Below are 72,089 nucleotides of genomic sequence, written 5' to 3'. Positions count from 1 at the left end.
GAAATTGACAGAGATATCAACATTTCTTGTTTATGAGCGCAAAATGCTTTTCAGAGCGTTAGAATCACTTTTTGATCACTTCCAAATGGTGGAGTTGGCCCTATAACGCTACGATGAGCTTAGTAACACGTTTGCATTGAAATTGACAGAGATATCAACATTTCTTGTTTATGAGCGCAAAATGCTTTTCAGAGCGTTAGAATCTCTTTTTGGCCAACAATGTGTTTTTGACCTTACATTGTTGATTTTGCTCAAAACTAATGTATTACACTTCCAAATAGTGGAGCATGGCCCTATAACCCTTTGATAAGCTCAGTAACACGTTTGCATTGAAATTGACAGATATCAACATTTTTGTTTTTTACGCTTGCAAAATCCTTTTCAGAGCGCTAGAATCACTTTTTGACCAACAATGTGTCTTTAATCTTATATTGTTGATTCTACTCAAAACTAATGTATTCCACTTCCAAATAGTGGAGTATGGCCCTATAACCCTTTGGTAAGCTTAGTAACACGTTTGCATTGAAATTGACAGAAATATCAACATTTCTTGTTTTTATGCGTGCCAAATGTTTTTCAGAGCGCTAGATTCACTCTTTGACCAACAATGTGTCTTTGACCTTATAGTGTTGATTTTGCTCAAAACTAATGTATTCCACTTCCAAATAGTGGAGTATGGCCCTATAACCCTTTGGTAAGCTTAATAACACGTTTGCATTGAAATTGACAGATATCAACATTTTTGGTTTTTACGCTTGCAAAATGCTTTTGAGAGCGCTAGAATCACTTTTTGACCAACAATGTGTTTTCGACTTGTTTTCTGAAATGAACAGAAAAATCAACATTTCTTGTTTATGAGCGCAAAATGCTTTTCAGAGCGTTAGAATCACTTTTTGATCACTTCCAAATGGTGGAGTTGGCCCTATAACCCTATGGTGAACTTAGTAACACGTTTGCATTGAAATTGAAAGAGATATCAACATTTCTTGTTTTTATGATCGCAAAATGCTTTTCAGAGCGTTAGAATCACTTTTTTATCACTTCCAAATGGTGGAGTTTGGCCCTTCAACCCTTTGGTAAGCTTAGTAACACGTTTGCATTTAAATTGACAGAGATATCAACATTTCTTGTTTTTATGATCGCAAAATGCTTTTCAGAGCGTTAGAATCACTTTTTGATCACTTCCAAATGGTGGAGTTGGCCCTATAACCCTGTGGTGAGCTTAGTAACACGTTTGCATTGAAATTGACAGAGATATCAACATTCCTTGTTTTTATGAGCGCAAAATGCTTTTCAGAGCGTAATAATCACTTTTTGACCAACAATGTGTTTTTGACTTTACAATGTTGATTTTGCTCAAAACTACTTCCAAATGGTGGAGTATGGCCCTATAGCCCTTTGGTGAGCTTAGTAACACGTTTGCATTGAAATTGAAAGAGATATCAACATTTCTTGTTTTTATGATCGCAAAATACTTTTCAGAGCGTTAGAATCACTTTTTGATCACTTCCAAATGGTGGAGTTGGCCCTATAACCCTATGGTGAACTTAGTAACACGTTTGCATTGAAATTGACAGAGATATCAACATTTCTTGTTTTTATGAGCGCAAAATGCTTTTCAGAGCGTAATAATCACTTTTTGACCAACAATGTGTTTTTGACTTTACAATGTTGATTTTGCTCAAAACTACTTCCAAATGGTGGAGTATGGCCCTATAGCCCTTTGGTGTGCTTAGTAACACGTTTGCATTGAAATTGAAAGAGATATCAACATTCCTTGTTTTTATGAGCGCAAAATGCTTTTCAGAGCGTTAGAATCACTTTTTTATCACTTCCAAATGGTGGAGTTTGGCCCTTCAACCCTTTGTTAAGCTTAGTAACACGTTTGCATTTAAATTGACAGAGATATCAACATTTCTTGTTTTTATGAGCGCAAAATGCTTTTCAGAGCGTAAAAATCACTTTTTGACCAACAATGTGTTTTTGACTTTACAATGTTGATTTTGCTCAAAACTACTTCCAAATTGTGGAGTATGGCCCTATAGCCCTTTGGTGAGCTTAGTAACACGTTTGCATTGAAATTGAAAGAGATATCAACATTTCTTGTTTTTATGATCGCAAAATGCTTTTCAAAGCGTTAGAATAACTTTTTGATCACTTCCTAATGGTGGAGTTGGCCCTATAACCCTATGGTGAGCTTAGTAACACGTTTGCATTGAAATTGACAAAGATATCAACATTTTTTTTTTTTATGAGCGCAAAATGCTTTTCAGAGCGTAATAATCACTTTTTGACCAACAATGTGTTTTTGACTTTACAATGTTGATTTTGCTCAAAACTACTTCCAAATGGTGGAGTATGGCCCTATTGCCCTTTGATGAGCTTAGTAACACGTTTGCATTGAAATTGAAAGAGATATCAACATTTCTTGTTTTTATGATCGCAAAATGCTTTTCAGAGCGTTAGAATCACTTTTTGATCACTTCCAAATGGTGGAGTTGGCCCTATAACCCTATGGTGAACTTAGTAACACGTTTGCATTGAAATTGACAGAGATATCAACATTTCTTGTTTATGAGCGCAAAATGCTTTTCAGAGCGTTAGAATCACTTTTTGATCACTTGCAAATGGTGGAGTTGGCCCTACAACGCTACGGTGAGCTTAGTAACACGTTTGCATCGAAATTGACAGAGATATCAACATTTCTTGTTTTTATGAGCGCAAAATGCTTTTCAGAGCGTAATAATCACTTTTTGACCAACAATGTGTTTTTGACTTCACAATGTTGATTTTGCTCAAAACTACTTCTAAATGGTGGAGTATGGCCCTATAGCCCTTTGGTGAGCTTAGTAACACGTTTGCATTGAAATTGAAAGAGATATCAACATTTCTTGTTTTTATGATCGCAAAATGCTTTTCAGGGCGTTAGAATCACTTTTTGATCACTTCCAAATGGTGGAGTTGGCCCTATAACCCTATGGTGAGCTTAGTAACACGTTTGCATTGAAATTGACAGAGATATCAACATTTCTTGTTTTTATGAGCGCAAAATGCTTTTCAGAGCGCTAGAATCACTTTTTGGCCAACAATGTGTTTTTGACCTTACATTGTTGATTTTGCTCAAAACTACTTCCAAATGGTGGAGTATGGCCCTATAACCCTGTGGTCAGCTTAGTAACACGTTTGCATTGAAATTGACAGAGATATCAACATTTTTTTTTTTTATGAGCGCAAAATGCTTTTCAGAGCGTAATAATCACTTTTTGACCAACAATGTGTTTTTGACTTTACAATGTTGATTTTGCTCAAAACTACTTCCAAATGGTGGAGTATGGCCCTATAGCCCTTTGGTGAGCTTAGTAACACGTTTGCATTGAAATTGAAAGAGATATCAACATTTCTTGTTTTTATGATCGCAAAATGCTTTTCAGAGCGTTAGAATCACTTTTTGATCACTTCCAAATGGTGGAGATGGCCCTATAACCCTATGGTGTACTTAGTAACACGTTTGCATTGAAATTGACAGAGATATCAACATTTCTTGTTTTTATGAGCGCAAAATGCTTTTCAGAGCGTAATAATCACTTTTTGACCAACAATGTGTTTTTGACTTTACAATGTTGATTTTGCTCAAAACTACTTCCAAATGGTGGAGTATGGCCCTATAGCCCTTTGGTGAGCTTAGTAACACGTTTGCATTGAAATTGAAAGAGATATCAACATTTCTTGTTTTTATGATCGCAAAATGCTTTTCAGAGCGTTAGAATCACTTTTTGATCACTTCCAAATGGTGGAGTTGGCCCTATAACCCTATGGTGAGCTTAGTAACACGTTTGCATTGAAATTGACAGAGATATCAACATTTCTTGTTTTTATGAGCGCAAAATGCTTTTCAGAGCGTAATAATCACTTTTTGACCAACAATGTGTTTTTGACTTCACAATGTTGATTTTGCTCAAAACTACTTCTAAATGGTGGAGTATGGCCCTATAGCCCTTTGGTGAGCTTAGTAACACGTTTGCATTGAAATTGAAAGAGATATCAACATTTCTTGTTTTTATGATCGCAAAATGCTTTTCAGGGCGTTAGAATCACTTTTTGATCACTTCCAAATGGTGGAGTTGGCCCTATAACCCTATGGTGAGCTTAGTAACACGTTTGCATTGAAATTGACAGAGATATCAACATTTCTTGTTTTTATGAGCGCAAAATGCTTTTCAGAGCGCTAGAATCACTTTTTGGCCAACAATGTGTTTTTGACCTTACATTGTTGATTTTGCTCAAAACTACTTCCAAATGGTGGAGTATGGCCCTATAACCCTGTGGTCAGCTTAGTAACACGTTTGCATTGAAATTGACAGAGATATCAACATTTCTTGTTTATGAGCGCAAAATGCTTTTCAGAGCGTTAGAATCACTTTTTGATCACTTCCAAATGGTGGAGTTGGCCCTATAACGCTACGGTGAGCTTTGTAACACGTTTGCATTGAAATTGACAGAGATATCAACATTTCTTGTTTTTATGAGCGCAAAATGCTTTTCAGAGCGTAAAAATCTCTTTTTGACCAACAATGTGTTTTTGACTTCACAATGTTGATTTTGCTCAAAACTACTTCCAAATGGTGGAGTATGGCCCTATAGCCCTTTGGTGAGCTTAGTAACACGTTTGCATTGAAATTGAAAGAGATATCAACATTTCTTGTTTTTATGATCGCAAAATGCTTTTCAGAGCGTTAGAATCACTTTTTTATCACTTCCAAATGGTGGAGTTTGGCCCTTCAACCCTTTGTTAAGCTTAGTAACACGTTTGCATTTAAATTGACAGAGATATCAACATTTCTTGTTTTTATGAGCGCAAAATGCTTTTCAGAGCGTAAAAATCACTTTTTGACCAACAATGTGTTTTTGACTTTACAATGTTGATTTTGCTCAAAACTACTTCCAAATTGTGGAGTATGGCCCTATAGCCCTTTGGTGAGCTTAGTAACACGTTTGCATTGAAATTGAAAGAGATATCAACATTTCTTGTTTTTATGATCGCAAAATGCTTTTCAAAGCGTTAGAATAACTTTTTGATCACTTCCTAATGGTGGAGTTGGCCCTATAACCCTATGGTGAGCTTAGTAACACGTTTGCATTGAAATTGACAAAGATATCAACATTTTTTTTTTTTATGAGCGCAAAATGCTTTTCAGAGCGTAATAATCACTTTTTGACCAACAATGTGTTTTTGACTTTACAATGTTGATTTTGCTCAAAACTACTTCCAAATGGTGGAGTATGGCCCTATTGCCCTTTGATGAGCTTAGTAACACGTTTGCATTGAAATTGAAAGAGATATCAACATTTCTTGTTTTTATGATCGCAAAATGCTTTTCAGAGCGTTAGAATCACTTTTTGATCACTTCCAAATGGTGGAGTTGGCCCTATAACCCTATGGTGAACTTAGTAACACGTTTGCATTGAAATTGACAGAGATATCAACATTTCTTGTTTATGAGCGCAAAATGCTTTTCAGAGCGTTAGAATCACTTTTTGATCACTTGCAAATGGTGGAGTTGGCCCTACAACGCTACGGTGAGCTTAGTAACACGTTTGCATTGAAATTGACAAAGATATCAACATTTTTTTTTTTTATGAGCGCAAAATGCTTTTCAGAGCGTAATAATCACTTTTTGACCAACAATGTGTTTTTGACTTTACAATGTTGATTTTGCTCAAAAATACTTCCAAATGGTGGAGTATGGCCCTATAGCCCTTTGATGAGCTTAGTAACACGTTTGCATTGAAATTGACAGAGATATCAACATTTCTTGTTTTTATGAGCGCAAAATGCTTTTCAGAGCGTAATAATCACTTTTTGACCAACAATGTGTTTTTGACTTCACAATGTTGATTTTGCTCAAAACTACTTCTAAATGGTGGAGTATGGCCCTATAGCCCTTTGGTGAGCTTAGTAACACGTTTGCATTGAAATTGAAAGAGATATCAACATTTCTTGTTTTTATGATCGCAAAATGCTTTTCAGGGCGTTAGAATCACTTTTTGATCACTTCCAAATGGTGGAGTTGGCCCTATAACCCTTTGGTGAGCTTAGTAACACGTTTGCATTGAAATTGACAGAGATATCAACATTTCTTGTTTTTATGAGCGCAAAATGCTTTTCAGAGCGCTAGAATCACTTTTTGGCCAACAATGTGTTTTTGACCTTACATTGTTGATTTTGCTCAAAACTACTTCCAAATGGTGGAGTATGGCCCTATAACCCTGTGGTCAGCTTAGTAACACGTTTGCATTGAAATTGACAGAGATATCAACATTTCTTGTTTTTATGAGCGCAAAATGCTTTTCAGAGCGTAAAAATCACTTTTTGACCAACAATGTGTTTTTGACTTCACAATGTTGATTTTGCTCAAAACTACTTCCAAATGGTGGAGTATGGTCCTATAGCCCTTTGGTGAGCTGAGTAACACGTTTGCATTGAAATTGAAAGAGATATCAACATTTCTTGTTTTTATGATCGCAAAATGCTTTTCAGAGCGTTAGAATCACTTTTTTATCACTTCCAAATGGTGGAGTTTGGCCCTTCAACCCTTTGGTAAGCTTAGTAACACGTTTGCATTTAAATTGACAGAGATATCAACATTTCTTGTTTTTATGAGCGCAAAATGCTTTTCAGAGCGTAAAAATCACTTTTTGACCAACAATGTGTTTTTGACTTTACATTGTTGATTTTGCTCAAAACTACTTCCAAATGGTGGAGTATGGCCCTATAGCCCTTTGGTGAGCTTAGTAACACGTTTGCATTGAAATTGAAAGAGATATCAACATTTCTTGTTTTTATGATCGCAAAATGCTTTTCAGAGCGTTAGAATCACTTTTTGATCACTTCCAAATGGTGGAATTGGCCCTATAACCCTACGGTGAACTTAGTAACACGTTTGCATTGAAATTGACAGAGATATCAACATTCCTTGTTTTTATGAGCGCAAAATGCTTTTCAGAGCGTAATAATCACTTTTTGACCAACAATGTGTTTTTGACTTTACAATGTTGATTTTGCTCAAAACTACTTCCAAATGGTGGAGTATGGCCCTATAGCCCTTTGGTGAGCTTAGTAACACGTTTGCATTGAAATTGAAAGAGATATCAACATTTCTTGTTTTTATGATCGCAAAATGCTTTTCAAAGCGTTAGAATCACTTTTTGATCACTTCCAAATGGTGGAGTTGGCCCTATAACCCAATGGTGAGCTTAGTAACACGTTTGCATTGAAATTGACAGAGATATCAATTTTTTTTTTTTTTATGAGCGAAAAATGCTTTTCAGAGCGTAATAATCACTTTTTGACCAACAATGTGTTTTTGACTTTACAATGTTGATTTTGCTCAAAACTACTTCCAAATGGTGGAGTATGGCCCTATAGCCCTTTGGTGAGCTTAGTAACACGTTTGCATTGAAATTGAAAGAGATATCAACATTTCTTGTTTTTATGATCGCAAAATGCTTTTCAGAGCGTTAGAATCACTTTTTGATCACTTCCAAATGGTGGAGTTGGCCCTATAACCCTATGGTGAACTTAGTAACACGTTTGCATTGAAATTGACAGAGATATCAACATTTCTTGTTTATGAGCGCAAAATGCTTTTCAGAGCGTTAGAATCACTTTTTGATCACTTGCAAATGGTGGAGTTGGCCCTACAACGCTACGGTGAGCTTAGTAACACGTTTGCATTGAAATTGACAGAGATATCAACATTTCTTGTTTATGAGCGCAAAATGCTTTTCAGAGCGTTAGAATCTCTTTTTGGCCAACAATGTGTTTTTGACCTTACATTGTTGATTTTGCTCAAAACTACTTCCAAATGGTGGAGTATGGCCCCATAGCCCTTTGGTGAGCTTAGTAACACGTTTGCATTGAAATTGAAAGAGATATCAACATTTCTTGTTTTTATGATCGCAAAATGCTTTTCAGAGCGTTAGAATCACTTTTTGATCACTTCCAAATGGTGGAGTTGGCCCTATAACCCTATGGTGAACTTAGTAACACGTTTGCATTGAAATTGACAGAGATATCAACATTTCTTGTTTATGAGCGCAAAATGCTTTTCAGAGCGTTAGAATCACTTTTTGATCACTTGCAAATGGTGGAGTTGGCCCTACAACGCTACGGTGAGCTTAGTAACACGTTTGCATTGAAATTGACAGAGATATCAACATTTCTTGTTTATGAGCGCAAAATGCTTTTCAGAGCGTTAGAATCTCTTTTTGGCCAACAATGTGTTTTTGACCTTACATTGTTGATTTTGCTCAAAACTACTTCCAAATGGTGGAGTAATGGCCCTATAACCCTGTGGTGAGCTTAGTAACACGTTTGCATTGAAATTGACAGAGATATCAACATTTCTTGTTTATGAGCGCAAAATGCTTTTCAGAGCGTTAGAATCTCTTTTTGGCCAACAATGTGTTTTTGACCTTACATTGTTGATTTTGCTCAAAACTACTTCCAAATGGTGGAGTAATGGCCCTATAACCCTGTGGTGAGCTTAGTAACACGTTTGCATTGAAATTGACAGAGATATCAACATTTCTTGTTTATGAGCGCAAAATGCTTTTCAGAGCGTTCGAATCACTTTTTGATCACTTCCAAATGGTGGAATTGGCCCTATAACGCTACGGTGAGCTTAGTAACACGTTTGCATTGAAATTGACAGAGATATCAACATTTCTTGTTTATGAGCGCAAAATGCTTTTCAGAGCGTTAGAATCACTTTTTGATCACTTGCAAATGGTGGAGTTGGCCCTATAACGGTAAGGTGAGCTTAGTAACACGTTTGCATTGAAATTGACAGAGATATCAACATTTCTTGTTTATGAGCGCAAAATGCTTTTCAGAGCGTTAGAATCACTTTTTGATCACTTCCAAATGGTGGAGTTGGCCCTACAACGCTACGGTGAGCTTAGTAACACGTTTGCATTGAAATTGACAGAGATATCAACATTTCTTGTTCATGAGCGCAAAATGCTTTTCAGAGCGTTAGAATCTCTTTTTGGCCAACAATGTGTTTTTGACCTTACATTGTAGATTTTGCTCAAAACTACTTCCAAATGGTGGAGTAATGGCCCTATAACCCTGTGGTGAGCTTAGTAACACGTTTGCATTGGAATTGACAGAGATATCAACATTTCTTGTTTATGAGCGCAAAATGCTTTTCAGAGCGCTAGAATCACTTTTTGGCCAACAATGTGTTTTTGACCTTACATTGTTGATTTTGCTCAAAACTACTTCCAAATGGTGGAGTAATGGCCCTATAACCCTGTGGTGAGCTTAGTAACACGTTTGCATTGAAATTGACAGAGATATCAACATTTCTTGTTTATGAGCGCAAAATGCTTTTCAGAGCGTTAGAATCACTTTTTGATCACTTCCAAATGGTGGAGTTGGCCCTAAAACGCTACGGTGAGCTTAGTAACACGTTTGCATTGAAATTGACAGAGATATCAACATCTCTTGTTTATGAGCGCAAAATGCTTTTCAGAGCGTTAGAATCTCTTTTTGGCCAACAATGTGTTTTTGACCTTACATTGTTGATTTTGCTCAAAACTAATGTATTACACTTCCAAATAGTGGAGTATGGCCCTATAACCCTTTGATAAGCTCAGTAATACGTTTGCATTGAAATTGACAGATATCAACATTTTTGTTTTTTACGCTTGCAAAATGCTTTTCAGAGCGCTAGAATCACTTTTTGACCAACAATGTGTCTTTAATCTTATATTGTTGATTCTACTCAAAACTAATGTATTCCACTTCCAAATAGTGGAGTATGGCCCTATAACCCTTTGGTAAGCTTAGTAACACGTTTGCATTGAAATTGACAGAAATATCAACATTTCTTGTTTTTATGCGTGCCAAATGTTTTTCAGAGCGCTAGATTCACTCTTTGACCAACAATGTGTCTTTGACCTTATATTGTTGATTTTGCTCAAAACTAATGTATTCCACTTCCAAATAGTGGAGTATGGCCCTATAACCCTTTGGTAAGCTTAATAACACGTTTGCATTGAAATTGACAGATATCAACATTTCTTGTTTATGAGCGCAAAATGCTTTTCAGAGCGTTAGAATCACTTTTTGATCACTTCCAAATGGTGGAGTTGGCCCTATAACGCTACGGTGAGCTTAGTAACACGTTTGCATTGAAATTGACAGAGATATCAACATTTCTTGTTTATGAGCGCAAAATGCTTTTCAGAGCGTTAGAATCACTTTTTGATCACTTGCAAATGGTGGAGTTGGCCCTACAACGCTACGGTGAGCTTAGTAACACGTTTGCATTGAAATTGACAGAGATATCAACATTTCTTGTTTATGAGCGCAAAATGCTTTTCAGAGCGTTAGAATCTCTTTTTGGCCAACAATGTGTTTTTGACCTTACATTGTTGATTTTGCTCAAAACTACTTCCAAATGGTGGAGTAATGGCCCTATAACCCTGTGGTGAGCATAGTAACACGTTTGCATTGAAATTGACAGAGATATCAACATTTCTTGTTTTTATGAGCGCAAAATGCTTTTCAGAGCGCTAGAATCACTTTTTGGCCAACAATGTGTTTTTGACCTTACATTGTTGATTTTGCTCAAAACTACTTCCAAATGGTGGAGTAATGGCCCTATAACCCTGTGGTGAGCTTAGTAACACGTTTGCATTGAAATTGACAGAGATATCAACATTTCTTGTTTATGAGCGCAAAATGCTTTTCAGAGCGTTCGAATCACTTTTTGATCACTTCCAAATGGTGGAATTGGCCCTATAACGCTACGGTGAGCTTAGTAACACGTTTGCATTGAAATTGACAGAGATATCAACATTTCTTGTTTATGAGCGCAAAATGCTTTTCAGAGCGTTAGAATCACTTTTTGATCACTTGCAAATGGTGGAGTTGGCCCTATAACGCTAAGGTGAGCTTAGTAACACGTTTGCATTGAAATTGACAGAGATATCAACATTTCTTGTTTATGAGCGCAAAATGCTTTTCAGAGCGTTAGAATCACTTTTTGATCACTTCCAAATGGTGGAGTTGGCCCTACAACGCTACGGTGAGCTTAGTAACACGTTTGCATTGAAATTGACAGAGATATCAACATTTCTTGTTCATGAGCGCAAAATGCTTTTCAGAGCGTTAGAATCTCTTTTTGGCCAACAATGTGTTTTTGACCTTACATTGTAGATTTTGCTCAAAACTACTTCCAAATGGTGGAGTAATGGCCCTATAACCCTGTGGTGAGCTTAGTAACACGTTTGCATTGGAATTGACAGAGATATCAACATTTCTTGTTTATGAGCGCAAAATGCTTTTCAGAGCGCTAGAATCACTTTTTGGCCAACAATGTGTTTTTGACCTTACATTGTTGATTTTGCTCAAAACTACTTCCAAATGGTGGAGTAATGGCCCTATAACCCTGTGGTGAGCTTAGTAACACGTTTGCATTGAAATTGACAGAGATATCAACATTTCTTGTTTATGAGCGCAAAATGCTTTTCAGAGCGTTAGAATCACTTTTTGATCACTTCCAAATGGTGGAGTTGGCCCTAAAACGCTACGGTGAGCTTAGTAACACGTTTGCATTGAAATTGACAGAGATATCAACATCTCTTGTTTATGAGCGCAAAATGCTTTTCAGAGCGTTAGAATCTCTTTTTGGCCAACAATGTGTTTTTGACCTTACATTGTTGATTTTGCTCAAAACTAATGTATTCCACTTCCAAATAGTGGAGTATGGCCCTATAACCCTTTGGTAAGCTTAGTAACACGTTTGCATTGAAATTGACAGAAATATCAACATTTCTTGTTTTTATGCGTGCCAAATGTTTTTCAGAGCGCTAGATTCACTCTTTGACCAACAATGTGTCTTTGACCTTATATTGTTGATTTTGCTCAAAACTAATGTATTCCACTTCCAAATAGTGGAGTATGGTCCTATAACCCTTTGGTAAGCTTAATAACACGTTTGCATTGAAATTGACAGATATCAACATTTCTTGTTTATGAGCGCAAAATGCTTTTCAGAGCGTTAGAATCACTTTTTGATCACTTCCAAATGGTGGAGTTGGCCCTATAACGCTACGGTGAGCTTAGTAACACGTTTGCATTGAAATTGACAGAGATATCAACATTTCTTGTTTATGAGCGCAAAATGCTTTTCAGAGCGTTAGAATCACTTTTTGATCACTTGCAAATGGTGGAGTTGGCCCTACAACGCTACGGTGAGCTTAGTAACACGTTTGCATTGAAATTGACAGAGATATCAACATTTCTTGTTTATGAGCGCAAAATGCTTTTCAGAGCGTTAGAATCTCTTTTTGGCCAACAATGTGTTTTTGACCTTACATTGTTGATTTTGCTCAAAACTACTTCCAAATGGTGGAGTAATGGCCCTATAACCCTGTGGTGAGCATAGTAACACGTTTGCATTGAAATTGACAGAGATATCAACATTTCTTGTTTTTATGAGCGCAAAATGCTTTTCAGAGCGCTAGAATCACTTTTTGGCCAACAATGTGTTTTTGACCTTACATTGTTGATTTTGCTCAAAACTACTTCCAAATGGTGGAGTAATGGCCCTATAACCCTGTGGTGAGCTTAGTAACACGTTTGCATTGAAATTGACAGAGATATCAACATTTCTTGTTTATGAGCGCAAAATGCTTTTCAGAGCGTTAGAATCACTTTTTGATCACTTCCAAATGGTGGAGTTGGCCCTATAACGCTACGGTGAGCTTAGTAACACGTTTGCATTGAAATTGACAGAGATATCAACATTTCTTGTTTATGAGCGCAAAATGCTTTTCAGAGCGTTAGAATCTCTTTTTGGCCAACAATGTGTTTTTGACCTTACATTGTTGATTTTGCTCAAAACTAATGTATTACACTTCCAAATAGTGGAGTATGGCCCTATAACCCTTTGATAAGCTCAGTAACACGTTTGCATTGAAATTGACAGATATCAACATTTTTGTTTTTTACGCTTGCAAAATGCTTTTCAGAGCGCTAGAATCACTTTTTGACCAACAATGTGTCTTTAATCTTATATTGTTGATTCTACTCAAAACTAATGTATTCCACTTCCAAATAGTGGAGTATGGCCCTATAACCCTTTGGTAAGCTTAGTAACACGTTTGCATTGAAATTGACAGAAATATCAACATTTCTTGTTTATGAGCGCAAAATGCTTTTCAGAGCGTTAGAATCTCTTTTTGGCCAACAATGTGTTTTTGACCTTACATTGTTGATTTTGCTCAAAACTACTTCCAAATGGTGGAGTAATGGCCCTATAACCCTGTGGTGAGCTTAGTAACACGTTTGCATTGAAATTGACAGAGATATCAACATTTCTTGTTTATGAGCGCAAAATGCTTTTCAGAGCGTTCGAATCACTTTTTGATCACTTCCAAATGGTGGAATTGGCCCTATAACGCTACGGTGAGCTTAGTAACACGTTTGCATTGAAATTGACAGAGATATCAACATTTCTTGTTTATGAGCGCAAAATGCTTTTCAGAGCGTTAGAATCACTTTTTGATCACTTGCAAATGGTGGAGTTGGCCCTATAACGCTAAGGTGAGCTTAGTAACACGTTTGCATTGAAATTGACAGAGATATCAACATTTCTTGTTTATGAGCGCAAAATGCTTTTCAGAGCGTTAGAATCACTTTTTGATCACTTCCAAATGGTGGAGTTGGCCCTATAACGCTACGGTGAGCTTAGTAACACGTTTGCATTGAAATTGACAGAGATATCAACATTTCTTGTTTATGAGCGCAAAATGCTTTTCAGAGCGTTAGAATCACTTTTTGATCACTTGCAAATGGTGGAGTTGGCCCTACAACGCTACGGTGAGCTTAGTAACACGTTTGCATTGAAATTGACAGAGATATCAACATTTCTTGTTTATGAGCGCAAAATGCTTTTCAGAGCGTTAGAATCTCTTTTTGGCCAACAATGTGTTTTTGACCTTACATTGTAGATTTTGCTCAAAACTACTTCCAAATGGTGGAGTAATGGCCCTATAACCCTGTGGTGAGCTTAGTAACACGTTTGCATTGGAATTGACAGAGATATCAACATTTCTTGTTTATGAGCGCAAAATGCTTTTCAGAGCGCTAGAATCACTTTTTGGCCAACAATGTGTTTTTGACCTTACATTGTTGATTTTGCTCAAAACTACTTCCAAATGGTGGAGTAATGGCCCTATAACCCTGTGGTGAGCTTAGTAACACGTTTGCATTGAAATTGACAGAGATATCAACATTTCTTGTTTATGAGCGCAAAATGCTTTTCAGAGCGTTAGAATCACTTTTTGATCACTTCCAAATGGTGGAGTTGGCCCTAAAACGCTACGGTGAGCTTAGTAACACGTTTGCATTGAAATTGACAGAGATATCAACATCTCTTGTTTATGAGCGCAAAATGCTTTTCAGAGCGTTAGAATCTCTTTTTGGCCAACAATGTGTTTTTGACCTTACATTGTTGATTTTGCTCAAAACTAATGTATTACACTTCCAAATAGTGGAGTATGGCCCTATAACCCTTTGATAAGCTCAGTAACACGTTTGCATTGAAATTGACAGATATCAACATTTTTGTTTTTTACGCTTGCAAAATGCTTTTCAGAGCGCTAGAATCACTTTTTGACCAACAATGTGTCTTTAATCTTATATTGTTGATTCTACTCAAAACTAATGTATTCCACTTCCAAATAGTGGAGTATGGCCCTATAACCCTTTGGTAAGCTTAGTAACACGTTTGCATTGAAATTGACAGAAATATCAACATTTCTTGTTTTTATGCGTGCCAAATGTTTTTCAGAGCGCTAGATTCACTCTTTGACCAACAATGTGTCTTTGACCTTATATTGTTGATTTTGCTCAAAACTAATGTATTCCACTTCCAAATAGTGGAGTATGGCCCTATAACCCTTTGGTAAGCTTAATAACACGTTTGCATTGAAATTGACAGATATCAACATTTCTTGTTTATGAGCGCAAAATGCTTTTCAGAGCGTTAGAATCACTTTTTGATCACTTCCAAATGGTGGAGTTGGCCCTATAACGCTACGGTGAGCTTAGTAACACGTTTGCATTGAAATTGACAGAGATATCAACATTTCTTGTTTATGAGCGCAAAATGCTTTTCAGAGCGTTAGAATCACTTTTTGATCACTTGCAAATGGTGGAGTTGGCCCTACAACGCTACGGTGAGCTTAGTAACACGTTTGCATTGAAATTGACAGAGATATCAACATTTCTTGTTTATGAGCGCAAAATGCTTTTCAGAGCGTTAGAATCTCTTTTTGGCCAACAATGTGTTTTTGACCTTACATTGTTGATTTTGCTCAAAACTACTTCCAAATGGTGGAGTAATGGCCCTATAACCCTGTGGTGAGCATAGTAACACGTTTGCATTGAAATTGACAGAGATATCAACATTTCTTGTTTTTATGAGCGCAAAATGCTTTTCAGAGCGCTAGAATCACTTTTTGGCCAACAATGTGTTTTTGACCTTACATTGTTGATTTTGCTCAAAACTACTTCCAAATGGTGGAGTAATGGCCCTATAACCCTGTGGTGAGCTTAGTAACACGTTTGCATTGAAATTGACAGAGATATCAACATTTCTTGTTTATGAGCGCAAAATGCTTTTCAGAGCGTTAGAATCACTTTTTGATCACTTCCAAATGGTGGAGTTGGCCCTATAACGCTACGGTGAGCTTAGTAACACGTTTGCATTGAAATTGACAGAGATATCAACATTTCTTGTTTATGAGCGCAAAATGCTTTTCAGAGCGTTAGAATCTCTTTTTGGCCAACAATGTGTTTTTGACCTTACATTGTTGATTTTGCTCAAAACTAATGTATTACACTTCCAAATAGTGGAGTATGGCCCTATAACCCTTTGATAAGCTCAGTAACACGTTTGCATTGAAATTGACAGATATCAACATTTTTGTTTTTTACGCTTGCAAAATGCTTTTCAGAGCGCTAGAATCACTTTTTGACCAACAATGTGTCTTTAATCTTATATTGTTGATTCTACTCAAAACTAATGTATTCCACTTCCAAATAGTGGAGTATGGCCCTATAACCCTTTGGTAAGCTTAGTAACACGTTTGCATTGAAATTGACAGAAATATCAACATTTCTTGTTTTTATGCGTGCCAAATGTTTTTCAGAGCGCTAGATTCACTCTTTGACCAACAATGTGTCTTTGACCTTATATTGTTGATTTTGCTCAAAACTAATGTATTCCACTTCCAAATAGTGGAGTATGGCCCTATAACCCTTTGGTAAGCTTAATAACACGTTTGCATTGAAATTGACAGATATCAAAATTTTTGGTTTTTACGCTTGCAAAATGCTTTTGAGAGCGCTAGAATCACTTTTTGACCAACAATGTGTTTTCGACTTGTTTTCTGAAATGAACAGAAAAATCAACATTTCTTGTTTATGAGCGCAAAATGCTTTTCAGAGCGTTAGAATCACTTTTTGATCACTTCCAAATGGTGGAGTTGGCCCTATAACCCTATGGTGAACTTAGTAACACGTTTGCATTGAAATTGACAGAGATATCAACATTTCTTGTTTATGAGCGCAAAATGCTTTTCAGAGCGTTAGAATCACTTTTTGATCACTTACAAATGGTGGAGTATGGCCCTATAACCCTTTGGAGAGCTAAGTAACACGTTTGCATTGAAATTGACAGAGATATCAACATTTCTTGTTTTTATGAGCGCAAAATGCTTTTCAGAGCGTAAAAATCACTTTTTGGCCAACAATGTGTTTTTGACCTTACATTGTTGATTTTGCTCAAAACTACTTCCAAATGTTGGAGTATGGCCCTATAGCCCTATGGTGAGCTTAGTAACACGTTTGCATTGAAATTGAAAGAGATATCAACATTTCTTGTTTTTATGATCGCAAAATGCTTTTCAGAGCGTTAGAATCACTTTTTTATCACTTCCAAATGGTGGAGTTTGGCCCTTCAACCCTTTGGTAAGCTTAGTAACACGTTTGCATTTAAATTGACAAAGATATCAACATTTCTTGTTTTTATGATCGCAAAATGCTTTTCAGAGCGTTAGAATCACTTTTTGATCACTTCCAAATGGTGGAGTTGGCCCTATAACCCTATGGTGAACTTAGTAACACGTTTGCATTGAAATTGACAGAGATATCAACATTCCTTGTTTTTATGAGCGCAAAATGCTTTTCAGAGCGTAATAATCACTTTTTGACCAACAATGTGTTTTTGACTTTACAATGTTGATTTTGCTCAAAACTACTTCCAAATGGTGGAGTATGGCCCTATAACCCTTTGATAAGCTCAGTAACACGTTTGCATTGAAATTGACAGAAATATCAACATTTCTTGTTTTTATGCGTGCCAAATGTTTTTCAGAGCGCTAGATTCACTCTTTGACCAACAATGTGTCTTTGACCTTATATTGTTGATTTTGCTCAAAACTAATGTATTCCACTTACAAATAGTGGAGTATGGCCCTATAACCCTTTGGTAAGCTTAATAACACGTTTGCATTGAAATTGACAGATATCAACATTTTTGGTTTTTACGCTTGCAAAATGTTTTTCAGAGCGCTAGATTCACTCTTTGACCAACAATGTGTCTTTGACCTTATATTGTTGATTTTGCTCAAAACTAATGTATTCCACTTCCAAATAGTGGAGTATGGCCCTATAACCCTTTGGTAAGCTTAATAACACGTTTGCATTGAAATTGACAGATATCAAAATTTTTGGTTTTTACGCTTGCAAAATGCTTTTGAGAGCGCTAGAATCACTTTTTGACCAACAATGTGTTTTCGACTTGTTTTCTGAAATGAACAGAAAAATCAACATTTCTTGTTTATGAGCGCAAAATGCTTTTCAGAGCGTTAGAATCACTTTTTGATCACTTCCAAATGGTGGAGTTGGCCCTATAACCCTATGGTGAACTTAGTAACACGTTTGCATTGAAATTGACAGAGATATCAACATTTCTTGTTTATGAGCGCAAAATGCTTTTCAGAGCGTTAGAATCACTTTTTGATCACTTACAAATGGTGGAGTATGGCCCTATAACCCTTTGGAGAGCTAAGTAACACGTTTGCATTGAAATTGACAGAGATATCAACATTTCTTGTTTTTATGAGCGCAAAATGCTTTTCAGAGCGTAAAAATCACTTTTTGGCCAACAATGTGTTTTTGACCTTACATTGTTGATTTTGCTCAAAACTACTTCCAAATGTTGGAGTATGGCCCTATAGCCCTATGGTGAGCTTAGTAACACGTTTGCATTGAAATTGAAAGAGATATCAACATTTCTTGTTTTTATGATCGCAAAATGCTTTTCAGAGCGTTAGAATCACTTTTTTATCACTTCCAAATGGTGGAGTTTGGCCCTTCAACCCTTTGGTAAGCTTAGTAACACGTTTGCATTTAAATTGACAAAGATATCAACATTTCTTGTTTTTATGATCGCAAAATGCTTTTCAGAGCGTTAGAATCACTTTTTGATCACTTCCAAATGGTGGAGTTGGCCCTATAACCCTATGGTGAACTTAGTAACACGTTTGCATTGAAATTGACAGAGATATCAACATTTCTTGTTTTTATGAGCGCAAAATGCTTTTCAGAGCGTAAAAATCACTTTTTGGCCAACAATGTGTTTTTGACCTTACATTGTTGATTTTGCTCAAAACTACTTCCAAATGTTGGAGTATGGCCCTATAGCCCTATGGTGAGCTTAGTAACACGTTTGCATTGAAATTGAAAGAGATATCAACATTTCTTGTTTTTATGATCGCAAAATGCTTTTCAGAGCGTTAGAATCACTTTTTTATCACTTCCAAATGGTGGAGTTTGGCCCTTCAACCCTTTGGTAAGCTTAGTAACACGTTTGCATTTAAATTGACAAAGATATCAACATTTCTTGTTTTTATGATCGCAAAATGCTTTTCAGAGCGTTAGAATCACTTTTTGATCACTTCCAAATGGTGGAGTTGGCCCTATAACCCTATGGTGAACTTAGTAACACGTTTGCATTGAAATTGACAGAGATATCAACATTCCTTGTTTTTATGAGCGCAAAATGCTTTTCAGAGCGTAATAATCACTTTTTGACCAACAATGTGTTTTTGACTTTACAATGTTGATTTTGCTCAAAACTACTTCCAAATGGTGGAGTATGGCCCTATAACCCTTTGATAAGCTCAGTAACACGTTTGCATTGAAATTGACAGAAATATCAACATTTCTTGTTTTTATGCGTGCCAAATGTTTTTCAGAGCGCTAGATTCACTCTTTGACCAACAATGTGTCTTTGACCTTATATTGTTGATTTTGCTCAAAACTAATGTATTCCACTTACAAATAGTGGAGTATGGCCCTATAACCCTTTGGTAAGCTTAATAACACGTTTGCATTGAAATTGACAGATATCAACATTTTTGGTTTTTACGCTTGCAAAATGTTTTTCAGAGCGCTAGATTCACTCTTTGACCAACAATGTGTCTTTGACCTTATATTGTTGATTTTGCTCAAAACTAATGTATTCCACTTCCAAATAGTGGAGTATGGCCCTATAACCCTTTGGTAAGCTTAATAACACGTTTGCATTGAAATTGACAGATATCAAAATTTTTGGTTTTTACGCTTGCAAAATGCTTTTGAGAGCGCTAGAATCACTTTTTGACCAACAATGTGTTTTCGACTTGTTTTCTGAAATGAACAGAAAAATCAACATTTCTTGTTTATGAGCGCAAAATGCTTTTCAGAGCGTTAGAATCACTTTTTGATCACTTCCAAATGGTGGAGTTGGCCCTATAACCCTATGGTGAACTTAGTAACACGTTTGCATTGAAATTGACAGAGATATCAACATTTCTTGTTTATGAGCGCAAAATGCTTTTCAGAGCGTTAGAATCACTTTTTGATCACTTACAAATGGTGGAGTATGGCCCTATAACCCTTTGGAGAGCTAAGTAACACGTTTGCATTGAAATTGACAGAGATATCAACATTTCTTGTTTTTATGAGCGCAAAATGCTTTTCAGAGCGTAAAAATCACTTTTTGGCCAACAATGTGTTTTTGACCTTACATTGTTGATTTTGCTCAAAACTACTTCCAAATGTTGGAGTATGGCCCTATAGCCCTATGGTGAGCTTAGTAACACGTTTGCATTGAAATTGAAAGAGATATCAACATTTCTTGTTTTTATGATCGCAAAATGCTTTTCAGAGCGTTAGAATCACTTTTTTATCACTTCCAAATGGTGGAGTTTGGCCCTTCAACCCTTTGGTAAGCTTAGTAACACGTTTGCATTTAAATTGACAAAGATATCAACATTTCTTGTTTTTATGATCGCAAAATGCTTTTCAGAGCGTTAGAATCACTTTTTGATCACTTCCAAATGGTGGAGTTGGCCCTATAACCCTATGGTGAACTTAGTAACACGTTTGCATTGAAATTGACAGAGATATCAACATTCCTTGTTTTTATGAGCGCAAAATGCTTTTCAGAGCGTAATAATCACTTTTTGACCAACAATGTGTTTTTGACTTTACAATGTTGATTTTGCTCAAAACTACTTCCAAATGGTGGAGTATGGCCCTATAACCCTTTGATAAGCTCAGTAACACGTTTGCATTGAAATTGACAGAAATATCAACATTTCTTGTTTTTATGCGTGCCAAATGTTTTTCAGAGCGCTAGATTCACTCTTTGACCAACAATGTGTCTTTGACCTTATATTGTTGATTTTGCTCAAAACTAATGTATTCCACTTACAAATAGTGGAGTATGGCCCTATAACCCTTTGGTAAGCTTAATAACACGTTTGCATTGAAATTGACAGATATCAACATTTTTGGTTTTTACGCTTGCAAAATGTTTTTCAGAGCGCTAGATTCACTCTTTGACCAACAATGTGTCTTTGACCTTATATTGTTGATTTTGCTCAAAACTAATGTATTCCACTTCCAAATAGTGGAGTATGGCCCTATAACCCTTTGGTAAGCTTAATAACACGTTTGCATTGAAATTGACAGATATCAACATTTTTGGTTTTTACGCTTGCAAAATGCTTTTGAGAGCGCTAGAATCACTTTTTGACCAACAATGTGTTTTCGACTTGTTTTCTGAAATGAACAGAAAAATCAACATTTCTTGTTTATGAGCGCAAAATGCTTTTCAGAGCGTTAGAATCACTTTTTGATCACTTCCAAATGGTGGAGTTGGCCCTATAACCCTATGGTGAACTTAGTAACACGTTTGCATTGAAATTGACAGAGATATCAACATTTCTTGTTTATGAGCGCAAAATGCTTTTCAGAGCGTTAGAATCACTTTTTGATCACTTACAAATGGTGGAGTATGGCCCTATACACGTTTGCATTGAAATTGACAGAGATATCAACATTTCTTGTTTATGAGCGCAAAATGCTTTTCAGAGCGTAAAAATCACTTTTTGGCCAACAATGTGTTTTTGACCTTACATTGTTGATTTTGCTCAAAACTATTTCCAAATGTTGGAGTATGGCCCTATAGCCCTATGGTGAGCTTAGTAACACGTTTGCATTGAAATTGAAAGAGATATCAACATTTCTTGTTTTTATGATCGCAAAATGCTTTTCAGAGCGTTAGAATCACTTTTTTATCACTTCCAAATGGTGGAGTTTGGCCCTTCAACCCTTTGGTAAGCTTAGTAACACGTTTGCATTTAAATTGACAGAGATATCAACATTTCTTGTTTTTATGATCGCAAAATGCTTTTCAGAGCGTTAGAATCACTTTTTGATCACTTCCAAATGGTGGAGTTGGCCCTATAACCCTATGGTGAACTTAGTAACACGTTTGCATTGAAATTGACAGAGATATCAACATTCCTTGTTTTTATGAGCGCAAAATGCTTTTCAGAGCGTAATAATCACTTTTTGACCAACAATGTGTTTTTGACTTTACAATGTTGATTTTGCTCAAAACTACTTCCAAATGGTGGAGTATGGCCCTATAGCCCTTTGGTGAGCTTAGTAACACGTTTGCATTGAAATTGAAAGAGATATCAACATTTCTTGTTTTTATGATCGCAAAATGCTTTTCAGAGCGTTAGAATCACTTTTTGATCACTTCCAAATGGTGGAGTTGGCCCTATAACCCTATGGTGAACTTAGTAACACGTTTGCATTGAAATTGACAGAGATATCAACATTTCTTGTTTTTATGAGCGCAAAATGCTTTTCAGAGCGTTAGAATCACTTTTTGATCACTTCCAAATGGTGGAGTTGGCCCTATAACCCTATGGTGAACTTAGTAACACGTTTGCATTGAAATTGACAGAGATATCAACATTTCTTGTTTATGAGCGCAAAATGCTTTTCAGAGCGTTAGAATCACTTTTTGATCACTTCCAAATGGTGGAGTTGGCCCTATAACCCTATGGTGAACTTAGTAACACGTTTGCATTGAAATTGACAGAGATATCAACATTTCTTGTTTATGAGCGCAAAATGCTTTTCAGAGCGTTAGAATCACTTTTTGATCACTTACAAATGGTGGTGAATGGCCCTATAACCCTTTGGTGAGCTAAGTAACACGTTTGCATTGAAATTGACAGAGATATCAACATTTCTTGTTTTTATGAGCGCAAAATGCTTTTCAGAGCGTAATAATCACTTTTTGACCAACAATGTGTTTTTGACTTCACAATGTTGATTTTGCTCAAAACTACTTCTAAATGGTGGAGTATGGCCCTATAGCCCTTTGGTGAGCTTAGTAACACGTTTGCATTGAAATTGAAAGAGATATCAACATTTCTTGTTTTTATGATCGCAAAATGCTTTTCAGAGCGTTAGAATCACTTTTTGATCACTTCCAAATGGTGGAGTTGGCCCTATAACCCTATGGTGAGCTTAGTAACACGTTTGCATTGAAATTGACAGAGATATCAACATTTCTTGTTTTTATGAGGGCAAAATGCTTTTCAGAGCGTAATAATCACTTTTTGACCAACAATGTGTTTTTGACTTTACATTGTTGATTTTGCTCAAAACTACTTCCAAATGGTGGAGTATGGCCCTATAGCCCTTTGGTGAGCTTAGTAACACGTTTGCATTGAAATTGAAAGAGATATCAACATTTCTTGTTTTTATGATCGCAAAATGCTTTTCAGAGCGTTAGAATCACTTTTTGATCACTTCCAAATGGTGGAGTTGGCCCTATAACCCTATGGTGAGCTTAGTAACACGTTTGCATTGAAATTGACAGAGATATCAACATTTCTTGTTTTTATGAGCGCAAAATGCTTTTCAGAGCGTAATAATCACTTTTTGACCAACAATGTGTTTTTGACTTTACATTGTTGATTTTGCTCAAAACTACTTCCAAATGGTGGAGTATGGCCCTATAGCCCTTTGGTGAGCTTAGTAACACGTTTGCATTGAAATTGAAAGAGATATCAACATTTCTTGTTTTTATGATTGCAAAATGCTTTTCAGAGCGTTAGAATCACTTTTTGATCACTTCCAAATGGTGGAGTTGGCCCTATAACCCGATGGTGAGCTTAGTAACATGTTTGCATTGAAATTGACAGAGATATCAACATTTCTTGTTTTTATGAGCGCAAAATGCTTTTCAGAGCGTAATAATCACTTTTTGACCAACAATGTGTTTTTGACTTTACATTGTTGATTTTGCTCAAAACTACTTCCAAATGGTGGAGTATGGCCCTATAGCCCTTTGGTGAGCTTAGTAACACGTTTGCATTGAAATTGAAAGAGATATCAACATTTCTTGTTTTTATGATTGCAAAATGCTTTTCAGAGCGTTAGAATCACTTTTTGATCACTTCCAAATGGTGGAGTTGGCCCTATAACCCGATGGTGAGCTTAGTAACATGTTTGCATTGAAATTGACAGAGTTATCAACATTTCTTGTTTTTATGAGCGCAAAATGCTTTTCAGAGCGTAATAATCACTTTTTGACCAACAATGTGTTTTTGACTTTACATTGTTGATTTTGCTCAAAACTACTTCCAAATGGTGGAGTATGGCCCTATAGCCCTTTGGTGAGCTTAGTAACACGTTTGCATTGAAATTGAAAGAGATATCAATATTTCTTGTTTTTATGATCGCAAAATGCTTTTCAGAGCGTTAGAATCACTTTTTGATCACTTCCAAATGGTGGAGTTGGCCCTATAACCCTATGGTGAACTTAGTAACACGTTTGCATTGAAATTGACAGAGATATCAACATTTCTTGTTTATGAGCGCAAAATGCTTTTCAGAGCGTTAGAATCACTTTTTGATCACTTCCAAATGGTGGAGTTGGCCCTATAACCCTATGGTGAACTTAGTAACACGTTTGCATTGAAATTGACAGAGATATCAACATTTCTTGTTTATGAGCGCAAAATGCTTTTCAGAGCGTTAGAATCACTTTTTGATCACTTACAAATGGTGGAGTATGGCCCTATAACCCTTTGGTGAGCTAAGTAACACGTTTGCATTGAAATTGACAGAGATATCAACATTTCTTGTTTTTATGAGCGCAAAATGCTTTTCAGAGCGTAATAATCACTTTTTGACCAACAATGTGTTTTTGACTTCACAATGTTGATTTTGCTCAAAACTACTTCTAAATGGTGGAGTATGGCCCTATAGCCCTTTGGTGAGCTTAGTAACACGTTTGCATTGAAATTGACAGAGATATCAACATTTCTTGTTTTTATGAGCGCAAAATGCTTTTCAGAGCGTAAGAATCACTTTTTGATCACTTCCAAATGGTGGAGTTGGCCCTATAACCCTATGGTGAGCTTAGTAACACGTTTGCATTGAAATTGACAGAGATATCAACATTTCTTGTTTTTATGAGCGCAAAATGCTTTTCAGAGCGCTAGAATCACTTTTTGGCCAACAATGTGTTTTTGACCTTACATTGTTGATTTTGCTCAAAACTACTTCCAAATGGTGGAGTAATGGCCCTATAACCCTGTGGTGAGCTTAGTAACACGTTTGCATTGAAATTGACAGAGATATCAACATTTCTTGTTTATGAGCGCAAAATGCTTTTCAGAGCGTTAGAATCACTTTTTGATCACTTCCAAATAGTGGAGTTGGCCCTATAACGCTACGGTGAGCTTAGTAACACGTTTGCATTGAAATTGACAGAGATATCAACATTTCTTGTTTATGAGCGCAAAATGCTTTTCAGAGCGTTAGAATCACTTTTTGATCACTTCCAAATGGTGGAGTTTGGCCCTTCAACCCTTTGGTAAGCTTAGTAACACGTTTGCATTGAAATTGACAGAGATATCAACATGTCTTATTTTTATGAGCGCAAAATGCTTTTCAGAGCGCTAGAATCACTTTTTGGCCAACAATGTGTTTTTGACCTTACATTGTTGATTTTGCTCAAAACTACTTCCAAATGGTGGAGTAATGGCCCTATAACCCTGTGGTGAGCTTAGTAACACGTTTGCATTGAAATTGACAGAGATATCAACATTTCTTGTTTATGAGCGCAAAATGCTTTTCAGAGCGTTAGAATCACTTTTTGATCACTTCCAAATGGTGGAGTTGGCCCTATAACGCTACGGTGAGCTTAGTAACACGTTTGCATTGAAATTGACAGAGATATCAACATTTCTTGTTTATGAGCGCAAAATGCTTTTCAGAGCGTTAGAATCACTTTTTGATCACTTCCAAATGGTGGAGTTTGGCCCTTCAACCCTTTGGTAAGCGTAGTAACACGTTTGCATTGAAATTGACAGAGATATCAACATGTCTTATTTTTATGAGCGCAAAATGCTTTTCAGAGCGCTAGAATCACTTTTTGGCCAACAATGTGTTTTTGACCTTACATTGTTGATTTTGCTCAAAACTACTTCCAAATGGTGGAGTAATGGCCCTATAACCCTGTGGTGAGCTTAGTAACACGTTTGCATTGAAATTGACAGAGATATCAACATTTCTTGTTTTTATGAGCGCAAAATGCTTTTCAGAGCGCTAGAATCACTTTTTGGCCAACAATGTGTTTTTGACCTTACATTGTTGATTTTGCTCAAAACTACTTCCAAATGGTGGAGTAATGGCCCTATAACCCTGTGGTGAGCTTAGTAACACGTTTGCATTGAAATTGACAGAGATATCAACATGTCTTATTTTTATGAGCGCAAAATGCTTTTCAGAGCGCTAGAATCACTTTTTGGCCAACAATGTGTTTTTGACCTTACATTGTTGATTTTGCTCAAAACTACTTCCAAATGGTGGAGTAATGGCCCTATAACCCTGTGGTGAGCTTAGTAACACGTTTGCATTGAAATTGACAGAGATATCAACATTTCGGTAACCCTTCCTTTTACAGTCCCCTAATTACTAGGTATTTACCCGGTACATACATGGTAAATTATAGTGTATTACTGGGTAATTACCACTGGTAATAAGAAGGTAAATACAGAGGTAGTTACCCGGTAAATCATAGTGTATTACTGGGTAATTAGAAGGTAAATACAGAGGTAGTTACCCGGTAAATCATAGTGTATTACTGGGTAATTACCACTGGTAATAAGAAGGTAAATACAGAGGAATTACAGCTGATGTACCAAGTAAAACCTCCACTATTGCCCATCAACTCAACTAAGTAGCGTGTAGTTGTAACTGTTTTAGGTTGGTAATAACTCCGATATTGTGTACTTCCTAGGAAATTAGGCAACCAATTCTTAGAAACACCTATTATCCAAGGTTTATGTTGGTAACAGCCCAAATTTAATGATGTATCTAGAAATTAGCATAGTACTTTCCAATAAAATACTTTTTCTTAGTTATTATTCATAGCTACACCCATTTAGAAAGGGTTTATTCAGTTTACCACTATGGAATTACTTACCTGGTAACAACCTCTGCAGGAAGTTTTCCTCTGGTGTCATGGTACATCTTCTTAAATACTGGGTACAAAGCCGTTTGTTTCCATGGTATTACCAGGTTCTTACCATATCATTTATAATAGATACATTCCATTGTCCATGCAGTCAACACAAACTTGTACCATGTACGTTCTGCGACGTTACCAAGTAAAACACGACAATTTACCCAGTAAGTAAGCTGAAACTGTACTGTAAAAGGAAGCCTCGTTTGTTACCATGGTATTACCAGGTTCTTACCATATAATTTGTAATACATTATTCCCTTTTCCATGCAGTCAACACAAACTTGTACCATGTACGTTCTGCGACGTTACCAAGTAAAACACGACAATTTACCCAGTAATTAAGCTGAAACTGTACAGTAAAAGGAAGCCTCGTTTGTTTCCATGGTATTACCAGGCTCTTACCATATAATTTGTAATACATTATTCCCTTTTCCATGCAGTCAACACAAACTTGTACCATGTACGTTCTGCGACGTTACCAAGTAAAACACGACAATTTACCCAGTAATTAAGCTGAAACTGTACAGTAAAAGGAAGCCTCGTTTGTTTCCATGGTATTACCAGGCTCTTACCATACAAGTTGTAACTGGTTATTCCCTTTTCCATGCAATCAACACAAACCATATATGTTCTGCAACATCGTTCACCAGTAGTTAAGCATTTTAATTGTTGTTATAAAACCCCAAACCACTGTTGATGAAAGACGTATTAAAATTAAACAAAATCAAAGGCTTATCTTTCAAACAATGCATATCTCACAAACAGGCACTGAACACTGAAGAAATCGGACAAACAAAAGAGCCGTCCACATCAACTCAATTTAAATGTTACTGATGGTGTTTTCATAAAACACATGACAGTGTTATGGCAAGTGACCACAAGGAAGACTGCTTCAACCTCTACAATTTGAATAAGTGGTGAATGCCATGCAGCAATCTGCCTATGGGAGCATCTTCGTGGTCATTCGCAAACCAATGAGTCCACTCGATGAATGAGAGATGACTCTTTAGTGTCTTCTCTGTGAGGTATCCCTGCAGTCTCCACATCTGGGATTTGAAGGCTGGCCAAGACCTGACCAGGTACTTCCAAATCTCCCCTTCAAGAATCAGAAGACAAGAAAATAAACATTAGGACTGTCAATTAATTAACATTTCTAGAACATGTAGAAGTCAAGGATTATTTTGTTTATCAGTTAAGAAAGGATGCTGGTCCTCTGGCCATTGTGTTTGGTCATATTGAAAAGAGAAAAAGGCATAGCCATAAATACAGTTAATAGGACGGGAGGGGACAGGCAGTCAGCTCCGGTTAGCCCTTTAGCATCGAGCTAGCGGAGCTTCTGTCATTCAAATAACTCGGACATGTTGTTTAAAACCTATAGCACCCAATTTATTAAAATATCCGGATTTAATCGGGGTCTCTCCCATAAGTACAGTTAATAGGATGGGAAGAGACAGGCTCTGTTAGCCCCGGTTAGCGCGATGCTAAAGAGCAGCTCTACCGGAGCATGCCACCTCAACAGGTGCAAGTTAGCCTCCGGTTTGATATTCGCCGGATATTCGGTTTACCACCCAATCGGATTCATCAACATAAGTGCAATACATTACGGGCTTAGTATGTTGAGGAACAGCATGAACAGCATTTATTATTATAATTATCTAGTTTTTTGTTGGTCAACATCAAATCGATACATTAATGCAACCTTTTAATCCTGACCCACTTGAATCCTCCCCGAAGGAGCACGTGATTGCGAACTCTCCCGGAGCCTCCCCATGAGCTCCACCGTCACCACTCCAGAACCCGCAGGAACGATCAGTTAGTCGACGTGGGCTTGGAGGCTCCCAAGGAGTGCCACAATCCAACGTCTGACACCAAGTCTACGGGGGAATTCTGAGCCAGGTCAATTAAATTGCTAAACTAGGTAGAATAAGAGTCATCCGAACTCACAACAATTATGCACATCTGGGTATTAAATATAGGGTGATATTCTATGAACAAAACAAAAACTGAACCTAAAAGAAAAATTCAGAAGTTATCGGTTGAAACCAATGTTATTGTAAGTCAATTATATTGAATTATTTTCCAATTATGTTATAGTTTTATACGTGGTATGCATTCAATATTCCCTCGTGTATGTAACAGTCGAGTAACCTCCATTATCTTGGTGGCTCTGACACACACGAGAGGACATTCACACATGGTATCTGTATCCACCATTTGTTTTCATTTTATATTTTTACTTATTTTTATTTTCATTTTATTTTTATCTTTATATACACATTCGTAAGAAAAGCACGAACGAAGATGCATCATAATATGCATCAACAGACCTAAAAATAAGCATATTATTTAACAATCCGAGTCCTCAGATGGGATCTCTCCCTGCGGAGCCCTTCATTCTCTAAAGGGTCCGCAGATAGGTCCGCTGAGTGGCCAGGAGTTCTTACACATTCAGAAGCGTTGTTGAGGGCAGCTGCCTCACAACAAACCAAAAGCCTTTGTTAACCATATGGTCATCTAAGTCATCATTCCTTAAGATGTCATAAATATGGGGTTGGCCGTTCCTTATCACTTGCGTCTCTGCGCTTCACTGGGGATCAAGGATAACAGTCCCAAACCAACACAGGATAACAAAGGAACAGAGTGAGAACTGATTTCCACTAACCTCAAAGGATTTTGAACGACCCTGCAGAATAACAGGGTGACAATTCCACATGGGAAAACACAAACATCTCAACTTAAATTGAACATTAACAAAATATCTTAATATTAAAAATCTGCATTTCAATATTAGGCTTCATACTTCTGTTGTTACTGGAACGTTGTCAGTCGGGGACAGTCGGGGTTATGTTATGGCTGTGCGTATTGGTTGACCATTAAACTGGTTGTGATATATTATAATAATCGAATATCCACTGTCTACATAGCCCGTTTTGTAATGAAAAACGTAACACGTATATTGTCAATCACAATTAGGATGAATTATGGATTACATTTTATTCTACTTATGTTATTTATGTAAATATTGCCAATTATTAACCTTAGATTACGTGAAGACTTTTATTGAAATGTCATTTTCATAATTTGTAAGGAAATATATATTTTATTCTTTCTTATTTTGGTACTCTGGACCTCGTCAGGTCTGTTGAACTATACATTTCTACTGCTCGTCCTCAGAATCCTCTATTTGGGGGGGACTCTTCTGCTCTCCTACGAGGCAGGTTATCCCAGAACTCTTCTAAGAATCCCCAGGCCTGGATAATCCCCGGACTTCTGTGGACGAGCGGTATGCATGCTATGGACAACTTTAAAGGATAACCGTTCATGATGTGGAGTCTAGATAATTATTCCTATTTTAAGATCACCGTGTAACTGTCGTACAGGGATCTGGTTGATGTAAGACCCCTGGGTTGGTGTCATTTGTAGGACTTCTTTCGGTTCTGGAATCCGGTTTTCCTAATTGTTGAATTCAAGATAATGCATGCATATTGGTGGTACGATATTATATCTATTGCAATCGCTCCAATGGAAGCAATAGTTGACCTTTGAACATCTCACGCAGTGTTATTCAGTTTATTCGTATGTAGTAGCTGATTATAGCAGAATTTAATCCATGTACCTTTAATATTCGCAAAAAACGTATTGTAATTGTGTCTACAGCAGTTGAGCTAACTCCCTCCTTGGGCACCGTTTAAAACCATGTGCACCATTTATTAATTAGACATATTATTCTAGCAGTTGAACCCCGTGTCTCTTTGAACCAGCCTGGTTCTCTACCTGTCTTGCTACACAAAACGCATGTTGAATAGACAGAAGGGCTCAGCAACCTGAAAAAAATAATTACTGTCAGTGTTTGGCATTTGTTCTTATACTGCCATTTTCTGGAGAGAGAGAGAATTAAGATCAATGCAGAGAAGTAAAAAGATGAGTGTTTGGCAACTATGATGCTTGTGTTGCCACCTCCTAAAGAGAAAAGAGAATTAAGATTAATGCACAGAAGTAAAAAGATGAGTGTTGGCAACTATAATGCTTGTGTTGCCACCTCCTAAAGAGAAAAGCGAATTAAGATTAATGCACAGAAGTAAAATGATGATCGTGGGCAACAAAAAAAGGGGATTGTTGTGTTGCCACTCCCTGATTAGAAAAGAGAATATTTGTAGTAATGTAAACAATTAAAATGATGAATGTCGGGAATCCATTACTGCTCGGGTTGCAAAGGCCTGACGAGAAAAGAGAACAAATTTAGTACAAATGCAAGACATTTATAGATCGTTTAAACTATTAATGTTGGTGAATCAAAAAACATGGATTACAACCTACACAAATACTTGTGTCTGCGATATTAACAAGGGACTGGCTCCCTGTATTTCAGCACCCAGACACACAGACCCTCCAATATACAAACAAATATACTAAATTTACATTCTGTTTCCAACACATTACCAGGTGTTAGGGGTGGGAGGGGGCAAGGGGGAGAAAGAACAATAAGATAAGACTTCAATTTAACTGACAATAGGAAGGGGTTTAGCCTCCTTCTTTCAGTAATATGAATATGGGAGTGTATCTTAGAGAGCGTTTGAAGGTACATCCTAGGTGTGTCCCTCTTTAAGTTGCTGGGCTGTGTGATCTGCAGGGAAATCAATAGGTCTTTGTCTATGAAGTTGATGTGGCATAGGGGGTGTATAGAAATATATTAGATCCCTGTGATTCAGTATGAATGTTAAAGTCATGAGGGGTTTTGAACGGCTGTTTAATGCGTTACCCTATTGTTGCAAGGCAAATTTGGTCTCGTCTGGTGGGGGCAGACAATTAAGGGGATTCTTGAGCTGGATGGGGGGAAAACAGTAGATCGGCTACTTGGAAAGCAGGGGGTTGTCCAGTTGGGACTTATAATAGTTATATTCTTGTGGTGCAGTTGGAGATGTTGAGATGTAATTGCAAATAATCTCGTTTTAACGAGTAGGGGGCACTACCAAGAACTACAAATATGGCGGAGGGGCAAACTACATACGTATCAGCCAACTACAGAAACTTCTCTGAGTTCTATCTGTCCGGCTGAAAACTGGGGTACCTTATGGCATAAGGCTACCACTTAACCGCATTTTGTGCTCTCAGTACACTCTTTCTCTGCGCTGTGTGTACATGTATATATACACAGATAGTCCTATGTGATCCTCGGATGAAAAGGGGAACTACAAACAGAAGTTATCGTTGGTTTTAAACAGCCAGCCAGCCAGCCAGCCAGCCAGCCAGCCAGCCAGCCAGCCAGCCAGCCAGTGTGGGAGAAATTAACCATTACTTTTGTATTAACTATGAGTATTATCAGGCCTATATACCAAGGCATAAACATTAATGGTGGAAAAGTAGAGAAACCACCTCTGGACCCAGAGCAATGGCCTAATAAGGCGCCAAAGACTTTGGGGCCCAGGCTACGGACATCCTCCCATTATTTACATTAACTACAGGAGATGAGCACATACGTAAGGGAATGTAAGGCTAACTTTCCATACCGTGTAAGGCCATTTTGAACATATACCAGGACGGTCGAATAACATGCATGACAGCTCGGTTGAGGTGGATAAGAGGGACTGGGATCGGAGCCCCAGTCAGTGTGTCTTTTGCAAAATCACATGCTCGGCTCTGTTGTACCTATTTTGTGGGTAACAATAAAGTCTTTGTCATTACTTTTTCCGGACTCCCCGATTTCTATTGCTCATAGCTAGTTGAAGTAAATTAGATAAGTCGTTAACAAAAATTGCAACTACACCAGCCAGCCAGCCAGCCAGCCAGCCAGCCAGCCAGCCAGCCAGCCAGCCAGCCAGCCAGCCAGCCAGCCAGCCAGCCAGCCAGCCAGCCAGCCAGGGGGGGCAATTGTTGCGATGATGGCTAAGATCCACGGTACAATCAGATTTTCTGCTTACCTCATCAAACAGCTAAATGGCAACATCAGACATTGACTGCATGTTCTATATGATTTTTTTGATACAGCTAAATCAAGTTCATAATGAATGTTAACATGCTTTTGGCTGATGAATGAACTATCCCACTGTGGTCATCTAAAGGTACATTTTCATCTACCATTTTGCCTCCTTAAATACCTCTGAAAGTTAAAAGAGACTGCTTTACAATAAATCACAATACTCTTTCTCCGTCTGATATCATTTATTTTAAGTGCAGCAGTTGTGTTCTGATTAAACAAAAAAATAGATGTTAGCATAGCCTAGTAATTATAATATTTACAGTTCTCATTACATGTTTACAACTTGAAGACAGCATATATAAAAACTAGTGGCATAGCCTACTCATTGCAATATTTACAGTATTCCTAAAACAAGAATGATCCAAGGTGCTAATCAAAACATTGGCTGCTATTTAACAAGAATTTACCCATAAGACACATGTACATTACAAAGCAAACAAAAAAATTGGCTAATGATATGCAATTAATACAGCTATTTCCAATTCAACATTTGAGTAGTGCAACAACACAACAACATTAAAACAACATTTCTCACTTGTATTGAAATTTTGCTCGTCTCTCTTTCAAAGCAGCAAAGTGATCAATGACCCTCTCATTAAAATCAGGCATGTTCCTGACTAGTTCCCTCTCCATGGAAAGCATGGCCACAGCATTGAGACGATCCTGTCCCATTGAGTTTCGCAGGAATGTCTTGATTCTCTTTAAGGTCGAGAAACACCTTTCAGCTTCAGCAGTTGTCATGGGAGTGGTTATGAGGATGTTCAACAGAGCCACAGTCTCAGATAGGGTCTCATGGAGGTTGTTCCTCTGTAGAACCTGGTAGAGTGCCAATGCACCACTGCAGCCTTTGAAATCTGGACTCTCGTAGATAAGGGACAGTTCAGTCTTGAGCTTCGCCTTATTCAGCATGGGGTATGCCTTGGCAGTGGTGTTCAGAGCCTCATCAGGGAACATATGGCAGTACTGCTCAAACAGGTCTCCTTGTAGCAGCGTAACAGGGCTCTCAAGTCTCATGCGTTCGGCGTGAGACACACGCAATTCAACCCATGCACATGCTCACACACCACACGTAGGGTAACCACTGCCAGACGTGTCGGAATTTCAAAATCGTCCGGGATTTTATTAAAGCCTCATATATGTTCACATTTAATTTGAGTTGGGTTTCTCTGGGTCGTTCACAACCTAGTTAGGCTACGCCCTCCCCTACTCAGTTCTGTTCGCTTCGCATTGGTGGAAGTGAGTAGGGGGAGTGGTTAAGTAGAGCCTTCAGATTGGACGGTTTGACCTACTCAGTTACCGTCGTGTTTTGTATTTATTATTTTACCATTATTGTTTTATAGGGACAAACATTAACAAATTTCTCCTACAGGGGACTGATAAAGTTCTATCTATTGAACAGAAAGAAACACTTGGTCATACTTTACACACTTTACCACAGCATTGGCCTACTGAATGCCACAGATATATTTTCAGCATTGGACTGAATGCCACACATATTTTCTTCTGAATATTAGTGTTAAGGGCATATAATGCTTACTATCATACGTTAGTTACCATGTCTGTGTGGACACATTTGTATGCAGTCACATGTAAATACAAAAAAACAAATGTTCCTATTGACTTATGATGGTGTAGCCATGCATGTTGTTTTATTATTAATATGTCAATTCGTTTTTTAATGAAAATACTTTGTATAGATGAATTATCCCCAAACTTGTCATCGTAACACCAACTGATGTGTATGAAAAACATTTTTCTTATCTATTGTTACCATTATATTGTTTAAAATGTACGCATATATTAAAAAATATATAGCGTATAAAAAGTGGCTGGTAAAAAAGATGAGTGGCTGGTGGGCAAAAAAGTTAATTTCCATCTCTGATGTTGACGCTCCCAAACGCCGACAGTTTTAAGCAGCTGTCCATGTGGATCCTCGATGTTTCATGCTTTTAATTTTTTTCGGACAGATGATGCATATCTGTGAAAGTCGTAGTCCAAGGTGTTTCCGTGGTGCAGCCATCAGGGTGGATGAGGACGCAGGGGTAGCAGAAGAGTCCGTTGGCTACCTTGCATCCTGCTAGCCAGTTTTTCCTCTCGTACCAGCACCGCGAAAATCCCCTGGTGTACGACTTGCCTCCTTTCTTTGATATTTGTTTTATATTTAAATTTGGTCGGGGTGGTCCTAATTCTTTAACAGACAATTTTTCCCGATTGCTTCGACGACTAAATGGTAATTCTCTAAATGAAATTATGGAGTTGCTCTGAGCTGTAATATTCGCCATGACGATCGTGAATGTGACTGCGGCGGCGGCGCAGGCACGTAACGTGATGAACCTATTAAAAGCCATAAAAGCACCACGTGACGTTCACTGTAGTGTACGTATGATATGACGGAATCACGTTAGTGCAAGCACTCCCGGAACCTATAGAGAATGCATTGCTGGGCTTGCAGTTTGAAAAAAAAAGCTTTTACATGAAAGTCAATGAGAGCGCTGGGGGCGATTTCCAGCCAGGCTGAAATCGCCCATAGCGCTCGGTTGGTATGGAACACAACTGCTCAGAGGAAAACAGGCTATCTTAATTCTTCTTCTTTGTTTTTTTGACTCAAGGAGGGCGGCGCCCTATCGCCCTCTATTGGCCGGCCGCCCCTGATCAGCCGACTACAGAAACTTCTCTGAGTTCTATCTGTCCGGCTGAAAACTGTGGTACCTTATAGCATAAGGCTACCACTTAACCGCAATTTGTGTTCTCAGTACACTCTGTCTCTATGCTGTGTGTACATTTATATGTACACAGATAGCCCTATGAGATCCTTGGATGATAAGGGGAACTACAAATAGAAGTTATCGTTGTTAAAAATAGCGTCAGAGAGAGAGAGATGTGTCGTGGGAGAGGCTGGGGGTTGGTCTTTACGAGGAGGTTTTGCTGGAGGAAGATTGGTGGTGGGGGGTTCATTAAGACAGTGGAGGAGGAGAAGCGGAGAGAGACGGGGTTGGAGAGAGAGAGAGATGGAAGGCCAGTGAGGGGACGGGGTGTCAGACTGGGCCTGGAGGGGGCTGGTGGGGACTTTTACGAGTGTAAAGGTTTAGGAGGGACTCGTAGATTAATAATACATCGTCTTTAAAGGTCCCATGACATGAAAATCTCACTTTGGGAGGTTTTCTAACATAAATATGAGTTCCCCTAGCCTGCCTATGGTCCCCCAGTGGCTAAAACTTGCGTTTGGTGTAAAACTAGCACTAGCTGTTCTGCTCGCCTTTGAAAAAACGGAGGCTCAAGCGCGCCGATTTGGAATGTCTGTGCTCATGACGTCATCAGGAATCTCAGCTCCTCCCCTTACTCTGCCTGGCCCGCCCAGAGACGTTGGCCCGCCAATGAGACTCGACCGTGCGAGCGCCACATGTGTGTGTGTGAATACACACACTGTAACACAAGTGTTTCTTGTCGGTTCTTTGACGTGTCTTGTATTTCCACAACGAGACTGTCGTGGGGGTTATCTGTGGCCCACCTAATGTGGGCCATTCTTCGAAAGAATAAGTGATTACAACGTTGGACATGCCTTCTACTATACCAGCCACCTCCGTGTCTGCCGTAGCTCTAGCTGGTCCGCTATTGTTTTCAGTCATTCCTCCTGTCTCTGGTCTGGGGGTTTCCGGAGATCCATCTGGCTGTATGGGCTGGGTTAAGCCAGTGATTAGTTAACAGTTTTTATTAGTATAGGAAAGGGGAAAGGAGTTTTTTGGTCAGAGTCCTCTTGACACTGACCCTAGATGTTAGTTACTCTTCACCCGTTCCGCCACATAATTAGTATAACAGATTACAGCCCATGCCGGATCTATTTCAACAACCGTGCTTAGTACACAGGCTGTGGTTATTATTGCTACCTGACTAGCTATTTTCTCACATTGTTTCCGTAGGCTGCCTTGGGAGTTTCTATTGAGCTGGTCTAAGTACGTGAGGTAGATAATAACCAGGCTTACAGCCACTCCTAGATTAATGAGTGTCTTGTTCTCCCCTCCTAAATATTCTATAGCATGTCCTAGTACGGAGACAACATACATTAGAAAATTCACACAAGTCCATCCCCTTAGCTTGACTGGTAGGTACATCTGATATAGGAATATAATATTGTGGGATGGAATGATTGTTCCAGTATAATAAAAAGCTGCATAGGCCTTAAGTAGGTATAGAAATGCTAATGCTCCTCCCATTAACCTTCCTTCTTTTAAGAGGTGGAAGCAGGCCATGATAGAGTACATAACTATAGCAAACATGTCTCTATAGAATATGGTTCGAAATATTACCTGGGTTAAGCCAGTGATCTCGGACTCTCCCGGGGTGCAATAGTTTGCTCCCTCCATTGGTGTCGAGGTCATATTGCTTGCCATATTCTATCAGGATTTCCGGGCTGCTCAAGTTTTGCTTCTGTCTGGGCTCGGTGTGGAGTGAAGGTAGAATCTGTAGGACTTGGCTGCAGCTTGATTCTTGTCTCTTGTGAGTCTATATGTGTTGGTCTGTTTGTTAAAATAAAATCATGTGGTATAGGCCGGCCTACTTCACGCATTACTCCCCTCCTGCTTCTTTACATTGGACGATTGTTTGCTACAAAAATTTCTTACAAGTTGCCCAAGGCCTATTTTGATCATATAGTATATGACCCCTAAGCATAAAAGGCCCAGCAAGCCGTAACCACACCATATCAGTAGGGTCTTTATTAATGGCCAAATCCAACCTCCTATGGTGTATATTATGCTTTGTGTGACGTCACCTGCTGTTGTCAGGGCAGCTCCACCAATGTGGAGCTGCAGTGACCCCCAGCAGGTTCATGTGGTTCCTCTTGGGCAGGGATGGGCAACTGGCGGCCCATCCCTGCCCAACTCAGCCCGCACATAATTAAAAAAAATAAATTAAAAAAATAAATACATATATCAGGGGTTTTTCTAGAAAAAAAAAGTAGCAGGGAGCAGACCCCTGCGCAAAGCCGAGGGAGCAACGCGACCGAGGCGGGGGATGGTGTGAAAGGGGGGTCTCCCCCTTCCACGGCGCGAAGCCTTTGAAAAAATAATGATTAAATGGTACATTCTGAGGCTATCTTAGAGAGAAATTCTAGCTCTTGTGGTCATCCTGAAAAACTAAAATACTATCAACTTTTGGTAGACTTGTACAACTTTACCCTGTAAATAAACACGACAAATTTCAAAAATATTGGCTAAACTTTTATTAAGTAGGACAAATCACAACAGCAGCCGTCTGTTCCTGAGACTGCCCCAACGGCTCACTGCCTTGTCAAAATCAAATTGATCAATTGCAGGCCCCTCAATACTGATCCTGAGGAGGTGGTTCAGGGTAGCGTTAGTCATGGTAGACCTCCTGTGCCATGCCTCTATGGAACAAGTTTTGGGGCTCTAGAGTCAATAATGGCGACGCTATAGAAATGTTACTATTGTTGTCGTTTTCAGTTTTGCACTTTGCAGACGGTCCCTAAGCTCGCGGCTGAAAGCCGACTGCTCGTAGAAGCCAATGCAATTCAGTTTTGCACTTTGCAGACGGTCCCTAAGCTCGCGGCTGAAAGCCGACTGCTCGTAGAAGCCAATGCAATTCACCGTTCGCTAAAGACGGCTCGTTTGGATGAAAACTATGTTGTAGCTGGTTCTCTGGGTTACTACACTTTTATTGGGCTAATTCGGCCGTGCAGCTGCCATTTAGTTCCCTGCTACGGGTTCCCTGTTAACAGGGAACCCTGTTTGACTGTTCGTTTTGCTCTCGCAAAACTCTTGATCAACACTATTTCTGTCGTTCATTGAAACCGCTTTGTGCAGAGAGAACTGGAATGGTCTTGTATACTTGCTTAGCATCTTAGCGCCTAGACCAAAAACCCATTCAAATACATAGTAGCTAGCTAGCTAGCTGCTAATAACTTTAACGTTAGCATGTCGACTCGGTCTGGGAAACTCCAATTCGGATCGGAATATTTTTGGAGTAATTATAAGTTATTTGAGGATCAGACACATTGTCAGGTGGTGGTGTTGGGATATTTTCGCGGAGAAAAGATCGTTTTGAGAAATAGTGTATGTTGTACAGCAGCATGTAAGTACAGATCCAAGTCTGACAGGTTCAGTCGGCATTTCGGTAGGATGGCGCACGCCGGGAGTATCGGGGCGCAGCGCCCCTGTTCCCTTGTTTAGAAAAAACCCTGTATATATATTATAATAATAATAATAATAATAATTGATCGAGTTACAGAAAACTCGTTCAAGAAAGATGAGAAGAATTCATAGAATTCAAAGGCAAACCCATGCGTCTAGTTTGCTTAGAAGCGATATCAGTCATTAAAGATCCACTTAAGTCGCCACTACAACTACTACAACTGTTTGTTGGGTTTGAGTTCATTGAGTTGTTGCACTTAATGTTGGGCCACTGTTTTTCAGTTTTTTGACTTCATTGAATGATGATGTATGTGAGCCCTTTGCACTGATAAAAATACTGACCATTCATGTGGCTGTTTGAGCATGGAAAACATGAAATTAATGTATGTTGGTTCAATTAACATACCGTACATAGGTTATGATTCTGGACGATTTTTTAGGTAGTGGCCATCGCCAAAATGCACCAGAATACAGGAAATCATCTACCAAATTCAAAATTATGTAGCTTCTCTCAGCTCACGTTTAGTTGAAGTGTGCAGTCATGTGGCCCTCCGATGGTTCTGATAAAAAATGTGGCCCTCTTTATCATGAAAGTTGCCCATCCCTGCTCTTGGGGAACCTTTTGCTCCGTGTACATAGCCGTTAACAACCTCTGGGTCTTGCAGGTTGGCTACATCCTTGCTGTATTTTTTATCTTTCTTCAACCCTGTCCATACAGGGAGAAAACATTTGGTATTGCACTTCACACATGTTCCTGGTGTCACATGTGTATCTGTTGAAGTTTAGTTCTCTAAACTCTGAATGTGGCCCTCATAAAGGGGGCTCTCTGACCACTTGGTGGTGGTGCCGTGTGATCTGCTCGCCCCTGCCATCTGAAAAACAGGGTTTAGGTGTGTCCAAGAGTTATTGTTTCGCGATCCGCTTCAACTAAAAAATGTGGAACTAGTTCCCATCATCCTCCCATTAAAGCGGGAGCGAAATTGATAGGCTCCTCCCAGTCCCCCCGGGTTTACAGCAGAGCAACATACAACATGGTGAGGCTGATCGTGAGAGAGGGGGGGGCAAGGCAGATACATCATGTTCGCATATAACAACTTTTTCCAGATAAATGATTTTTATGACCGCAAGTCATTTCTACAATTGCTAATTTATACCTCCGACGTCCAAATATTCCCTCCGTATTATCACCGCAATTTCATTCAATACTCCATTTTTACATTCATTATTAGTATTATCAATCTTCGCTGCTTTTTTATCAAACTTTACCAAATTGTATATACCATGATTATATTTAATCTTCAGTCACAAAAATAATAATTTATGAACAAAAACAATTAAATTCTCATTAATTTATTATTAGTTTTATTAGTATTAGTATATATGGTATTGTTAATTTCCGCTGTCCTTCTTCTAAGAAGGGTGGTTGTGGTCTTTCTTTGCTCGTTGACTTTGATTGTTCCTTGGTGGAATTTTGATTCCGGGTAGGGGGTTCCTCCTTTTGTGCCTTCAGGGATCTGTGGGACCATTCTGGGTGTTTATGAGATGGGAGTGTGTGACTCTCTTCTCTTTGTTGCCGGCGGGGTTCGGGATACCGATAGTCTGGTACCGGGTATAGGTCATGAGCCCTCTGCACCTGACTATGCATGGGGTCTCTTCCACGGTTAGGGTTGATCAGTCCCCTAACTGGGATTGGCCGTACTATTATTGGAGCCGGATTTAGATCTGGGGTGGCCATGTCCATTAGTGTGGGATATAGTACTGGAGCATGGTCCTGTCCCGGGTTAACCCAGAAGGCCAGATGGTGTGGCCCCACCAGTTCCGAACCCCCATAGTTATATGCGGGGGGCCTGTATTGGTCAAAAACCTGGGTCCCCTGGGCCGGTGGGGCCCCCGGTTGTGTTGGCTCTCTTCTTTGTGGCCCGTAGATTAATTCGGTTTGGGGGGTCCCTCTATTCCGGGGTTGGTAGAGAGTTACTCGATCTGTCAACTGTTCCGTCAATTCTTCATACTCTTCTACCGAGTGGGTCACCAAAGTGAAGCGAATGGTGGGGTTTGCCCAGATCAGTCTATGGAAGGCCAAGGTAAACGCATGTGTTTCATATTGGAAACCACCACCTCCAAACACTGGCAGGACAATCCTGATTGGGGGGGGTTCTCCCATATCGAGTACCGTCTGTATTCCCAGGTTCATCACTTCCTCTAGCACCGCCTGTTGGTCTTTGACCGTCTGGTGCCCCTGCCTGGGGAGGTAGCAGCAATGCACTATTCCCACCAGTCCATGCTCCTTGTTTGTTTGTAGGTGGGCTGATGGGGTGTGGAATGGTAGCCGGTTATTTAGCCTTTGATCCTGAGTAAATCTATCCGTTAATGTGGGGAATCTATCCCTCAGTGCTCGAGCGGCACGCGAATCATGAGATTTGGATTGGTGGGATTCAACACGTAAACCTTTTCTCCTGGTTCTCGGGGCAGAGGACAGCTCCACAGGTCGCTCTGGTATATGGTCACCTGTCCCTCCTGCCATGGTCCTCTTATGAAATCTGAGGGCGCCCATGGCCCTGGTACCACGGACCCAGGTCTCTCTATCACCTGGGAGTTTCTTCGGGGGGGCACCGGGGAAAGGGCGCGTGGCGTTGATGCTCTCCACTGTCCTTCATGTCCAGGTTCTCCCTGAGGCTCATCATATCCTCCCGAGATCTCCCCGTCTTCCAGGGTATCTATCTCGACATCTCGCTCCCCTATCTCAGAGGCAGCCGTTCTGCTCATGTTTTTATTTTTATTTATTTTATTTTTTATATCGAAAATTTTAGGGGGAATTTTTACTTTTAACACAGGTTACCTCCTTTTTTTAACCTAATCTATATTTAGGTGGGATTTTGTTTTCAGATAAGATAACTTATTTTACTTTCTCTTATTGAAACTTCTAAGTGGACTTTTATTTATTTAACTCAGGTTGCCTCTTTATTAATGGATTTTTATCTTTGACTAGAATTACTCTCTTATCAAACTAACTATACTTAATCTTATTTACGCTCCGGGGGTTAACCCGTTTTACCAGGTGGAATATTATTTCTTATCACAAATCAAATTACTCATGACGAGAAATAACTCCGTTGACAACCTGCTTTATCTAACTAGGGAATGGGCAACCCTTTTATTACCAGGTGGGAAAAAAGCTATATTAAGTATAACTCCGTTGACAACCTATATAACTAGGTGGAATATTTCCCTCAACAAATATAACTCCCTCACCAACCTGTTTCAATACTTTAGGGGGCCAACCATTTTATCACTAGGTGGAATATTATTTCTTATCAAAAATGTAATTACTCCATGAAAAAAATAACTCCGTTGCCAACCTTCATTAATAGGGGGAGGGGTTACCTTTTTTACCAGGTCGAAAGTATGCTATATCAGAGAATGACTCCGTTGCCAACCTATACAACTAGGTGGAATATTACCCTCGACAAATATAGCTCCTCTGCCACACCTGCACTATACTATAGGGGGGGGGGGGGAAAGGGGAAAAACGTTTTTCCTAGGACAAAGCTTTTATCAAGAACCAAATTACTCCATGACAAAATATAACTTCAATAATAACCTTCATAAACAAGGGAAGGGGAGACCCCCTTGGCCAGGCGGAAAATCAGCTCTATTAAGAATAACTCCGTTGACAACCTATATAACTAGGTGGAATATTACCCTCAACAAATTAAACTCCTTCGTCCACCTGTTCTATTTACTATGAAGGGGGGGGGGGAAAGACCCTCTCTACCAGGTGGAAAATTAGCTCTATTAAGAATAACCCCGTTACCCACCTTACGACAAGGTGGAACGTCAACCTCAACAAATAACTTCTTCGCCTACCTGCTTTAATCCACAAAAGGGGGGGGGGGGGTGGGCGGGGCTAGAAACCCTTTCTAGCAGGTGGAAAATTAGTTTATAACTTCTTTTGCCAACCTGCGTTAATCCACGAAAGGGGGGAGGGAAACCAGGGGAAAAACCCTCTATAACAGGTGGGAAACAAGCTCTATTAAGAAATGACTCCGTTGCCGACCTATACAACTAGGTGGAATATCACTCTCAACAAATATAACTCCTTTTAGCCACCTGCTGTATTCACCATAAGGGGGGGAAAAACCCTTTTTTACCAGGTGGAATATTATTTCTATGAAGTATAACTCCGTTAGTTACCTGCAAGCTACGGTGGAATGTTACCTTAGAAAGAAATAACTCCTTTACTAACCTGCTTTAATATCTTTTAGGTGGCTAGCCTATTTTATCCTTGATGATTATTTAGATAAGGTCGCCAGTTTTTTTTCTAACCAAACAGGCCTCGTCCAATAATTATCCTTAACGATTACTTAGATAAGGTCGCCGGTATTTCAAACCGATCAGGCCTCGTCCAATAATATATACGATTACCTGGCTTTTTAGACCAGTAGGCTCCGATCAATTTTCAAAGACAAAAACGGCCTGGCTTTTTAGACCAGTCGGACCCGCTTAACCTGAAAACTAAATCGAATAAAAATAAAATGAAAGTGGAACGTTACTCTTAGCACAATTACCTATCCTATTAGACTATTTTATTTTTAGGTGAGATGTTACCTTTAATAAAATTATTTTATTTATTTTCATTTTATTTTTTATTTTTATTTTATGGGGCTAGCTTAATTTATCCTTTAAGTCTATTTAGATAGGGCTGCCTGGTTCTCCTGACCAGTCGGGACTCTGTTTAATTCTGAAGTCAAAATGGACCCGTTTAACTTGAAAATTAAATCGACTAGAAATAAAATTAAGGTGTAACGTTACTTTTAACACAAATACCTATCTCATTCAACTATTTTATTTTTAGGTGAGATGGTACCTTTAACCCCAATAATTTATTAGGCGTGCTAATAAGCAGAAATAACCAATACTTGATAATTGTAATATAATCAAACCCATCGACTATCGCCAACCAATAATCAATAATTTCAACCAAATACAACAACCATAGCTATCAATGCCAATGAACATCAATCAATTTTCTCGCAATTCAAAACCAAGACTGCCTAGTCCGTTGTCTAGTCACAGCCTCACAAGACGCAAATATGGGGAAAAAACCACTATCAAATTACAATCGCAACAGGATTGCAATCATCGATCACTCATAAGCAATAATCAATAACCACAACCAATCATAATGCAACTATAGTTATTAATATCAATGATCGAAAATTAAGACCAAGACTGCCTAGTCCGTGGATTAGTTACGGTCTTTTTTATTTTAGGCGTGCGATTCGTCCACTGGACTGCCTAGTATGTTTGACTAGCTACAGCCCCACGTTGGGCGCCATGTCGAGTGTTGGGCACCGCACGCGCGGTGATTCATAGGAACAATAGCGTACGACACACACACACACACACACACACACACACCGCTCCGCGGGTGGTGTTTTGTGTGTGTGTGAGTCCGGGTGTCGCACGTACGCTCCCCGGGACCAACCTAGGTCGAGACCCACTTGTCTCCGTGAATCGTCGGTTTCACGGAGGCGCTCGGTCCGGCTCGGCTCAGTCTTAATCCGGTCCGACCCAGGTCACTCTGTTAAGTCCCTTCATAACAGTTACTCTAATACGAATTCAGACCCGTCCGTTTGGCTGGACCAAAGTCTCTCGAAATAATAATAGTTAATACGAAATGATGATGTATCTTTTGGCCTTGTCAACCCCCATACACGTCAGTCACAATCAACCATTGCTTGTACTATGCGCCACTTACCGTGAGGGGATCAGCTGGGAGAGCGTGTGTCGTTCTGCTTTGCCTGTGTCGAGGAGTCGACAGGGAAAAGGACTCGAACGATTGAGTTAACCTACTACAAGTGTAGTCAGGTAGATTTATTTTTAGGTCCAATAAACACAATAACTTTTACAACTGAGTATAGATTTGAAAAGAAAAGACAATAAAAGAAGAAGAAAATAGATAAAAAATGGACAGGACTTTTAACCCAAACTATTGCTAATTCTAACAAGTACCCCTGACTGCAGCCCGCAGACGGAGCCCACATGGAGGGGGCGGGCACTCAGTCCACATGGAGGGGGGCCGGCACTCCGCCCACATGGAGGGGGCGGGCACTCAGTCCACATGGAGGGGGCGGGCACTCAGACCACATTGACGATTGAGCAGATTTCCGCTGCTCTTGTTAATGCAAGAGTAAACGGTAATACTATGTTAAGCTAGCGGGAGCCCATGCTGTTAATTAAATTATGCAAACAGATGGTACGGGAGTATTGTGACTGGGTATCTTTCTTGCTGCTGCGTACCATGGAACTATTATAAAGTTAAGCATAGCCTAAACGACTTGCAAATACATTTTCTCTTGTTTATTTCTTTTTTTTCTCTTAGCTGTTCCACTCATGGACCTATTAAGGTTCCACTTAAGAGTTCACGTTACAACCGTTCGCCGTTGCTCCATGTTTAAATCACAGTGCCTTGTTCGTGACCAGTCTCAAATTCACTAACTGAAATAGTGCCCCCTAGTGATCTTTTTTTTTTTTTACTCAGTATTAATAGCCCTACTATTGCTGTTTTCGCTTCAATTTTTGTACTTCTCTACTCATTGCTTTGACAATGCAACATTAAAAGTTACTAACAGCGACTTCACAGAAGCTCTGGTTTATGGCCCCCCACTGCCCTTGGGCCCCTGGGCATGTGCCCGGTGTGCCCGTGCGGTAATCCACCCTTGCCTGTAAACAATGCAACGTGTGCGAACTCCTGTACCCGTCTGTCTGTGAGAGTTACAGGCCCAGTAAGAGCCAAAATAAGATTTGGGGAACTATGAAGACTGGGACCCAAAGGTATGACCTTAACAGATGTAATGTGAGGAATAACGAAGTGACCACATCTAAAGGTGCGGCCACACCAGACGCGTATCTCGCGTACTTTTTACGCGAGATACGCGCGTAAAATGTTGCTTGACCATTTTGTGTCAAAAATGGTCACATACGCGCAATACGCGCCATACGCGCATACGTCACTCGCCTAGATGAGTCCAATGTCCATGCAAGTGAACGGAGCGTTCCCTCTTCGTCATAACTATCAAACCAAATGTTATGTTATGTTACTATTTCCACCCAGAATAAAGAAAGTTGTCGGCCGTGGCTGTGTGTGTGTGTCTTGCCCCAGGATGAGGCTCCCCACGGTAAAGGCTCCAACACTTGGGTGTGTGTGTGTGTGTGTGTGTTGCCCCAGGATAAGCTGCGCTGGAGTCCGAGGTAGGAAACCCAAACGCCGCCGTGTTTGGGTGATAGAGTTTAGATCGGGTTAGATTAAATAATCTCGGATATAAATAACAATAATCGGGTTAAATAACTTCACATGGTGTGTCTGGTGTGTTTCCAGCATTCGTAGTGTTGATCAGCAGATATATAGTCCGCCAAGACGTTGAGGTTGCTTAGTAACCAGAGACTCTGTCCATGCAAGTGAACGGAGCGTTCCCTCTTCGTCATAACTATCAAACCAAACATCCTTCACATTCACCGAGCGAACATTATGAAAGTAAAATGCACATTTCTCGCTAGAAATGTTTCCATAAAAGCATTTAATGGCGTAACTATGTTACTATTTCCACACAGAATAAAGAAAGATGTCGGCCGTATGCTTCTGTCCAAGCTCACTACTCTCTGCCAGTGACGTCGGGTCAAGCTCAACGCTGATTGGGCAACGCGGCTATCGTCAGACGCGTATCTCGCGTACTTCGCGTAAAAAGTTAAATTTTTTGAACTCTTGAAATGTACGCGATATACGCGCGTATAGCGCGTAAATATACGTGCCACATACGCGCTATACGCGCGTACAATGTTGCTTATACGCTTAATACGCGTGAAACGCGTAATACGCGTATTAAACCAATGGTTCCCTATGGAAAAAATGGCGATTTGAGACGCGAAGTACGCGAGATACGCGTCTGGTGTGGCCGCACCTTAAGGGCAAAAATGTACCTCAATAGACATAGTGAAAAGCTACATGTGTGAAGCACATTAAGTTACACCAATCACAGGAGCACTAACAACAGTCTTTTTATTCAACAAAACAATTAAAAAATAACTACAAAAAATAGATTGTAAACTATTAACATAAAAGATAAATCAGAGTTGTGTGGCGCAGGCGTCACGGGGAGGGGGACGGGGGACAGGGAGGGGGAGAGGTGTTTGACTCAAAAGAGGCAAACACCTTCAGGTTTCTCCTGTCCATCATCTCCACACAGAACAGTTCATAGTCAGTATGTAATCTGAATGAGAATTGGAATGGTTTCCACGTTTCTTCCTCATCCCCGCCGTCATGGGATTTGCGCTGTGTTGATGCTGCCATCTGCTCCTAACCTTCCATCCCAATGACCTCTGGGAGAGAAACGCTGTCCTTGAAGGACTGTAACTGGCACCATGCTGCTGCCTGAATTGTGTCCTTCAGGACAACATCATCTTCCTTGAAGAAGAAAGAAAAAATTATCTGTGTCTGTACTTGACACCCTACTCTCCCAAAACCACAAAATGGTATGCAAACAAAGGCTACTACTACTGATGAGTTTTCAGTGATAAAAAACACTATTCAACTAGTCATCAGACTATTTCATCTGGCTATACATACAACCTCCAGCATTACACACATATTACATACCAGGTTCCCAGGTTCCAGTTCCTGGTCTTCAGTTTTGTCTGGAAATAAAACAGATTGTTGTCTGTAATGTTGAGTAGGCTAATACAATGGAATACTAAAAGTAGGCCCTAGTAGATCAGCCATGGAGTAGGCTATAACTTGTATATTGATGGAGATATGTGTACAACTTAATTTGGAAGTAGAAGCCTAATAGAATCAATGATGGGCAGTGATGAAGACCGCTGCTGTCCAGCTGTATTTCAGGGCTCTCGCCATCCACAATTACACTGACGTGTCTCTAAAAGTCAAAGAAAACCAGTATAAACATAAAAGCAGTTTTCTACAAAAAAACATTGCAGCGTTTCGGTTTTCTATTTTTCGGCTGCTTTGTATAAGATGGCTTGTGCATATACACAATGTAATTAGACTAAAATAATATTGATATTCGATTTCTGTGGACTCTTATGAACATTTCAAGACCCAACATGAAGTATCAAATCATTGCTAAGGATATGTAAGAATGCACCAAGGGTGGGGGAGTGTGAGGGGGGCTATTTTGACCTAAGACACTAGGATATATTTGATCTATATTCACTAAACATATTTATTCCACCGAATGGTTGACATTGGTTGACATTCCTGAGATTCTAAGCTTTCAAACGGTGTATGACATGACTATATCACTCAACCTTATGATGCTGAAAATTGACCTAGCATGTTGGGGGGAACATGCTAGGTCTAACTAAAACTTTCCCGTCGGTGGGATTTGACGATTAAGTAGTTAACAAGACATAATACACAATTGCATGAATATTACTAAATATATTAAGCATTTTGACAGTCTCACTTACTTGCATGTTTTAGGCATCACTCGCTCGGGCGGGCACACTCTAATTTCAGGTAATTACAGGTAAATTTCAGCTAATTTCAGGTCAGAAACGGGATCAGAAATGCTGTTTGACCAGTCCTCTTAATGTGAACTGAGTGGCCGCCCCCTCGATGTGGACTGAGTGCCCGCCCCCTCCATGTGGACTGAGTGCCCGCCCCCTCCATGTGGGCGGAGCGCCGGCCCCCTCCATGTGGACTGAGTGCCCGCCCCCTCCATGTGGGCTCCCCTCCGTCTGCGGGCTGCAGTCAGGGGCTTCTCAATTCTAAGGGGGATCCTAATTGAGCCTTTCCCCAGGACGGGTAGGCAGCGCTGTAAGAAGGGGAGGGAAATCCTATTAAAACTACCAAATGCTCTCGAGCGGCTCGAGGACGGTGTTTTAAGACTAAACCTACTAAAAGTCACCAACAATTCTCGAGAGGAGCTCAAGGAAGATGGTTTTTAGGACTAAACTACCAACGTTTCCCGAGTGGAGCCCAGGAATTTAACGTTGAGGCAAACTCTCGTGCCCCAGTACACCGCACGACCCCGAGAGCTGCCTTTTTCTTTAGGGATGATGGTTCTAGGACTAAGCTACCAACATTTCTTCAAGAAGAGCTTGAGGTTGGATTTTCTAAATCTAGACTAAAAAGAAATAGAGTCTGAACCGAGCGCTACGGTGTCAAAGTCTTTAAGTTAGAAACCTATTGCTATGAAGGCCGCTATTTTTTGGAAACAGAAGAGCAGGGCAGAGCGAGAACACACGGCACCACACCAGCAGCAGAAGAACCAAAAAGAACGAGTGAGCTTTCTCTGCAGATTTCCCTGTTTTACTCTCCTGATAACAAAAGATCTTTTGATAAACGTTCCAGAGTTTCCCTTATTTTGCCCGAGGGGCAACACAAGAAGCTTGAAGTTGTGCACATGCTATCACGCGCCGAGTGTTCATGCCTCATGGGGTCTAAAGGGACACATGTTCTTTGTATTCCTCCAATGTTTCTCCACAAGGAGACATGTTTAAGCATTCAATTTACTACATAAAAGGGTATATAATGTAACCAGTTGGCTCTATGGTAAGACATTTTAAGGCACATAATTTTAACACATAAGAACATCTAAAGTAAGCAATTTACTTTCACACAAGCAGTTATAAAGAAACCAATTTTCTTTATCCTAAAATATATGTAAGCATTAAAGAAGTTATAAGGTAATCAATTTACCTTATCATAAAATATATGTAAGCATTAAAGAAGTTATAAGGTAATCAATTTACCTTATCATAAAATATATGTAAGCATTAAAGAAGTTATAAGGTAATCAATTTACCTTATCATAAAATATATGTAAGCATTAAAGAAGTTATAAGGTAATCAATTTACCTTATCATAAGAGGTACACAAGAAGTTATAAAGAAACCAATTTTCTTTATCATAAGATATGAGATACACAATATATATGGTGACCTTGTTGAAAGCATGGTGTCACAGCATGATTCTGGAGTGATTCTGGAACGGCTAGGTGCATCAATATAGTGAGTCCTATCGGGACACACGTCACTTCGCATTGGTGGAAGTGAGTAGGGGGAGTGGTTAAGTAGAGCCTTCAGATTGGACGGTTTGACCTACTCAGTTACTGTCGTGTTTTGTATTTATTATTTTACCATTATTGTTTTATAGGGACAAACATTAACAAATTTATCCTACAGGGGATTGATAACGTTCTATCTATTGAACAGAAAGAAACACTTGGTCATACTTTACACACTTTACCACAGCATTGGCCTACTGAATGCCACAGATATATTTTCAGCATTGGACTGAATCCCACACATATTTTCTTCTGAATATTAGTGTTAAGGGCATATAATGCTTACTATCATACGTTAGTTACCATGTCTGTGTGGACACATTTGTATGCAGTCACATGTAAATACAAAAAATCAAATGTTCCTATTGACTTATGATGGTGTAGCCATGCATGTTGTTTTATTATTAATATGTCATTTCGTTTTTTAATGAAAATACTTTGTATAGATGAATTATCCCCAAACTTGTCATCGTAACACCAACTGATGTGTATGAAAAACACTTTGCTTATCTATTGTTACTATTATATTGTTTAAAATGTACGCATATTAAAAAATATATAGCGTATAAAAAGTGGCTGGTAAAAAAGATGAGTGGCTGGTCGATTTTTAAATCTACCTGCCACAGTGGCTGGTGGGCAAAAAAGTTAATTTCCATCTCTGGTTAGCGCGCCTCGCAGAGCCTCGCGGTGAATCGCTGGAAACTGATTTAGGGACCGTCAATAAAGTACTACACGTAAATATATCAATGCAAAATACTTGCAGTTTTTTCAATAGTTTCCATTAGGCCTACATGTGACCCAGACTCCAAACCAGTAATAATTCTAAACCAGTCCGCTCAGCTTTGTTTTGTTTCCCTGGTTACGCCTGAGGCTCTGACTAATACCCGGAACCACCATTACACGCCTGTTGAAACGTTGTTCACTCCTCCAGTAATTAGGACGGACCATAGCTACGACTTTCATGAGGCTTGCAACCATAATTCATGCCATTTTTCATGCTGACCTGATGTAGGCACATCGTGCTTTTTGTGCTTTTTTATTTTTTTTTGTGGGGCCCCGTTGCTATGGTTACTAATTTTAGAGATGATACGCCAGCTAGCGCATTAATTGCGAATGGTAAACAGACAACTTGATGGACCTACTTGTCCAGGTGTCCGTATATCAGGAGTTAATGCACATCCTGCAGCCAATCAGAATCGAGTATTCCCGCAGACCGTGTATAAATGAATATTAATATGCAGGAATTATCATATTTCTTACAATAGCTTCCATGCCATGTGACCCAGTGACTCCAAACCAGTATCCAATTGTAAATCTAAAGCCTAAGAATAAGACACACCACTTGTTATGGTATTTTAGTGTGTCTTCTATTTTATATGAATATTAATATGCAGGAATTATCATATTTCTTTCAATAGCTTCCATGCCATGTGACCAAGCGACTCCAAACCAGTATCCAATTGTAAAAGTAAACCCTAGGAATAAGACACACCACTTTTCATGGTATTTTAGTGCTTCCCCTATTTTATATGAATATTAATATACAGGAATTATCATATTTCTTTCAATAGCTTCCATGCCATGTGACCCAGTGACTCCAAACCAGTATCCAATTGTAAATCTAAAGCCTAAAAAATAGACCCACCACTTGTTATGGTATTTTAGTGCTTCCTCTATTTTATATGAATATTAATATGCAGGAATTATCATATTTCTTTCAATAGCTTACATGCCATGTGAGCCAGTGACTCCAAACCAGTATCCAATTGTAAATCTAAAGCCTAAGAATAAGACACACCACTTGTTATGGTATTTTAGTGCTTCCTCTATTTTATATGAATATTAATATGCAGGAATTATCATATTATCATTCAGTTATGCCGATGGGGAGATTGTCGGTCTCTTCCACGCCAGTCGCGGGGAGCGCGACGTCACATACGAGACGTGTAGCCTTTCTCATTGTGTTTTCTCTACAGCCTTTAACTGAACAATTGCACAATAAACGGTCAAACTCTTGACATGAAAAATTATCATTTAAATCCATAAAAAACATATGTGTAATCCGGGGCATATAAATACTGGGACCAGAAGATAATTACTTTCTCTCCATTGAAACCCATTCATATTTTTCGATCTCATAGGTCCCATGGGCTTTACCTGAAAGGGCGTGACTTCGCCGCTCTATATTTTATAATGCATCCACGTGATTGGCTGGTTAGTTGTTTTATGTTGCGTCTGATGTTATGAACGTCACTTCCGCTACGTCAGTTCCTTAGCATTCGGTACCGTTAGCCCCCGACTCACACCGAACGGGACAATGTTCAGAGCCGTTTTAAGATTGTCGTCTTCGGGGGTGCGGAGTGTGGTAAAGGCAAGACCCGCTTATTCAGGTAGGACTCTCTTTGACCATGTTGGTGATAAAGAAGCCGATTTCAGCAGCTAGTACGGATAGCTATGCTAACATGGGTTTGTGGACCTGCTGTCACGTCCGGGCGGGTTCAGCGAGGGTGACATTGAACTGAATTCAAGTGAAACTCTTAAGCATCGTACGTGAATGATGTGTTAGTCATGTGTATTCTCTTAGTACATTTTGAGGTCTCATGACGTGAGATGATCTGAGTTTCTTTGAACCAGTGACCTTGTGGTGACCGGTTCATGTTTGACTTTCCAAAGGATTCAAGTAGATATATAATCCAACTTCACTATTCACTGTCCTGCCCTTGATATTCAATACGTTTCTTATTGTTTGAAGCATGGTTTTCCTTCCTTGGTTTGTATGACCTTACGGTACGGCCACACCAAACGCGTTACTCGCGTTAGGGGCGTCAAAATTCGGCATTTTTGCATAGGGAACCATTGGTATAGGCGCGTAGACGCGTTAAGGCTGGTTTATGCTCGGTTACGTAAGCGCAAGCGCAAGAGGCCCTTGCGCGCCCTTGCGCCCCCCTTGCGCGACTTCTCACGTCTTGCGTGCGTCGGGCGATTTTTCTAGACTTGCGTCATTTTTTACGTAAGCTTTTACGCGAGCCGCCCAGCCTGCAAGGCTGTGATTGGTTTGCTGGTCTGGTTACTACTTCCTGTCTGGAGTATCACCCGGCAGGCTCATATACAAAAGCATTAACCTGAAGTGTGTAGAACATGACTGGGAGGCGGTTTATAAACAGCCGACGACGACGCCCACACACAAATACACCATATAGGCTTCACTTGGGTAGTCTTCGACCAATACCAGGAAAATCTCCTTTTCATGGTTCAATTTGAGAAACGCTGCCGTAGGAGGAAGGAGGGTGGGTGGTTTGATAGAATGGAACCCGGCAGGCTCATATACAAAAGCATTGACGTGAAGTGAAGTTAACTTTGCTGCCATCACATTATGTCGTTTTAAAATGTAGAGAGATATGCACATTTATACAACCCCAATGATCAACAACTTCATCACCCCTGTTCCTCTGTCTGTTGCCATCATTCACTGTGTATGGGGAGAACACGATCTGGCACATAAACAAACCAACGACTCCCACAGACAAAGACGTCATTCTCGAGGTCGTCTTCAACGAAAAACTTTACTCCACATATTACTCCACCTACTGTTCTGGCGGTAAATTGCTTGGCAACACGCGCAACCTAAAAGGGAGCATGAATTGCTTTGAGTAAATTTTGCGCAACAACTTACACCAACGCTGAAGCATGCAGCCGCCTTAACGCGCCCAACGCGCCAACGCCCGGAGTTCAGAAATCTGAACTTTCAACGCTCCAACGCGTGACGCTTGGCCGCGATAGCCAATCAGCGTTGAGCTTGACCCGACGTCACTGGCAGAGAGTAGTGAGCTTGGACAGAAGCATACGGCCGACATCTTTCTATATTCTGGGTGGAAATAGTAACATAGTTACGCTATTAAATGCGTTTATGGAAACATTTTTAGCGAGAAATGTGCATTTTACTTTCATAATGTTCGCTCGGTGAATGTGAAGGATGTTTGGTTTGATAGTTATGACGAAGAGGGAACGCTCCGTTCACTTGCATGGACAGAGTCTCTGGATGCTAAGCAACCTCAATGTCTTGGCGGACTATTTCTCTGCTGATCAACACTACGAATGCTGGAAACACACCAGACACACCATGTGAAGTTATTTAAACCGATTATTGTTATTTATATCAGAGATTATTTAATCTAACCCGATCTTCACCCTGCTACCCTTTGGCAGGCGCTACCGGGCCACCACAGCCCGCACCTCCAGACTGCAGAACAGTTTCATCCCCAGGGCCATCACAGAACTTAATAATCACACTACACTCCTACCCTCCACCCAGCACAACTGCACTTTTGTTAGTGGTTGCACAAACAAATTTTGTTGTGTATCCAATGCACAATGACAAATAAAGTCTATTCTATTCTAAACTCTTCCCCCAAACACGGCGGCGTTTGGGTTTCCTACCTCGGACTCCAGCGCAGCCACGGCCGACAACTATCTTTATTCTGGGTGGAAATAGTGACATAGTTACGCCATTAAATGCGTTTATGGAAACATTTTTAGCGAGAAATGTGCATTTTACTTTCATATTGTTCGCTCGGTGAATGTGAAGGATGTTTGGTTTGATAGTTATGACGAAGAGGGAACGCTCCGTTCCATTGCATGGACTGAGTGTCTGGATGCTAAGCAACCTCAACGTCTTGGCGGACTATTTCTCTGCTGATCAACACTACGAATGCTGGAAACACACCAGACACACCATGTGAAGTTATTTAACCCGATTATTGTTATTTATATCAGAGATTATTTAATCTAACCCGATCTAAGCTCTATCACCCAAACACAGCAGCGTTTGGGGTTCCTACCTCGGACTCCAGCGCAGCCACGGCCGACAACTATCTTTATTCTGGGTGGAAATAGTAACATAGTTACGCCATTAAATGCGTTTATGGAAACATTTTTAGCGAGAAATGTGCATTTTACTTTCATAATGTTCGCTCGGTGAATGTGAAGGCTGTTTGGTTTGATAGTTATGACGAAGAGGGAACGCTCCGTTCACTTGCATGAACATGGACTCATCTAGCTGCGTTGGCGCGTTGACGCGTTGGAAGCGTTGAACCGAGTAACCACCCCACAATGATCAAGCGTCAGGTTAGGTGCGTTACTCGCGTTATCCAACGCGAGTAACGCGTTTGGTGTGGCCGCACCGTTACATTTCCTGAGCAGTCTTCTAACCTAATTTGCGCATCCCTATCGCACGACTACTGACGTTCTGGATTCAACCGAGCGGGTAAAAGTTAGCAGCAGGTTGGATATTCGCCGGATATTCAGTTTTGCAATCGGATTCATCCCGCAATCGGCCTAATCAACACAATTGCACTATATTACGGGTGTGGTATGTTGAGGAGAGTATAGGACAGCTTATTGACAAAAAATCGCACCGAAATTAGTTGTTGCTATCGATATCTGTGCAAGAACAGCGCTGTAATCTACGGTCCGGCTGCAATCTGTTTTAGGGACCGTCCACAAATTACACCCCACAGACTGGTGACATAGACGTTACCATGGAATTGTTTCAGTAAAGAAATCACCATAAATCAATATAAACACATATTCTCATTCTGATTGCTGTAGTACTTGCCAATGGTGGGCTTTTATTTACTACGGGTCATTATTATTTTGCATAATAGTGAAACAGGATGCAGTTAATAGTTTAAAATATTCCCCAAAAATCAATAAAACTACATTTTCTCATTCTGATTGCTGTAGTAGGCCTACCTGCCAATGGTGGGCTTTTATTTACTACGGGTCATTATTTGTTGACATTTTGCATTTTAGCGAATGAGGATGCAATCAATAGTTTAAAATATTCACCAAAAATCAATACAACTACATTTTCTCATTCTGATTGCTCTAGTACTCGCCAATGGTGGGCTTTTACTTAATAAGGGTCATTAATTGTTGACATTTTGCATAATAGTGAAACAGGATGAAATTAATATTTTAAACTATTAATTGCTGTGTTTCACTATTATGCAAAATGTCAACAAATAATGACCCGTAGTATGTAAAAGCCCACCATTGGCAAGTACTACAGCAATCAGAATGAGAAAATATGTTTCAAGTGATTTGTGGTGATTTCTTTCCTGAAACAATTCTATGGTAACGTTTATGCCAACAGTCTGTGGGGTGTAATTTGTAGACAGTCCCTAAAACAGATGGCAGGCAGGACGTTGATTCAATAGCGTTTCTCGCACAGATATCGATAGGAGCAACATGTCGCTGTGGGTAAATGAAAACCGAATATACAGCGAATATCGAATCTGCGGCTGACTATTACCCGCTATTCAACCGATAGTCCATTCTATGAATCACTGCTTACACAAACGGTACAATTACACATTGCCCTAAAAAGCCATTTGCCTCGAGATTAATTATTACATTTTATGAAATAAGTTTACAACGATAACTGGCGCTACAAATTGCTTCCACTCACGGACCCCTTGAAACGGGATTGTAACCATTGATATTTTCTTCTGAAGCTCCTTTGGCTTCCAGATCCTTCTCCCATGGGAAGGTTGAGACGGATGAGGAGTTTGATGCTCGCTGGGTGACCTACTTTAGCAAGCCAGACATTGATGCCTGGGAGTTGAAGAAAGGTCAGGCTTTAACAGAAATAATATAATGGTAATGTTAATCATTCATAACTAGAAATGTGTTAATTTGGGTGTTTTTATTATGTCAAAAGGCATGAACACCCTTATTGGGTACGACCTGGTGCCTGAGGCCAAGATCTTGGACTCTGCCCTGAGGGCTTGTCGCAGACTGGATGACCTGGCCAGTGCCATCCGCATCCTGGAGGCTGTGAAGGTGAGCTCATGTACATGCAACAGTTGGACCATGAGTGGAAGATCAGAGGAGCTGTCACACTAAATTTGTACCGGCTGCCAAATTTGTACCGGGCGTGTCATCAATACGTAATCCATTCCAAACCTGCCCGGCAACAGATGATCGCGTCGTCCGTTGCCTGGCAACGGACGATCGCGTCGAATGACGTGAAAGGTTAACGAACATTCGCGAACCTTCTATCTAGCGATCCGTTATCTGTATTGTGCTATTTCGTCCTTGACCTGCTTTAAACACTCAGTTTACTTGCTAAATTTGATTAAACAATGAAATACAATACAAATATAAAGTAAAAACAAGTGTTATCTAGCGATCCGTTTTCTGTATTATGTTATTTCGTCTTTGGCAACATGAGCGCGAATGTTTTTTGAAACCCGCTTTAAACACTCAGTTTACTAGCTAAATTTGATTAAAAAATGAAATACAATACAAATATAAAGTAATAACAAGTGTTATCTAGCGATCCGTTAACTGTACTATGTTATTTCGTCTTTGGCAACATGAGCGCGAATGTTTTTTTAACCTTCCCGGCAACGGACGACGCGATCATCTGTTGCAGGTTTGGAATGGATTACGTATGGATGACGCGCCCGGTACAAATTTGGCAGCCGGTACAAATTTAGTGTGACAGAGCCGGTAGGGGGTGGAAATGTCCTTCAAGAATTGTTTGAGGCTTAGGGTTAGAACGTTTTGGAGGCCCATTGGTTTGATTTAATATGACTGATGGTGTACATTAACACTTTACAATGTTGACAATTATTGAATCTCAATTTAATCCTAAAGGAGTTTGGGTGGTGGTAGAAAATATTGATTTGTGCCTGGTAAATAAAACTAATTTCCTGACTGTCTTGAAGTGCACTTAATATACATTTTTAGACGGATTTAAATTCCTTTAGTACACAGTTGACTAATCTGTCTTTTCGAATTGAGCTCTCTGCCGCCATTATTTCATTGAACTCACTATGATTGCCTTAATTGTGGTTCTGTATTTATTTTTTATTGGATTTATTATTTTGTTTAAAAGATTGCATTATTTTCCCTTCCACATTGAAAATAAACCGGCCATACACATTTTAGCAGTAGACTTTGGAAGAGGGTTTCAAGCACAAATCATTAAATCATCATTGGTGGCTCTGTCCTGGGTAACATTTACATTTAGGGCATTTAGCAGACGGGTAAGAAGGGGCTTAATGTAATTAGTAGGGATGCACCGATCCGCTTTTTTCACCTCCGACACCGATACCGATATCTGAGGTTTAGTATCGGCCGATACCGATCCGATACCGATATAGAAAAACAGCGCGAAATTATGGCTACAAACTGTAAGTTTCATTGAGGGGAAAAGACTGGGATCATGAGACTTGAATTTTTGGAGGTGCTTTATAAGGTTTGTGGTTATTAAAGCTAGAAGGTTTAGTACCACCCCTCGGGACATTTACTTTGCATATGTTGCATGTAGCCGTGGAGCTTGCTGGCTTAGGTAAAGTGAAATAGCTCCAGATAGCAGATCCTTTTGCTCGCTCCATTTTGCAATCACTGTAGGCTCCGCACGGCGTGTTGCTTGTTAATGACGTCACTCACAGCGCACAGCATAGAAACTGAATAGATCAGCCAATAGATAGATAGATACACTTTTATTAATCCTGTGAGAACATTTTCGTGGGAAATTCAATTATCAAAGCAGCAAGGTAGTAGGAATAGGATTCAAGTATGTACAAAAACGTAAAAAAAATATATATATATATATATTTTTTAAATATGGATCGGCCCATTTGTCACCGATACCCGATCTAGAAATGTCTTCAATATCGGTACCGATACCGATACAAATATCGGATCGGTGCATCCCTAGTAATTAGTAGTGCTGTCAAGTAGGGTTGCCGCGGTACACGGTATTACGGGTGTTACCGGTGTTGAGGCCAACACCGATTACTCGGTGTTGCACACCGGCAACACCGAGTTTTTTTTTTTTTTTTTTCCAGTAATAAAAAACAAATTCAGTAAAAATTCATAATATAATTAAGAAAATTAAAATGTGTAGAATAGGCCACAGTTCTGCTCTGTGTGGGATTATTGGCGCACCGAGAATATACGCGCTTACTTACAAGACCGGTAACCATAGCAACGCCGGTAAACAAACGGCGCGAAGCCCAATCCCTACGCGAGCTCCCCGCGCTACGGCCATCCGGAGACGCACAAAGCTTTTGGCCGTGGTATTATGATATATAAAATTATATCATGATACTATTATATATATAGAACGTTATAAGACGCCGAGAATTAGCGCGCTGCCAGCCGCTGTCACCGAGTGTGAGAGGAGAGTTGACGGAGAAGATGGCGGTTGACCTATAGTTTCAAAGTTAATACCGTTTATACCCGTCAGTGTTTCCCACAGACCAAGGACCAATGTGTGGTGCGGGGGTGGGTGGGGGGGGGGTTGGGGTGGGCGGGCGGCGTGGCATGGCGACGCGGCGGCGTCAGCGCACGAGTTTAGTTTTTACCAGAACTTTTGATTCTGTGACATTCAAGGAATGAATTGCAACAGACAACTAAAGCTGGAGGTTTTTATTTCAAGTACAAATTATCTCAAGACCTACCTGAACCAATATTTAACTTTTTTAGGAAAAATAAAATAAATGGTAACGATATACTACTAGGTACAACAAGGCAACTAACTAAAATAATTAATCCAATGCACATATTGTCAGGGAGGGCAGCCGACTGAGGGCAGCCGACAGGAGCTGGACTAGGATGTCCAGCTCCTGGAACCTCCTTTTCAGTTCTGTTTCCAGGCCAGTAATGTAGGGTTGGAAGACCTACAATGAACAGATCAGCACATTTTCTCTACCAGGAACAGAAGGGTCGAAATTACTTTCCCTACTCTTATTTTTTTAAAAGTTAAAATCTACACTAATCTGTTTCCACCTCACCTGTTGTTTCAGCAACATTTTGTCTGCTGTCCTCCTGGCCTATATTAATCAGTATATCTCCTGAACAGCCCGGCCCCTGAGAAGCACTGGGTTGTTCAGCACTGTTTGATGCCTAGGAACATTCAAAATAAATGTATTATATATTTAATAAACATTTACTAGCAACAGCCATTTGACTGTTCAACTTGATTTCAGACTAAGCTAACTACCTCCTCAAGCTGCTCCGCGTCGTCTGGACGAGGCCTTTTTGGTGCAGAAAAAACTTTTCAATGCTCATCTGGATTAAAGCAACAAACATTCAGAGTCAGAATAAAATAATATTAAGAATAGAATGTAATTAATGTTTTCTATTCTTTTTGATATAGGCCTATCTAAACTATAACCGTATTTCATCTTAATCGCAGTGTTCACTGCGTTACCAACGACGTTGTCTATGATGACGGGTGCGGGATGTTCAATATCAATAACGTTGAGTTCATAAAGCTAATATTACCTTTTCTGAGTTAACAAAAAATTTGGGCAGGTGTGTTAGACCACAGTATATCATACTAACCTTTGGTAAACTGCAAATGTCGCAGACCGTCTTCTCTGTGCCAAATATATTTTTCCATTGACCTCAAGCATTGCGCGTGTACAGGAGGAGCGGGCGAATCAGCCGTCGGTGAGTGTGCATCTAACTCCGCGTTTACATGCGGACACATCTGATCCGCATAGATGTGGAAGAACAGCTCAATCGGAATAGAAAAGTATCATATATATATATATACGCCTCAATCGGTTCGGAATAGAATTCTATGCGGAATAGAAGAGGTGGGGTAGTCCGCTATAAACACTTATTCCGATTAGTTTGGGGTTTAACTTCCGATTGGTCCACACTTTACCGCTGTCAAGGAAATTGGATTTATTGCCTGATTCACGTCTTTGTTATTATCACTCCGTAGTAGTTACAGTAGTCCGGTAACTTATCAACCCCAGCGTGTCCGGTTGCTAAGCGACGGGTGACATCGGTGGGTTCATGTGTTAGCGTATCGTCGCTCTCACTCCGTGTGTGTGTGTGTGTGTGTACGAGAATGACGGGGAGAACGAGTGCTATGCGGAGATGAATGGATGGAACGATTTTTAGATTTCCAAATCGCGTTATAAAAAAATAAATAATAATAATATTAATTAATAAAAGAAAAAAAAGAAAATCAATTCGTGGCGCTCGATGTTGATTCTGTGGCGCTGCGGCACACAATGGTCTATGTATGGGAAACACTGCCCGTGTTGACACGAGCGTATTACTCTGTGTGAAAATGTCCACACCGCGGCAACCCTACTGTCAAGCGATTACAATTTTTAATCGCATTAATGTCATAGTTAAAGGTTGGGTATGGGATTTGCGAAACGCAAGCAGATTTTGAAAACACACAACTCAAATGGTCCTACCCACAATCCTTCAATGCTGACTCTGACTCCACCCATTCAAAGTACATGGACGCGCAATCATGCACAAGCGTGAACACAGATGCGCGAGAGCGAGCCATTAGCTAGTTAGCTAGCTCCAGTAGCTACCACAGGTTAACAACAAACTGAAGCTTGCTCTGGGTCACGAGCTTTGAGTACGTGCACGAACTGTCCAATGCCACTCTGTGGTTCTGGAAATCATTGACTGGAGTTTTTCGAGCCCTACCCGTTCCACAGATGATTGACTTGTTTAATTTTCATGTCAGTACTTCTAACTCAGTGGCTGTAAGTGGGTTATGATAAGGATTTCCAGTAATTTTGCAAAAATTGCCAAAAAAGAGAATTCCATACCCAACCTTGAACTTTCGAACAAAACTCTTGCTCAGCAAAGATGGGGAAATACTATATAATTTATTTATACCAGTATAAATATTCCTACCGTACGTAGGCCTATACACATTACCAGGCTATCGAAACACACACACTCGCACTCACACTCACACACACACAGTGGTAGAGTGGTAATCGGGAGAATTCCCGTTGGGCCGTTAATGTTTCGGAGCTGTCGGGCTGATTACTGCAGGATAACTATATTTTGTTCATAAAAGTTCCTTTGTCTAGCTCGCATCAAATTTAAGACGATGTTACTGGCATACAAGGCAGTCGATGGAACTGCCCCTTCCAGGGGTTGACACTAACAGTTGCCCGCTTGCCCGGGGCAAGTAAAAAAAATGTTTGGGCAAGTTGAGATTTTTTCTGGTTGCCCGAACGGGCAAGTGGATTTTGGGTTGATGTTAATATAAAAGCTATTTATTCAAATGTTTTTAGAAATTGCAGAACAACCTTTTGTTCCGCAAAACCACACAAAATAGAAGTATTTGCAATTGATCAGCGCAACGTCTTCTCTTCTCTCGGAAAGTGAGTTAACAGACACGCATCGCTTCAGTGCGAATATAGCCCCGCCTTCTGTCACTCACTCGCAGTGCGGTCTCTGGCAGTGATTCGCTAAAGGTTAGCCAACACAGCTAGCATCTCAAGTGCAGCACCTCCGTGAACGGTTTAGGTACAAGTTAAATGGAGTAGTGATGGAGGAGTGCAGTTTGGAAGTACTTTGGATTGAGGCAAATTATCAAGGAAAGTCAAGAACACGGTTTTGGGTTTCATAACTGTGCACATGCACACAGCAAGAGCGATCTTTTTCACGAAATTGGACCCTCACAAACTACTGTATATATTACATGAAAGCTGAGCCTCCACTTATTCCAACAGTCCAAACCATATCATTCTGTGACTAAAACTCGCAAATAACAACTTAAGAAGAAACGTCCCCTTTTCTTTTAACAACCAAAAATGAAGTATTACCTTTGTGATTTTTGCCCACAAAGTTGATTCTGATCGAATAAAACCACCATAAACAGATTATCCAGTATCTGGGCCAAATTTTGCAACTTAACATGGTGTTTTCAATCAATGAATAAGAGAAGGTTTCTTAGGAAATAGGTAAATTGCCTTCAATCAGAAAACATATTCTTCAGCGCAATCTAGTGGTCATATATTTATTTGCGAGTGTTTGGCTTGGTGCATTCGATTGCCCTGAACTTTAAATAGAGGTGTCATTCAAGTTTCAAAATTGTAAGATATCTACCTTTTTTTGTGCCTCATAGTAAGACAGCGCTCCCAACTGATAACGACCAACTGATACTGATAATTATTTCAGGTGGAAATGTTATCTTCCACTTATGCTGTGTTCCATGGCTTTATTCACTTTAACCAAGTATTATCCCCATTGAATATTTAACTTGCACAACAATCTTTATTTTGGCCCAAAGATGACATTATCGCCCTTGCAGGTGTGGAGATATAATCTATTTACTTTGGGTATGTTCTTTCCTGAAAAAAAACTTTTCCCCTGATATCGAAAATGGTATAGAATATCGATCTTTTTCCAGGAATAGTGTTGAAATTAGAAAATCCAGTATCGTGACTGACAACCCTACTAGAAACGCGATTGTGATTATTCAGTTAGAGCTACAAGAAACTTGAAAGTTAAAAAAGACATATCTTTGCTACTACCTCTGACATATAGTTATACATTTGCATCAAATCATGCAGGTCTACATATAACTTGGCGATAGCTTTAATAGGTTGCAACGGTGGACTGAAATCACTTCATGGCACGATGTGACCAGTGTTTCCGCTAGAAGAAATTGGTGCCGGTCATGTGACCGGGAAGGTTTCATTTTACCGGTCAAATTGGAAAAAAAACGGTCGGATATTGTCCGTGTTTATTGCACTTAAAAAAATTGATAGGCAGGCTATATAAAGAAGAAGTGTGTGATCATATTTTGATTCGCCATGGTTGTTAAATACCGGCCCTCCGCAAAGCTTGCCGCCGGCTTTCGCTAGCTTGCCGCCGTTTAGTTCATAAACCTACGGTAGTCTATAGGGGAGCGTGTCTATGTTCCCCAAGTCCTATGTTCCCCTCTTTGTATGAGACTGGGGAACATAGGACCCTTTTTTTAAAAAAGGTTCCTATGTTCCCTGCTTTTCCCCAAAAAGGGTCCTATGTTCCCCGATATGTATGTGACCGGGGAACATAGGACCCTTTTTTTAAAAAGAGTTCTATGTTCCCCGGTCTGTTACTTTTTCCACCATTACTGCCAAATTCCGGCCGAGATAATTACCATTGCATGTCTTTACCTTTTGTGGAAGAGGGAGAGACGTCGGAGAACCTGACGCAGTATATTCATACGCCGGTAAACAAACCCCGAGAAGCCCAATCCCTACGAGAGCTCCCCGCGTTACGGCCATCCGGAGGCGCACAGAGCTTTTGGCCGTGATATTATTATACAATTATATTATATACTATTATATAAAGAGCTCCGGGAGTCGCAAACGGCAACAATCACTTTCTCCTCCATGCTGCAGTTCACCCCGGACTGCGTTGTGTGTGTTGGCCGGTGAGTTAGCCGGTTGAACGCTGATTGGCTGTTACGTTAGACATGTCACTCTGTTGAACGCCGATTGGCTGTCATTACGCGAATGCCGCGTCAAAGTTTAAATATTTTTTAAAATTGATAGATTGCGGGGAACATAGGACCCTTTTCTGGGAAAAGGGTCCTATGCTCCCCGGTATGTATGGCTACAGGGGAACATAGGACCCTTTTTGGGGAAAACCGGGAACATAGGACCTGCTCAATTTTGTTCTGCTCAATGGTTGAATCTCCTCGTGACTGAATGTTTGTATACATGCGCATGCTGTATGAGCGCAGGGTTGATGCGCTCCACTTTTTTCTGTGGAGAACCAGCGCCTTGAACATTAAGCATAAAACGAAACCGGATCGTTTTCGCCCGTTTCGGCTCCGTGTGGACGGGGCCTTATTTCCAATCGGTCATTCTGACCGGAGACATTTAGAATTTTCGGTCCTCCTCATTGTTTTCCGGTCAAAGACCGGTAATTACCGGACAACGGGAACTCTGGATGTGACCGCTCGATAAATAAGTAGACAAAGAGAAGTTTGTTATTTTTTAAACACAACATGTGTGGAAGCAAACATTCAGCTTCAGTCTGAGCTAGGATGATTTTTCTGAGCCCCCCCAAAACCAGGCCAGGTGCCTGGCAAAAAGAGGCCCGTTCACGATTCTGATTATAATTTGGGCAAGTGAACATCACATTCGGGCAAGTTGAACCTGACCTGTACTTGCCCGATGGGCAAGTGCTTTTGAACCCTTAGTGACAACCCCTGCCCTTCCTACCTCCAAGCATTGCTAAAGCCACACACCCCAGCTCGATCCCTCCGCTCAACTACCTCAGCTGGACGTCTGGAACCGCCATCGCTAAGAGCTAGCAAAGGCCGTCCAGCAAAGTCACAACTTTTCTCGGTTTTGGGACCTCAGTGGTGGAACGAGCTCCCTGCCACTCTCGGGACCGCAGAGTCGCTCACTATTTTCCGAAAAAGACTTAAGACTCACCTGTTCAGAGTCCACCTCGACTCTGCATAGCCACCCTCCCCGTTCTGGCCACCATTGTACACTGTATTGTATTGTAGTACTTAACTGTGTAGCAACTGCAGTGGCTGTAACACAGGGAATTGATTAGCCTAGCGATTGTGGTACTTGCACTTGGTTCTATGAACGTCCTTTCTGTACCGACAGCGATATATTGATGCACTTATGACAAATGTACTTATTGTAAGTCGCTTTGGATAAAACCGTCTGCTAAATGCCCTAAATGTAAATGTCTAGAGGGGAGTAACTGAGCGGCCCCTCCCAAAGTGGTACAGCCCAGGTGGGCCTTGAACTGCGATTGGTCAGAAAGACGTAACAGCTAATGACAACATTGATCTCTCGTGCAGCAGGCTCGAACAGAGTGACACCACACACACACTTTTAAGGAGTTTTTCACCCGCTCCGTATCCTCCTTGCTTGCCCCAACAAGTTTGTGCGGCGTGCTTGTTGTTTTGTTTCCGGTGTAGCGAAGCGTTAATCGCGTGATAAAAAAATTAACGCTGTTAAAATTGCTTTGTGTTAACGCTGTTATTAACGTGTTAAACTGACAGCATTAGTAATTAGAGGTACGGTAAACATTTTAGTTGAAATGTGTGAACAAATTAATGACTTTCCCTTGCTTTTACTCCCAGGATAAATCCGGTCCTCACAAAGACATATATCCATACCTGATTCAGGAGCTGGGGCCTACCCTGGCTGAACTTGGCATCTCAACGCCGGAGCAGCTGGGCATCGACAAGTTATAGAAGGCTTCCTAACAGGTCCTGCTCATTGTTTGCTCAAACCGTGACTCCTATCAAACCTTCCAATAGAATTGGGAGACACATTTATATTGGGCAAATATTATTTAATGGGTATTACAACTCTGGGACTTTCAATGTTCCTTTGATGTTGTACCAGACCTTGTTTTAATAAACCACATTTACATTCATGATTCATGACTCATGTGCAGCCACTGATGCAGTACCTGCACTTAGTCAATATAACCTGCTAACACATTTAGCATTTTTGGTCTTTCCTCCTCAGGTTGTTGTATAAACCCTCGCCCTTCCATCTCTACTGTCTGACGTTGGCTGAATCAGTTTCATGCTGTTGTGTATAAAATAATGGACCTAATAAAGAAAAGGAATATAAACATTTTTTTCTTTTTCTTTTGAGGATGACTAATAACAAAGCCTGTAAACTCTTGCATAAACATTAGAATTATTACGATTGGTTAATTCATGAAATTCTTTTAGGTAAAGGATACAGATTGTAACAATCCGAGCATCAGGCTACTCCTAATGAGTTGTGTTATACAGTTCAGGCCCTTGCTACGGTAAAGGACTAGACGTATTTTTGGCCTACTAGGTACTGGTTTTGGAATGTCACGTTTTATTCTCAAACGTGAGCTTGAAAATCGATTGTCTTTATTTCAAACAAGTAGGCAACAAAAACAAAGTTACAATATTATTATATGAATAAATAAAACAAGCAAAAAACAAACAGACTTTCCAAATGCTCGTAACGGGGTAGGAGGAAGTACATAACTTATCTAGTCCTACCCCTTAACAGATCAATTTAGTTAGTTAAGATGTCTTACTATCAAGATGTCAGTTTATATAATAAAACCGCTATAATAACTACACAGTTCTATCAAAATGTATCTAAATATGAATAATAACTATAATTATATATCATTATAAATAACTTGATTTTATAAAAGACAATTGAAAAATTCTATATACAAAAAACATGTATATTACAAAACTAGTCATGTCCGTCTTACAGAGGCTCTTCTAAATTTCTGTAAGTTAAGATGTCTTATTTGTTTTTTTAAACCGTTTTATGTTTTGGCTTTTCTGTACTTCCACACTTAACTTATTCAACAATGTAACTCCATAGATGTGACGAGAAAATATCTTTTTGGGTGTGGGTCATGGGCTGTTTCCCAATGTGAAGGTTGCAGCCTTGCTAGGACGCGTCCTATGAAGATGAGACTAGAGTGCTAGCTCGAGTGCTTCCTAGCGTTTGTAACGTTCGGACTTTGGAACGACTTGCTAGTGTGGAAGCGAATCCGCTTCCGCTTTTTAATACTGCGTTTGCGCTTGTAAACCATGGACGTATTATAGAATGGACAACGGATTCCAAAATGCAAAGCTGCAGGGGGGGGGGGGGGGGGGGGGGTCCAGAATTGCGAAAAATTAGTGGATCATTCTTATAATTGACATTTCTCTGGGCCAATCGGAATCTCAGCACTTGGTTCAGAATCTTTCTTATAATTGACATTTCTCTGGGGCAATCAGAATCTTGAGGCACACAGCGCCAACTGAGCTCGCCATTGGATGAGACGGTCGCCTGGCTACTGCGCATGCGCATGCATTCGGCCAAACAACGCAAGAGAGCTTGCGAAACACTCGTCCAGAGGGGTGTTCCACGAACGGAGGTTTAAATTTGCGTATTGGAAGTTAGATACTGCAATGAAGAATCATATAGGAAAAAAATTCGGCATCTTGAGTGGCATCTTGAGCCGTTTTTGTGATACAATTTTACTTCCGCATCTCAAACGCTCGTTTCGAGCGTGACGTAGGAATTGGTAGACGGACGTTCTAATCATCATAGACTACATAGGCAACATAACAATGGATAACAGTTTCGGACCACTTCCGTACAATTTTGAGCCAGCTAGCCGTGAGGGAGAACAGCAACCACCTAATAGGGGGAGACACCATGGCAATAGGAGGGAGATAGAGTTGTGGTGTCAAGAGAATCAGTGGAGAATTGGGCAGGTGTCTTGGTGAGTGACTGGCATTAGCTTGAGTTAATATTAGCTAATGACAGCAAATGATGGCCACGTTTCAATATTTAACAGGCATAACTTTACTAGTACTTGATTATATATGAATCTACAGGATGTATAACTCACCCACTAATAGGGAACGTGAGCTGGGCTTAGACCGTCGTGAGACAGGTTAGTTTTACCCTACTGATGTGTTGTTGCAATAGTAATCCTGCTCCGGCGGACGGACGGGTGGGCGAGCGAGAGAGTGCGCGATCAAACTGAAAGAAAAGAGCGAAGTTAACCTCACATTTCATTTTGATAGGTGCTTGTGTGGGAAATGCCAGCCAATGAGCTCAGCTGAGGAGAGCATGTGTTGCAGGGAGGTGGATCCCTTCTGGGCTCTAGTGGAGACGCTAAACCCCAGACCAGACGTAACATGCCTGACTCTGCATCCAGGCTTTGAGGGATGCTGTCTGAACCCCTTTGTGCTCCAGGTAGCATACTTGGCCTTCAAACAGGAGCATGGCCCTCTGCAGGCCAGCACACACGAGTATGTTCAGTTGTCCACATTCCTTAATAAAATAACTATAAAAAGATCCTAGTTTACCAAGTAAATAGAGCTCAAGTCACAGATTCTGGGGTTTTGAAACCTGCTGAACCCCAGAATTTGTGACTTGCTTTATATGTTGAATGGACTTTACCAATTTTATATAACTGAAAACATTAAACATTTAAATACATTAATTGGTAGCAATATCAGAACTCAATTGATTTTTTTTCTATTGTAATTTACCTTATTAATACCATTAACAATATCACCCTTTTTGATGACCAAGTTTAACTGTCGATATTGTTTCCCTATCCTAAAGGCAGTATCGTTACACCGCATACAGGCAGGTTGTCCGCTGGGCCTATGGAATTCTTGGCAGGCACATCAGGAAGCCTTTACCTGCCTGCATTGTGTCTGCCATCAGACGGCAGTTTCCAGAGGAACATGGGGTTTATAAAGGTTTTGGGTGGCCTCATTTAAATGACAGTCAATAAAAATAATGTCTTATTTTATAGAAACTTTTAATGATTCTTTTCTTTTAATATTTAGTTCTTGCAGTTTAAAAACAAAAGGAACATACTGCAATACAAATTTAAACGTAAAATTAACCACAGCAACAAAACTAAGATACAGGATTAGAACTTCATAAAATATTCCTGTGTAGCATACATAAACTGTAGACTAGAACATAAACTTATTTCAACCAAAGCGTGGGTGTCAAGCAGGACCAGGTGGTAACCGCAGGCAAACCTCCAGAAAAAACCTAGGGAAAGAATAGTTTTGTTATTAACTTCATTAATAATAAAATGCAGATAATCAGAATGGGGGAAATAATTTAAGAATCCAGAAGTTCAAGTAAAGAGGGATCTTTCCCTGAATGGATCCATGTGCCAATAGATGTGTCTTTCTCTTGGTTGCAAATGCAGATACCACATAACTCCATGGTCCCACATCTATCTCTGAGATTAAATGTGGCTTTACAATATAGTGTACGAAATACCTAACAGTGTTTAACACTAATTTCCTGTGTTAAAACGTGTGTGTCGTGCAAGATACAAGCCAACAGCCTCATCCTTGCTGATCATCTGGAAGGATGTGGAAAGGGGGGCAGGTGCAGAGGAGGACAAGTCAGCTGAGCTCTCTTGTAGACTCCTTGGTGACCTGGAGTAGGCCTCAATCAGAGACTCCATAAGGGCAGATGCATAAGCTGAAGAAAGAAAACAAATGTTTAGATCCAATTCAGGGACTTAATAAAAGTAAGTAATAAAGTAATAAAAAACTAAAACAGCTTACCGTACGATGGCTTCTCCTTGACAGGGCGGACGACCCAGCATCCTTTGCGGAACCTTGGGTAACGAACTCCATATTGAACCTCGCCGTCATGTGTTCGTGCAACCTCTCGACTTCCATTGTGGTTGTAATGCAGGGCTGCCAAGAGAAGCCTGTAGAAAAAGCAATTCACAAGCTGCTCTTATATCCAAGTACCAATTTAAAATGAATGCAGTTGCAGCCTCACTGTACCATACTCATTTCAATATCACACTATTTACCTGCTGTACATCCCAAGGAAGGAGAAGCCAGTGTGCTTAGGTGCAAAGTGGAGGATAAGCGAGTGAAAGGCCTCCAGGGAAAAGGTCTGATGCTGTGGGGACAACTGCCGAACATCCTTCAACAATGCTGTTCTTGTAGTGACACTCTCCAACTTAATAGCTACAGTTGTTCCTGCATAAACAACAACATAACATGTGTTCCAATGTTAATAGATGTCCAAATTAGTTACATACACTGATTAGGCATGATTATATAATTACTTCCAGTATCACACAAGTTTGAACAGTACTTTGTTTATGTGTGAGCACACTCTGGGTTATACAGCTCCGGAAAAAATTAAGAGACCACTTCAAATGTTCAGTGTCTCTTGTTTTACTCTTTAATGGCATATGTTTGAGTAGTATGAACATTTTGATTCTATAATATAAACTAATGACCACATTTATACCAAATTAACAATAAAAATATTGTCATTTAGAGCATTTTCAATAAGTAATTTAGGGATAACAATTTAAGAAAAATCCAGACTGGTGGCTTAATTTTTTTTCTTCGCGGGGCTGTATATTGATGGAGTGCTGTGGATCACAAATGAACAACGCACCAACAAGAACTTTGACCTCTAATCATATTCAGCCACACATGTAGTAGTATGTTGTACCTGGTTCCAGCCACTGCTTGTTCCTTGCTTCTCCCTCCAAAGGGAGATGTGCACAGGAGGGAAATCCAGGACTGTCATGTTCATGGATGTCCTGAACTTGGTTCACCATGCTTTGCCACTTGGCCTCCATTACATTTGGATCCCCATTAGGTGTGGAAGCTGCAGTCCAGTATAGGTGGTTGACAATCAATGGCCTCCACAGATTAAGGTCCTCACAACCCCTCTCCTTTGCAGCAGCATCTAGCGCTTTTCCTATGCCTGTTTCAGAACATAAACACAATTTTATGTTTTTATTTTAACCAAGTGTTCATCTAAACAAACCTATAAACATCAAGTTACTTACTTTTACCAACATGCCAGATGTCAAAGAAGTGACTTGTTCCTTCAGGGCACAACTCCTCCCGCACCCACTTGGCAACCTAAAGAATGAGACAACATTTCTTAAAATTAGTAAGGCTGGGGCGCCAGTGGCACAGTGGGTACAAATCTGTCTAATAAAACAAAGAAAATATCGTACAAAAATAAATAAATTAGTAAGGCTTTTTTGAGCATTTGCTCCTTACAGCGTGTCAAAATCAACAGCCCACTGTAAAATTAATGTAGGGGAACATATAATGAATACACTGATACATATGTCTTTCTTGTTTGTCTTTACCTGGCGATTTCTGTCGGTAATAAGGGCTGAAACTTGCAAGTGTTGCTCCTTGAGAAATGCTATGGTTCGCTTCAAACCCTCCAGCTCACACCAGTTGCTGCTTGGTACCTCTGAGCTCTGTAAAAAACATTAATCAGTCATATAAGAAAGTGTGCCTGCCACATCAAAAAGAGAACAACTGATTTGTGTGTCCACTAATGGTAATTTACTTGGACGTTGAAGATCCAAAACCCTGTTGATGCGGTCCTCAATCACGGTGTAGGTCCAGTGCTTAATTTGAGGGGGAGCAAGGGGGAGCGCGCTCCGGAAGCTCTGACGTGCGCTCCGCCAGCTGGATCTGGAGTGTGTGTGTGTGTGTGTGTGTGTGTGTGTGTGTGTGTGTGTGTGTGTGTGTGTGTGTGTGTGTGTGTGTGTGTGTGTGTGTGTGTGTGTGTGTGTGTGTGTGTGTGTGTGTGTGTGTGTG

At 40.0% G+C, this 72,089-nt stretch overlaps 2 protein-coding genes and 1 long non-coding RNA gene across 3 annotated transcripts; 1 reads left to right on the top strand and 2 right to left on the bottom strand.

Moving 5' to 3' along the window:
- Window positions 1-26,836: 26,836 nt before the first annotated feature.
- On the bottom strand, window positions 26,837-45,131 carry LOC130403504 (uncharacterized). The gene is made up of 2 exons (XR_008904103.1): window positions 44,863-45,131; window positions 26,837-28,077 (listed from the first exon to the last, which is right to left on the bottom strand). It is a non-coding gene; the product is annotated as an uncharacterized LOC130403504 (long non-coding RNA).
- Window positions 35,847-42,951, bottom strand: LOC130403503 (uncharacterized). Its single transcript, XM_056607887.1, has 2 exons — window positions 37,263-42,951; window positions 35,847-36,635 (listed from the first exon to the last, which is right to left on the bottom strand). The coding sequence occupies exon 1, from the start codon at window positions 41,653-41,655 to the stop codon at window positions 40,450-40,452; it is 1,206 nt and encodes a 401-aa protein (XP_056463862.1). The 5' UTR covers window positions 41,656-42,951; the 3' UTR covers window positions 35,847-36,635; window positions 37,263-40,449.
- A 7,308-nt stretch (window positions 45,132-52,439) lies between the features above and the next one.
- On the top strand, window positions 52,440-66,608 carry LOC130403431 (cytochrome c oxidase subunit 5A, mitochondrial-like). The gene is made up of 5 exons (XM_056607786.1): window positions 52,440-52,578; window positions 56,704-56,820; window positions 56,910-57,031; window positions 66,084-66,212; window positions 66,478-66,608. Exons 1-4 carry the CDS (start codon window positions 52,506-52,508, stop codon window positions 66,195-66,197), a joined length of 426 nt encoding a protein of 141 aa, XP_056463761.1. The 5' UTR covers window positions 52,440-52,505; the 3' UTR covers window positions 66,198-66,212; window positions 66,478-66,608.
- Window positions 66,609-72,089: the final 5,481 nt, after the last annotated feature.

This window comes from Gadus chalcogrammus, chromosome 14 (assembly GCF_026213295.1).
Source record: "Gadus chalcogrammus isolate NIFS_2021 chromosome 14, NIFS_Gcha_1.0, whole genome shotgun sequence".
NCBI classification, from domain to species: Eukaryota; Metazoa; Chordata; class Actinopteri; order Gadiformes; family Gadidae; genus Gadus; species Gadus chalcogrammus.
Note: the sequence above shows the minus strand (reverse complement) of the source record. Positions and strands in the feature narration are given on the sequence as shown.

Bases quoted from the DNA above. Each gene is read 5' to 3' on its own strand.
- LOC130403503 (XM_056607887.1), bottom strand. From the start codon at position 41,655: ATGGGCGCCCTCAGATTTCATAAGAGGACCATGGCAGGAGGGACAGGT.
- LOC130403431 (XM_056607786.1), top strand. From the start codon at position 52,506: ATGTTCAGAGCCGTTTTAAGATTGTCGTCTTCGGGGGTGCGGAGTGTG. The intron at 52,579-56,703 runs GTAGGACTCTCT...TTTCTTCTGAAG, and splicing joins GGCAAGACCCGCTTATTCAG to CTCCTTTGGCTTCCAGATCC. The intron at 57,032-66,083 runs GTGAGCTCATGT...TTTTACTCCCAG, and splicing joins GCATCCTGGAGGCTGTGAAG to GATAAATCCGGTCCTCACAA.